This window comes from Lepidochelys olivacea, assembly GCF_965140295.1.
Source record: "Lepidochelys olivacea isolate rLepOli2 genome assembly, chromosome: 16".
NCBI classification, from domain to species: domain Eukaryota; kingdom Metazoa; phylum Chordata; order Testudines; family Cheloniidae; genus Lepidochelys; species Lepidochelys olivacea.
In genome coordinates, this window is record NC_140426.1 from 15,859,330 (window position 1) to 15,931,073 (window position 71,744).

The following is a 71,744-nucleotide window of genomic DNA, read 5'->3' on the forward strand; positions in this document are numbered from 1 at the left end:
ACCAAAGGAAAAATTCAGGAATTGTCTTCAAATAAACTGGCACCAGTTTTAGTACACTCGGTTTTGTTCGACTGGTGTAAACCCCTGTGTGGACGGACGTGACTTCATTTTGTCTTTTTAGGCCTGCTCTAAATGCAGTCATACAGATAGGTATAAAACCACACCTTTAGTATTGTTTTGTTAAATTGGAGCAACTTCATCTGTAGGCTCTCTTGTATTGTTTTAAACCTGGCTTAAACTGATATAAGCAAGCCAATGCAGAAGTTGCACTGATTTAACTAAGCTAACTTAAATTTATCTTGTTCAACTTCTCTGTGTAGGTAAGACCTTATTTTGGTTTAGCTGTTCCTAATCAATTTAAGCTAAACTGAAATAAGCCTGGTTTAAACCAGAATACATGTGTCCACACAACCTTTTGCATCAGTTTAACTAAATCAATTTAAAACCATACAGTTAAACTGATACAACTCTGCATAAATCCAGAGTAAGTCCATTTAAGTCACTGGAGTTGGATTTAAATTTACACCTGTGTAACTGAGATCAGAATTTGACCTTAAGGGATTTACCCTTCACAAACGAGCTGAAATTTACAACAGAATGTACTCCCAATTCTCAGGTTCAGTATCATGGATGAAGGAAGCTAGCATAACAATCCCATTTGTTTAGCACAGCATAAACATGAGGACTGGGTGCAAATTGTCATTACACCCATAGGCCTGGTCTACATTAGAAAATTATGTCAGTTTAACTACGTATGTTTGGGGTGTGAAAAATCTACACCCCTGAGCGGTGTAGTTAAATTAACCTAAGTCCCTATGTAGACAGCGCTAGGTTCGTAGACAGCGCTAGGTTCTGTCAACCTAGCTACCACCTCTTAGAGGTGGATGACTTTTATGTTGATGGGAGAATCCCTCCTGTCCAGAGGTGGCAGGAGCATGTCGGGTCAGGTGCCCCCCCCTTCAATTTGCTGCTTAGCTTGTACTGAGTGTGTTCACAAGGATGGAGTGTGTTCAGTAACGCTGCTGAAGCTGGCTGCCCTCACTTGGCCCCCCCCCCAGGGTCGTCTCTGTGCCTGCCGGTGTGGGAGTGTCCACATAGAAGCACTACAATGGGGCAGCTGCAGTGCTATAGCATTTTACGTGTAGACAAGCCTTAGTCAGCCACTTTTCACAGACACATCGACCGGTTCATATCCCTCAGTAGGGCTGAAAGCTGTCAGGATTGTTTGGGCCCTTGGATGCAGGGACAGAAAATCAAAGAAACGAGGACTTTGTGCTTGGACAAACCCTGAAAGCGACCAGGATTTAACTAAAGATGTGGCTCAAAATTTATTTTATGAAACCAAAGCAAAAGACTTCATGAGCCATCTTAAATCAGTATAAAGTTAACTTCTGTTGATTTTAGTTTGTCAGTTAGGAGCCGGTTTAAGCTAAACTGCATTAAGCTGCTTTTAAACCAAAAAGTGTCTACACTTTTCTTAATTTTTTTAAGGCCCAAAGGGACCATTGTGATCATCTAGACTGACCTCCTGCATTAAACAAGCCGTAGGACTTCCCTGAATTAATTCCTGTTTGAGCTAGAGCATCTCTCTTAGAATCTTGTTTTTAAAATGTCTGGTGATAGACAATCCATCGTTTCCCTTGGTAAGTTGTTCTAATGGTTAATCACCCTCACTGTTAAAATGTGCACCTTAAATCTAATCTGAATTTGTCTAGCTTCAACTTCCAGCTATTGGATCATGTTATCCCTTTCTCTGCTAGACTGAAAAGCTCTCGGTCAAGTTTCTGGTCCCCTTCTGTGTCCTCCTAGATGGTGATCATAGACAGTAACTTTCTGTGTTAGAGTCAAGGAGCTCTGTCGCTGTAAGGCAGGTTTTCCAGTTCTTTAATCATTCTTGTGGCTCTTCTCTGACCCTTCTCCAATTTATCATCCTCCTTCTTGAATTGTAGACCTCTGAACTGGACAGCGTATTCCAGCAGTGGTTAGCCCAATGCCCAAATACAGAGGTAATATAACCTCCCTACCCCTTCTTGATATCCCTTGTTTATATATCCAAGGATCACATTAGCCCGTTTAGTCGCATCATTCTGGTAGCTTGTGTTCAGCTGACAACCCACCACAATTTAAGTGAACCCAGTGCAGCATGTGTACATGTATGTACCAGACCTAAAGAGTTAGGAGTTTGTGTTGTTAATAGGGGCCCATTTCTGCAGTCTTTCCTCAGGAAGAACTCCTCCTGGCTCTCTTTTGTCTGCAATAATAACGCAGGGTTGTAACATTGGCAGCCTCCTAAAGGGCGAAATTCAGCCCTGTGGAGAGAACCAGCCCAAGGGCTATGCCCCACATAGATCCCACCCTATTTCCAGGGCTCCAATGGGACATCACTTTTGTGCTAGCCCTCTGCCTGGGGGGAGTTTCACCCAGGGAACGGAGTTGCTACAGGATAATTGGAAATCTCTGAGGACCGATCTGTGCGTGGCAAATGACCTTCTGAATTACCCAAAATCAGCATGCTCGCGAAGGGACCAGGAATAGGAGCTTGAATGTAACAAGTCAGCAGCAACCTCAAGGGTGGTGGTTTGTTTTTTTTTTTTAAAAGGTCTAATTTGTGTGCTTCTAAAGGCTGTTTAAATTTTGTGTCTTATCAGTTGAAGTAAGCTGTGTCCCCTGCCCAACCCCATCTTATGTGAATCTGGATTTATTTTCTCTGGACCCAATTGTCCCCAACCATGGAAGGAGTAGGGGAAAGAAAACTTTCCTCCCAGAGATTCCACAGATCTTTTTAGTGGGAGTTTGTTCATTTCACCATGAAGCAGAGAGTCCTGACCCCAGCCCCTGCCAATTCACAGTGAGCCATGATCATCTGTGTGGAAGGTCATTGCCTGGGGCCCCTTCCACCCCCTAGCCAGCAATTCCTCTGTAAAGGACTTTCAAGCAGAGAGGGGTGCTCTGTGCTGACTCAGTCTGCATTTGCTGCTGGTGGCTGGGAGGGGGTGGGTACTGTGCCCTCCTCATCAGCAGGCTGGGACCCACTGTCAGGGTTGAGAAGGGTGGGGGGAGCTTTGCGCAGATCTCAAGGGAGGATTGTGCCCAAAGCGATGGTGAGGGGGAAGGGGCATGGAGTCAATAGATTAAGTTCTGCCCTTGATTGTGCCCAGGCTGCCCTACTGAAATCAATGGGGTTTCATGGGATATAGGCAGAATTACTCCTCCCCCCAGCATACACCACGACAGTATGCAGATTCCATGGGCATCAGTTGCGCCCATGCAGCCCCCTTGTCTCACTGGCTAACCAAGGGCAGAATTTGACCCCTTGTGTTCATATGCAGCGGGAAAGCTGTGGCGGTGAAGGGGTTAAAGCTTCCCAGCTCTTCAGCCTCGCTGCTGCAGAGTGGTGCTGTCCCCCCCCTTGGTGGGGCGGCTGTGCTCCGAGGTTTGCCTGGAATGCGTGTAATGCGGACACAGGCTAGGAGAGGCAGGGCGGCTGGCCGCCGAATGGCTTCTGCCTGATGCTCATGTTGAGCAATTGCTGTGCAGGAGGCTGGTTCCTGTAACGTGCTGTCTCTGGTGTGTCCCAGCCCTGGCTGTTTCCTCGAGCGTTAAGCGCTCAGCACAGCGGAAGGGCTGGGCTGCGGGACTCACTCGGCTGCTGAAAGCTCAAGCTCTGTGGGTGGTGGAAGCAGAGTCCCTGCTGGCTTGGGCCAGGAGGGAAGGAAGCCAGCTGCTGTGCCAGATCCGAGCCCCCAGCCCATCAGTTTTCAGATGGGAGAGGAGCATGTGTGGCTAATGCTCTGGTGGGGGCAAAACTCTGCTTCCTCTGAATTCAATGGTTGCTCCAGCTCGGCTTTAGTTGCTTGTGAGGTTCCAATGAGAGGCGGGTGCTTGACTCTGCTCTGGGACTGTGCGTCGTCCTGGGCGGTCTCCTCTCTTGTGCCTTGTCTGCAGCTAGATGTTTTCCTAGTGCTGTGTTGCCCTTGGTGCCGACGGGTGGGGATTTGAGTGTTGGCAAGGCGCTGGGGGTCCTCCAGTGTGTTCGCTATGGCATTGTCTAGACTGGCTGTTCTCTAAGCAGAACTATGTGACAAGGTGGCTGAAATTCTGGTGGCTTCCGGCAGCCTGTCTACATTAGGACTCCCACTCACGGTAGCAACGGCATGAGAATCGACCGTCGACACAGCTGTGCAGTGCTGAGCTCAGTGGTGGAGAGACTGCAATATGGGGATGGGAACTGTGGCCCATCAAGCCAAACGCAGGAGACCTGGCCATAGCAATAACCCCCCAGAGATGCAGATTCTGCAGAATGTGAGATTTTATTATTTTTAAAAATATCCTAGCCCTTGTGGTTGCAAAATATAATCATTTTGGAACATGACCAGGAATTACTGATACCCTGAAACAAAAGCGCGGAGAAGTCCGAGCTACCTCTGTCCCTCTCAAAGGGGTGTGAACGCTTTTGTATGATGGTGTGTTAAGAGCTAGATTTTGCTAATGTTAGTTCGGCGCCTCTTTTGTTCGTGCACCTTCTGCAGTTGTGTGTGTTCAGCCCTTCGTGCACACCGTTATCTAATTCAAGCAAAAGTCACCAATCGTCTTTTCTCACAGAGTTGTCCTGGATGCAACTGTAACTTACTAAGGATTTGATTTTCAAAAGCACTGAGCACTGGCCTCACTCTTTCCATTGAAACCTGTGGTCCAACTCCCGCCCTAAAAGTTTAGTTCCTGTGTACGGGCCCTATACTACCCTTGTTCTTTGTGCAAGCCTCCCATCTGACTTCAGCAGGAGCTCTTCTGCAGACTAGGGATCGCATACAGGCCTAACTCTGTAGTCCCAGCTCATAATTAAAAATGTCTCAGCTGTTCGTGCAGAATGAGATCGACACCCCAGCTCAGACAGCAGGGTGCAGGTGCTGTTGAAATACTAGGAGATTGTGGTGGTGACTGGGTTGCAATAGAGTGTATTATGGCCCTATCATTTGGTCAGGTAATGGATGAGCTTCTCAGCCGAAGAATTTCTGTCTCCTGATCTACCTAAAATTGACGAATCAAGTTGTTGACCTTTTGATTTTGTCACGCTTTCAGACTGCTGGCCAAAAAACGGTTAATCAAACAAAGGAAAACCTATATATAAAATATAAGTAAGTGTGTGTGTGTTTCTTAGATTGTGATGATGATGTCATAACTTGGGTTAATAAGAAAGTAAAGTTAGAAAGTTAGAACCCATTTAAATGAAGGACATTTCAGTCCCAGTGGTGGTAGTCTAGATAGACCATCTTTACTTCCCATGTCTGGATGATGAGCTAACTAATCTCTTTAGGTGTGATCTCGTATCAACAAAATCTCTAATGATTTTACACCTCACCAATGCCAATTCTTCTAAACATTGCGTTTTTCTGTTGCACTTTTTTTTCTAGTTAAACTCCACCATAGCAATCTGGGAGTTGCCTCTAGCAAGGATCTGTTCCATTTCTGAATGGTATTCTACATGTTGCTTCTTGTAAATCCTTGCCAGTTGCCCTTTGAATGAGAGTCATTATTTTAAAGGGTTAATCAGAATATAATACTAGCAATCAATATTATTATGGTAGCTCCCACTGGGGAGCGGGAATGTGTTGTGCTGGGCGCTGTATAAACACGAGAGAGAGCCCAGATGGGCTTTACAGTCTAAGGGTATGCCTACACTTCAAGCTGGACCATGCCTGCTCTGATAAAGGCAGCATGCTAAAAGCAGAGTGTAGCGGTAGATGGGAGGGGCTTGCTACCGAGTACATGCCTAGGGACTTAGACGGACATATACGCGGGCCGGTTAGCCCCCCCCAGCCACTTTGGCACTGCAGCTATGCTCTATTTTTAGCATGCTGACTTGATCAGAGCTAGCCACGGGTATGTCTCCTCAAACTGGAATTTACCCCTCCAGCTCGCCATGTAGACATACGCTATAAACCACAAACAAGTGAAGGGTAGGGAATGAGGTTACAGCATACAAGCAAATGAATAGGGTGAAGATTTGGCCCAGCTTTGTTCCGTTACATGTAGTGTAGTTTTTTTGTGGGGCTAGAGGTAGGGAGTATGTTGGTTTTGCTCTGGAAGTCCCTGGTTCAGTCCCCACTGTGTTCGCCAAAATGGCGGCCATCACACGGCTTGGCAGCCTAAAGAAAGGAGGTCAGTTTCTGGATGTGACGTCTTGGTCAGCCCTATGGAGTGGGGGCCTTGCACTGCTAAGTAGCACTCCACTGGTAGGCAGTTTGATGGATCACAAGATGACTGAGTCACCAATGTGATGCAGCTGCAAAAAAGGCTGATGCAGTCAGAATGCATCAGGCGAGGTATTTCCAGTAGAGGCAGGGAAGTGTTAGTACCATTATACAAGGCACTGGTGAGACCTCCTCTGGAATACTGTGTGCACAATCCTGGTCTCCCATGTTTAAGAAAGATGAATTCAAATTGGAACAGGTACAGAAAAGGGCTACTACTAGGATGATCAGAGGAATGGAAAACCTAACTTAGGAGAGGAGACTCCAAGCCCTTGGCTGTTTAGCCTAGCCATATGAAAGCTGAGGGAAGATATAATTGCTCTCTCTAAATACATCAGAGGGCTAAATACCAGGGAGGAAGCAGAGTTATTTAAGTTAAGCATCAATGTGGACACATGAACAAATGGATATAAACTGTCCATCAACAAGTTTAGGCTTGAAATTAGATGAAGGCATCAGAGGAGTGAAGTTCTGGAGCAGCCTTCCACAGGGAGCAGTGGGGGCAAAAAACCTAACTGGCTTCAAGACTGAGCGTGATAAATTTATGGAGCGGGTGGTATAATGAGCCTGCCTACAATGGCATGTAGCCGATCTGTGACTGCTAGCGGCAAATGTCTCCAAAGGCCAGTGATGGGACACTACTAGATGGGGAGGGCTGTGAGTTACAGGTGCCTGGCTGGTGGGTCTTGCTCACATGCTCAGGGCTAACTGATCTCCAGATTTGAGATCAGAAGGAATTTCCCCCCGAGTCAGATTGGCAGATGCCCTGTTTTTTGTGTGGGTTTTTTTCCCCTTCCTCTGCAGCATGGGGCATGGGTCACTTGCAGATTTGAACTAGTGTAAAGGGTGGGTTCTCTGTAACCTGAAGTCTTTAAATCATGATCTGAGGACTTCAGTAACTCGGCCATAGGTGAGGGGACTGTCACAGGACTGGGTGGGTGAGGTTCTGTGTCCTGCAATGTGCAGGAGGTCAGAACTAGATGATCAGGATGGTCCCTTCTGGCCTTAAAGTCTGAGAGCCTATAATTTAGGAGGAGGATTGTTTGGCTGAAATGGGACCTCCTGTCCTATCCTTGAGTGAAGGAGGATGGTTGTGGTTCGGGTGGAGAGCAGAGAATGGAGGATTCTTGATAGAGTGAGAATTAGAGTGGAAACGTTAGTGGGGATTTAGGATCAAAATTCCTATTCTATGATGAGCCTGTGATGGATAGTATGTGAAACAAGATGGCAGGTCCTCATTCAGTTCCTAAGTGACCTGTGGCACAGAAACCAGCATCACACATGGCCTTTGACTGGCACTCTTGTTGGAAGGCTCTGTAGAAGGATGAAGGACTGAACAATCTGTGGAGATTTGATCTGGTTTTTTTGCGCGCACTCACGGACACGCATATGCGTCTGCACACACGATGGCTGGTGCAAGGATGCTTGGATGGCTGCTGCCCATGCTTCACTTCAGTCTCTGAACTGTCAATCCAGTTCCTTTCACCTCACTTAATAGTTTTTAAAGGGCACCTCATGCTGCCTCTTACGCATAGGGAGACACAACACCATTAATGTTTGCAATGTGGTTGTAGCCATGCTGGCCCCAGGAGAAGAGCTCTGTGTAGCTCAGAAGTTTGTCTTTTACCAGCAGAAGTTGGTCCAATAAGATATTACCTCACCCGCCTTGTCTCTCGAGGATGCTACTGAGTCCCCGTTACTTGGTATCTGTTGTGAGACTTCTCTGAAGATTGCAGACTGGGGGAGGGGATAGTGAATATTTTCACTTTTCAGGTGATTATCCAAAGTCACTTGCTCTAATCTCATGGGAATTTGTCAGGACTTTTGAGGATGGATAGTAGCCTTCTGCATGTTCCTGCCTTTCAGAGGAACATTTGCAGAAAAATCAAAGCTTTAGGAATGATTCACGGATTCTAAGGCTAGAAGGGGGACTACTGTGCTCTAGTCTGACCTCCTGCATGCCACTGGCCATAGAACTCCCCCAAAATAGTGATGCAAAGCAGTGGTTACTGACAAGTGTCCATTGCCAGCAAAAGTGTGTATGGATCACACATACATGATGCAAAGCTCATGCATGCATTATGCAAGTGTGTCCAGAACTAGCCATGTTCCTCAGAAATTCTTTGTCGTACACCCTGAATAACAAATCTTTGCATGCCTTATATCTTCCATGTGTGACCCTTGTTTTTCTGTCACTATGGGTGTGTAGGCAAAACTTGACACACATGTTGAAAGCCATTTTTCAGCAGTGAGTAAATATATATCTCATCCAAAATGGTTATGCAGAACCAGACCATCTGTCCCAAATATCCCCCACAGGTGCAGATGAGAAATATTCATTGTATCCTGCATCTTCACTCCCTGAATATTGCTTTTAGCTTTGCAATTCCTTGAGTGTCAGAAAATTGTTACTGATCTTGCAGTCTTTACACATGTGAACGTGCATACCTTGAAGTCCTTAGATTTGCCTGCACAAGGATTGGAAAATCTGGTCCATCACATAACAGCTAACATGCCCAGGAAGTATTTGTTCTGCCCTATTGTATTTATTTGTTCTGTTGGTTGTAATGTCCTGACCTTAGGACATCTAGAACATCTCTTGAGCAGGACTTTGGAACAACATGAGAGACTCCAGAGAACCCATCACAAATGAGACACTGAACCCAGGGAGAGAACTTTGTGAGGTTAGTGTGTGGTTACTCATGTTGCTCAGACACAATCAATACAGACAGTAGGGCCTGGTCCAGAACCCACAGAAGGCAGTGGAAAGACTCCCATTGATTTTTTGGATCAAGCCCATGTTCATGATCCTCACTATCAAGGCTGTGTCTTGATTTGTGGAGTTCCCAGGGACAGAGGACTGCCCAATCCAAGGTGTCAAATTTGTTCCCTTTTCCATATTGGAAGAGTTAACTTCTGGTGGAGCTGCAAAATGACTTTGGATTCTTCAATGTCTGGGTGGTGGTTTCTCCAGCAAAATTCAGCTCAAGTGTGGCATCTGCTTTTCAGTGAGGTTCCTGCCTCTGAACTCCTCGTGAGCTTGGCTAAGGCACAAGGAGATGGAGTCACTTGTCTGAAATCACGCAGCGCATTAGTGGCTGAGGTGGGATTAGAATACAGGCTCCTTCTGGTTGTCAGACCACATGACCCCTGTTGCTTGGAGTGCGTGGTGGCTGTGTGGAAACCCATGGTGCAACACGCCCCTGGTATGAGGAGAAGTCTGGAGCTCGGTGCCTGGGGCTTAGCTCTTTCCTACGCAGTAACCTTTGCACAGAAGCCCTTTTGAGTGAAGGCAGAAGGATGGATCATCCCCGAAAGATCGAACGCGTTCCCAATCAGGAACCTTTCTGGCTCTGCATTTTCATTCCGTTGCAGGTTTTTCCCCTTTAAGAAACCAGAAGATTGATTCCCTGGCAGGGCACATTGCCGAGGCGAGCCATGTCCAAATGGTTTGCACGTCTGCATTTTTTACTGCTCTCGTTTAATATGTATGCAAATGCAGCGTCGCCTGTCCTCGCTCTGTGTGGGTTTGCACAGTCAGGAGTGGATTCCCATTAAAGTTCCCCATCTCCTGCTCTGCTCTACATTCAAGGAGACTGCCTTTGAAACACTGATAGATGGAGGTGCAAGGAAAAAAGAGATAAATGAGGGATTTTTGTAATTTCTTTGGTGGGGAAGGTGGAGGCGAAAAGGGTTGAAAACCAGAGCAGGGAGGTTTAAATATATGCAAAATTGTTTATTGTGGAGGAAGCGGGGACCCAACCCTGAGAGTTGGTGGGGGGAGAGGTATATTTTGTATGCGGTTCCACTTTCAGAGCATTGTAGCTGGAGGTTAGGGAAAAATCCCAGCGCTGGCAATAATCTTGTGTTAGCGGAAATATTCGGCTTTTCTCCTGATAAATAGACACGTGCTGTATCTGACGTCTGGTGTTTCAGCCATGGAAAGAGATGCTGGCTGCTTTCAGAAAATAACGGACACTTGGTCATCCCTGAAAAGGGGCAGTTTGCTGCTGCTTTAACCTTTTAAAAGCCATACTTTTCCCAAGGCACCTCTTAAATTGCCCCTGCAAAATTTTCATGCACATGCACAAGGCTTCCTTTGCACAAGCAAATTGGACACTCCAATGATGTGCAAAATTTAAGACTCCTGTGGAAATTCAGCTGAAAAGAGCAGTTTTTCCCTTCCAAGTTTCATCTTTTTTTCCCTAAGTTGCTCTTATGAAATTTGGAAAAATGGATGCAGCTACCTTGCAGGACTCATTTTGAGCAGGTGGTATGCCTGGGACACAGAAGTGTTAGGGGTCCATCCCTATGGAGCAGTGCTGGTTATTCATAGGAAGCCATGAATGCAGGTGTGAGCCCAGTGAGTGTATGCTGGGGAAAAAAATGTAGGGAGTTAGCGAGCATCTGTGTAGATGGTCTTACAATGCAGACATTGGGGAAAGCTTTCAAAACCACCTAAGTGTCATTGACTTCCAATGAGACTGAAGTTCCCAAATGGCCAAGGGCCAGATTTTTAAGGGTAGTTTGATGCCTAAAGATGCAGATGGTCTCCTAGTGTGACTTTCAATTTACATCTTTAGGCACCTAAATACCTTTAAAAATCTGGTCCTAAATCACTTTGGGGGAAATGCAATTTAGGCTCCTAAATCACATAGGCATTTAAAAAATTCTTACTTTTGACCATCTAAGCCCATAGTTTTGTACCTTATGGTAAAGTCTCAGTGACTTGATCTAAAGAGCTCCCAATAACCATTACCCAAACTCCTCCCTGCGTTACAGACCCAGAGGAAGAACAGTAGGGTCTGTGCTCTTTTTATCCTCTCTGCCGCCTTGTGCGTCCAGGAAATATTATCCCCATATTACAAATGGGGGATGGAGCTATGGAGTGATTAAGGGGCAGATTTTCGAGTGCTCGGCACCCACAATCTGGGCCAGATTCTCAGCAGTGCCCAGCTCCTAGGGCAACACTTGGGAAAATCTGGCCCTAAGAGCTCAGCACCCAACATGCTGATCTCTAATGAAAACCTGGCCTACGTTATCTCCCTGCTCATCTGGGCTAAGCTCTGTCCTAGGCACCCTCAGCATGTTTGAATGGGTAGTAGAGGCTGTGCGGCGGTCAGTCCCCAGAGGTGATTCTGGCAGACTGACTTCTCCACAGGTGCCCTCGGGGGGAGAGATAGCTCAGTGGTTTGAGCATTGGCCTGCTAAACCCAGGGTTGTGAGTTCAATCCTTGAGGGGGCCATTTAGGGATCTGGGGCAAAAATTGGGGACTGGCCCTGCTTTGAGCCAGGGGTTGGACTAGATGACCTCCTGAGGTCCCTTCCAACCCTGATATTCTATGATCTATGCATTGCATACTGGTATACCCACTGCCTGGGCCACTCCTCCACACCTGGCTAGATGCAATGTGGAGCAGATCTATGGCCACGGCCCTGCCCCTCCCTACCTCCTTTCAGGCACCTGGCATCTCTCAGGAGTGCTAGCACCACTCGAGGAGGGAGCAGGGGTTATTCTTCCCCTCTCGATTCTGGGCTGTCCCTGGGCCAGGGCACACATTGTGGGTGTGGCATTCCTTGTGCCCTGACTCCTCCTGTGCACTTGCAAATCTGACCTTTTTGTTGGCTAACGTTCATTGTATGTGTTCATTACAGGGTCTTTGCCTGAGAGTTCAGTACTTACATGGCTTCGATCTCGTCTGCACTGGGACTGCTGTACCAGCAGAGGAATACTGGTGTACTACGCGGGCAAAGTGGTCCTAGCGTGGCCAGAGCCAAAGTGGTACAGTAAAACCACCCCTCCTGGGTGAAACAAGCCATCAGGGTAAAAGCACGGCATTGCTGGTATAGCCACAGCAGCAGAGGGGGCTTCTGCTGGCCCCGCTGGGTGGATCAGGGATCTCACCTCTTTATACCCACGGCCGATATAGCTACACTGGCATAAGACTGGAATGTAGATCTGGCCTTAGACTGAAATGAAAAGCAGTTTCCCCTGGTGCAGAGAGGTAATACCTCAGGCTGGACATGTGATGAGCAGTTGTTTCCACATTTGAAAAGAAATCCAGGAGACCACACACTAAATCTCCTACAGTCACTTTGGCCTCAATGTTCAAAAGTGATTAGTGGTTTTTGGAGGCCCAACTTGAGATACTGGTGAAGTGCAGAGCCTCTGCCTCTGACAATCCGCCCCCGTGGTGTCTGGGGGGGTGGGGGTGGGGGGTGGGATGGGAGGCAGGATTTGCTGCCTTTATCATTTTCTTGAAAGCCTGAAACTAACTTGCAGGTTCTTGTTTGAGTCCTTCCCTCCCCACCTCCACTTCCAGAACAGGTTCTCTCTGATTTCTCAGATGGGAGCAGTCCCTGGCCGAGGAGCCCAATTGGCCACTTGCTTGTTCCTTGCCATTTTCTTTCTTCATAGGGATTGGAGTCTGTTGTGTCTGGTGGGTTTCCACAGCCTTTGCTCGCATGCATAGGGCCAAATTTGGAGCTGGCATAAGCAGGCACAGCTCCATCGTGCCGGGCTAAATACGTTCCTTGTTTGCTGGGAAATGAATACCCTTGTGCTGCAGTGTCCTCATCATGGTGAATTCAGGTAGCTTGGCTTTTTGTATTACTACTCATCATGTTTGTGATGATAGGGCCGAAGGGCCAACTAGGAATGGGGTCCCTTGTGCTAGGTGCTGTACGCAGGAGCAGACAGTCCCTGCCCAAAGAGCACAGCGTTGAGGACAGGCGCAGGGTGGGGGTAGGGGTACAATACCAGCATAGGGAACCATGTGATGACCGCAAGTGTCATGTTAATGTCATGATTTTTTGGGGGGAGCAGGGGTGAGTTTAGTTAGGAGGGGATCTGCTAAATGGAAAGAAAAGTGAATGGAGAGCGGACACTGAGGGGGACAGGGCAGCTTATGATCATGCCATGCTAAGTGCCCCAATAACTCACATCCTCAATGGGTGAGTAGATCCTTGACCTTTCTCTCCTTCCATGATCCTTAAATTGTCCTCTCCGAGGCTAAGGAGCTGCTTTGGCTAGGTTTGATGTATATGTCACCCAACAGATGTCCGGGTAGTTAAGGTGCCCCATGAGTACAAGTATCTTTGATAGTCAGTTCAGGAATCTTCCCCCCCGACCCCCCGGTTCTCTCTCCCCCCCTCAAGTCCTGCGGGGTCTATAGCAAATGCCTGTTGTGGACTGTCCTTTTCTCCCCACTACTTTGTCAGTACCCACAGTGCTCCACCACTACCCTCTTCAGCATCAAATTCTATTTCCCTGGGCTCATAAATACTTTGGACATGCAGCCACGTAAAGGAATGGCAAGCAGATCCATTCGAACTCTCGCGTTCCTTACACTGCCATCACATGGTATCGAGCTGCCATGTACCAGCATGGAACAAAACCACAAATAATAGCAAACCCAAGGCCAGCTAGCTTACCTCCTCCATTCCTATGGTTAAATCACAACATGCCCTTTCTCCCATTGGTATATCATCATGACTATCAATGCAGGGTCCAGAGAATTTTTCTCTCCCTGCTCTGAGCCATGTATAAGTTGATCCTCTTTTCTCCATTGATCTGTATCTCCAACATCTCTTCTTCTACCCTGGGCAGCCCATTGCCGTGTACAATTCCTCCCAGTCTTCTCTTCCCCCATTCATTGGCTCCCTGCTTGTTTGCTGGTTCTTCTGTCTTTCTGTAGGTTATCCGGAAGCCCTTTTTGTTATCTAGCTCCTAGCTTTCCCCCTCTCTCCAGGGTGAGAGCCCATGTTTCCGTTCCGTGTATCATGAGAAGAGATCAGAAGCTTTTAATTAGACAAGGAGCTGTCTGTTCTGTTCCCAACACTGTTTGCTCTTCCAGACTGGATTCTTCTTGCCATCTCATTCCTCATCAACATTGCTCCTGGGCTGGCAGACATGCAGCCATATGCTCAATGAGACCTGGCATACTTGCTTTGTGCATGAAGGCATGGGTACAGAAGGAGATGTCTGCAGCCCTTGTCAATCCGTGCACGGCTGTGCGTGCAGGCAGAGGAGAGGGCAGCCATAGTCCTTGCACTGGGACATGTGCTGTGTGTGCGTGAGACAGTAGCAGCCCTGAATGTGTCCTGCAGCTTCCTGGAACATGAGGGCATGGGGCCGGTCCCAGACCTCTAATTTGTGATGGGACTGGAGCATTTGGAGATGGTAGCAACCCTCTAAAGTCCTTCCACAGATTGGGGTGTGTGAAGACTAGAGTAGGTGGGTAGGAGGGGAGTATAGTCCCTGCGCTGCTATGTGTGTAGGAGCCAAGTCAGGAGCCAACAACCTCTACCTTTTATGCTGGGTAGGAGAGTCCATGGGGTGCAGAAGAGGTGAATGGGTATAGGGGAAGGTGGTAGGATCCCTATACCCTCTCTTCACCGGTGTGTGTCCCCTGAGTGGGTGCAAGAGGAGATGCGCTGCAGAGGGTCCTAGATGTGGATGGGAAGAGGTGGGATGCAGTCCCTGCAGGGATGCCTGTAACCTAGATGTGGATGGGAGGAGGTAGGATGCCGTCCCTGCAGGGATGCCTGTATCCTAGATGGCTGCACAAGAGGATGGAAGGAGTCCTTGCCACATCTAAGATTTTTCCACACTGTGGAGAAGGGTAAGCAACCCTCCTCGGTCACCTTCCCCTGCCAAAAGAACCAAACAACCCACCCAAGGGAGGTCGCTCTGTTTGCATTAACTGAATCTGGGTGGTTAAGGGGCCTTCTTCCAAACACAAGGTGAGAGGGTGACAGCAGCTATGTCACGTTTCAGCATCATTCGATTTTGGGCCCCTGGGAAGCCCCTTAGTCAGTTTCACCTTCACTCTGCCCTTCAAGGCTGGCTTCTCTGGAGCCTCTCATTGGTGGTTTCATGTGTGCGCGCGGGCATGCAGGGGAGTTTGGAATCCTTGTTTAAAACTGTAACCCAAATCCTTGGAGGAAGTCTGCCCTTTCTGCGGATGGCAGTGATGGGAGGATCTTTGAAGCGGCTCCAGCTCCGGCACCACGTCCTTAACGCCACCCAACCACCGCGCCAGACTCTTTGTAGCTTCCTAACAAGAGAGGAGGGTGGGGAGAAATATACAGATGAATAATTTATGACAGAGATGCAAAGTGGGTTTGCAAACTCTCCCTATATAAATAATGATTTTCACTAGTTATCGCCCCTTTCTTCTTTCTGTTTCTCCCCGCCGCCTCCTTTCAGAAGCCCATCCGCCTCGCAAACCGTCGCGATTCCACTTGTTCTCTTGATTATCCTTCTCCTCTGTCTGTCTCTCTCGCTCTCTCTTTTCACATGATCTGAGCCCTGATGCCAACTGTTCCCGGAAAAAAAAATACAACAACAACTGAAAAAAAAAAAATCCAGGGGGAAAAAAAAAAGAAAGAAAGCCTTTGAAGCCTCTGAAGGGTAAAGGTCGTTTCCCTAGTAACGGCGCGGGGATTGGCGGAGGCTCAGAAGGCCCTTCGTTCTTGTAGCTGTGCTGAGTGATTAATGAGCCATCGCTGGGCTGTGAGGACAGAGCCCAGGCTGGGGAGCCAGCCTGCTCTGCTGCTGCCCAACCGTTCCCCCCTTTCTATTTGTGCTCCCCCCTCCATCATTTCGCTCTGCTTCCCCTCCTCTCTCCCACGCCCCACTTTCCCCCTGTTGCTTCTCCACACGCAGTCCCTCTGCTGCCGAAAAGCAGCGGTTCTCTCCCAGTGCTCCGGGCGCGGGGGCCTGCGGAAAACTTCCTCTAAGTTTTAACTCTCGGCTTCCTGCTGTCCCCGCCTCCGGTGGTGCAGAACCATCCCTGTGCCGGCTTCCCTCTCCACAGACTAGGGACAAGGATATTGGGCTTGATTCCGTTTTAGCCACACGCCAGCCTCGGCTCCACCAGTGAAGCGGTTCTGGCCCAGTCCTTGCTCTTAAACACTCAATATTCACTTTGCCCACTAGCCCGGGGATCAGTCCTTTTGAGCGGGTCAGTAGCGTTCATGTGTCCGTCGTTGGCCTGATGGCAAAGGGTGGGCCAGTAGATTTTGATCCAGGCTGGTGTGTTTCAGCCAGGCTCAGTCCTCGCTAAAGCTGAGCGTGGCTCTCCTTGAGGGACTGAGCTGCCATTTCCCAGCCAGGGATTTCGTTACAGGGCTCGGGTAGCTTGTTCCTGTGTATTTTTTAAGTGTCCCCGCATCTGTGACTGAAATGCCTCAGATCCACCTCAGTATCCCATTGCCTGGATCTCTGACCCTGACCCAAGTTGGCCCTTGCTCAGCCAAAGCTCCAGTTAACCTCCCCAAGGTAAGGGCCATCGGCTCATGCTCACCGGCTCTATTTTGTGCAGTGCTGAGCGCCTCACTTCTTGTTTGCTTCAGGCCAGATCCTGAGAAGGGCTGAGACCCCTATCAGGAGGGACTGACTGTGCAAGGTGCTGGATGCCCTTTGCTCTGGGAGATGTCATTCAGCCACTTGCAAGAGGCACTTGGCACTTTGCGGGGTGGGTCCCTTAATGGGAGTTGAGGGTGCCCAGCACTGGCTATCAAATCAGGTCCATAACCTGTGAAGCCTTTGGGCTCTGAGATAAAGGGTGCTGTGTGTACTGTTTCATTGTTCTAGAGTGCCTCAGTCAGGGATCTCAAGGCAATTCAGCAGAGACTTGACTTGTTCACAAGGCCCGGGCTGTAGAAGGGTGCCCTCATTTTCCACATGGGGCAACTGAGCCACTGAGATTTAGGCCAATGTTTTTCAAAAGTGGCCACTGGTTTTGAGGTGCCTTGATTCTTTTTTTAAGACAAAATCAGTGAGATTTTCACAAGTGCTCAGCTCCGGCCTCCCTCGGCTCCCACTCCCAGCAGCAACACAAGGCCAGTGCTCATTACCTTTGGAAATGCCACCTTGAGGCACCTCAAATCATTAGCCACTTTTGAAAACTTTTTGCCCTCAGTGACTTTCCTAAGGTCCCCTGCTGGTCAATGGGAAAGCTGGGCATCGGAACCCTGGCGTCCTGACTCCCTCTTCCCATGGTTGACTTTCGAGCCACATTCCGTGCCAGTGTAACTATCGTTACTATTTGTTGTATTATTCACCTATTTTTGAGACTCGCTAGCCATGTTTCGGGCTAGCAGAGGAGGGAGAAGGTGCAATGGCAATTGCCCCCACCAGCCCTGGCCTTTTTCCCAGCAAAATTTGCCCCTTCACTGGAAATTCACCCACATTCTACAATACAAACCGAACCAAACCTCTCTGGGATTCCTGTCTCCTCTGCAAACAATGATGGTAACAAACAAGTTTAAAATCTCCCCCCTAAGAATAGCCCAACCAGACCGCGCACAGCCTCCTGGAGTCTGTGCCCGGATCAGATGTGCTGCCAGCTAGGCAGCTATTTATAATACGCAGCGTTCCCTTTTCAGTCGTAGTGACTCCAGCCCTCTGCTTTCTCGCTCAGCAGCTCCTCTTGAAGCCCGTAGCTCTAATCCAGGGACTGTTCCCCATTCTCCTGAAATCTCCTAATCAACCCTCTTGGATGTAAGGGAGCCAGAGTCTTTCTCATTCTTCAAAGTTTTTCTTGTCCCCCGTCGGCTCCAGGAGCATGGGAAAGGCAATGGCTTTGCCAAATGGCTGCATATCCCTGCAGCCACTGTGCAGAACGCTGGCCCCCATGCTTTGCACCTCGCAGCCAGGATCCTCCAGGTGCAGCTGGACAGTCATGGGGAAATCAGACCTTCACTTGGTGAAGGGAGGCTTGCCATAGCTCCCGCCTCACTGGGGCGTATCTACATGATCCTTTGAAGTCCATGGGTTGCCAGACTCAGGCTCTGATGGAAGGAGAGATGTAGAACTGGGGGGCGGGGACTGAGATATCCTTGAGACGAGGCAGACATAGTGTGAAGATAGTGCTGAGAAGAGGGGTGATCTGGAGGCGTGTGGTAAAGAACATGTGTGGTGATGGAGGGGTCCCCATGAGGAAAGGAAGAACACGGAGGTTTACACTGGGGGCTATGGAGGAGAGAAGCTTTCCTGTCTGCCTGTGATAAGCCAGGTTGTTCCCTCAGTGGAGGGAGTCAGCATTCTATGTTTAAAGGGCTTTGCTGGCTCCCACTCCTAGGGTCTGACGCTCATCCTTTCAGGATGCTGTTGATGTCCCGGGAACCGTGAGCGGCACTGTGACATCTGTGGCAGTGCGACAGGGGTTTGTTCTGTCTCCTCGACAGCAGGCTTCAAGTCACTTGGGCTGTGCTGCTCAGTGCCAGGTGATCCAAAGAATTAGATGGGCCCAGTTGCCTATGGGCCATTGCCTCTCTGTACTTGTGATGGGTGGGTGGATGGGAGTCTATTGGAAAAGGGTTTCACTGCAGATGTGAGGCCTGATTCTAAGAAGTGCCGAACGCCTTAACTCGCAGGATCAGACCCTTAAGCCCACGCTTTCTCTGCAGCTTTGCTCTTTACTCCTTTGTGGTCTCAGGCTGAACACAGATGCGAACCTCCTTGGCTGAGCCAGTCCTGTTTAGGTTATTCGTTTGTGGATTAATGCCTACCTGGCACTTTGGCATGGGAGGAGGAGGAGGAGAGGTTGGGTGACCTAGCTTGCATGTGCAAGGTGCTTTGCAGCCAAGATCCTTGCTCTGAACAGCTCGCAGTCCAAAGGCCCAGGTCTGCCTCGTAAGTAGTTCCCATTGGAACTAGTGATTCTGCTCTGCATAAGTGAGGGTGGCAGAATCTGGCCTCAAACTAACAGGTGAGGGGTGAGGAAGACGTTGCAAGGGAAGCCAAATGTTACAGCGGCGTTGGAGCGTGCGTCGGGTTAGCACCATGGCTTTTGTTTAGATCGTTTCACTGTATTTGTTCTCCTCTATTCACACTTCCCTGAGGGGAGGGTTAGGGTTTATAGGCCTTTTGGAAGCGCAGAAAATGCCAGCCTGAAAGTTCTTCTAATACAAATCCTGCTCTTTGGGGAGTTAATTGGGCCCTCTGCCTTCTTACCTTGATGAATAACCAGAGCCATCAACGTAACCAGATATTGCATGGAAGGGTTGCGTGTGGCTGGATGATGACCGGGAAACGTTGTTGACTAATCTGTTAGCATTTGACATTACAATACTCACACTCCCCTAGCGTCCTGCATGCAGGGATCTCAAAGCACTTTGCTGAAATCAATAAAGAACAGCCTCATAACACCTCTGGAGGCAAATATGATTTATCCTCATTTTACAGATGGGGAAACTGAGGTACAGAGATGTTAAATGACTTGCCCAAGATCACTCAGTGGGACAGTGGCAGAGTCAGGATGAGAACCCAGGATTCCTAACTCAGTCCTGTGGTGTAAATGCTAGGCGTGCTCCCTACGGCCATTAATTATGGAGGTAGTCAAATGGGCAGTACGCTGGCCAAGACTGGAAGGCAAATGCAGTAACAGGGCACTCGGTGCCTTCTCCTCTTGAGACAGGAATACAGATCCCAATCAGACTGCAAGTGAAAGAGTGGTGGTTTTGTCTTAGTCCATCACAAAACCACCACAGAATTTGGCACAGTTAGCAGGCTCTGATCAAGAGCCTCAGGACTGGCCTGGCAGGAAGGAGCAGGTGAGGACTGGGGTGCATTGATAAAACGGTATGGCACCCACTCAGAGGGCAAGGGGCGATGGCAGTGAAATCTATTAAAAGCCTATCTCATCATGGTAATGTTAATTTATTACTAGGGTACAGTACACTGGAAAAGCCCAACCTGTCTGAATCAAGCTGTGCCGCTCTCTAGAACATTTGGTTCAGGTTCAGGAGATTAGAGCTGAAATGTTCCTGTGTATAGGGTGGGTCCGAACCTGCCATTGTCACATGAACAGTTCAAACCTAATTATAAATAATATGAAGAGTCAGGAACACCAGGGTGAGAGGGTAATGCAGAACCTTCTGACTGTCCCTCTGAAATCCACTGGCCTTAGAAGTGCAATGAATTGTGTGGGTCTCAGCTTAATCTTTATTCATGTGAATAAACAACACTCTCTTAATTCTCTGCTCCAAATAGGCTCATTACTGGGAGAGCAGGGTTCATTGCCAGCCAGGACAGAGATGCACTGGCAGAAATATTCTAGTTCCAGATTGGCAGGTGGGGGACAGTGGCTGGGGATTGAATCGCAAGAGTCTGGTGTATCAGCAGAGCTGCTTGCAATCTGTGCACTTCAAATCGAGGGAGACTGGATTCCATCCCCAAATCTCTCCCTGGGCAATAACTCAGGATGCCATCCGTGTGCCAAGTGGGAGGTGCCTCTGCAGAAAACATCTGGGCACCCAAGAGGGGTTTCTGCCCATGGCACTTGCATGAAGCTTCCATGCTGGGTGCTGTGAGCTGTCCAAGGGAACCATGGGAGTATCCCAGCCTGGGGGCGATCTCTGCATATGAAAGCAGATTGTGCCCTAGGTGCTTGACAGAATCCTTGCTCTGTTATTGGCTCTGTCCAGGGAGAGGCTTGGAGGCCCCGTTGCTGAGGAGATGCAGAAGGAGTTAGCCAAAGACCCCTCAATACCCATCCTCATTCCCCTAGTCCCTTCTCAACCCTCCATCCACTCTTCTGAACTTTCTCCCTCTACTCCTGCTTCCTTGCTCTTCCTTCTTGCTCTCTCCCTCCATCTCCTGCTCTCACTTTCTTCCTCTCTCTGCCGGCCCCCCCCTTTTCTCTTCTGTGGGGCATTGATTTTTCCATCCGTCAGCGAAACGCCTGAGGAAAATGAAAGTGCATCTGTGTGATCGATCAGTAGAACTTTGCAGCCTTGGGTCAGGAAGGATTTGAGTCAGGCACTCCCCTGGCATATAATTACCCCCAGGCTCTCATGCACAAGGCTTTCCAGCATACCTGTGACGAGCGGAGTTCCCACTGAGCTCTAGGGGGCTGGGATGAGGCAGCCCCATGTGGATTACCTTGGAGAACTAATCTGTGTTGTGAATTGATGCGGGGGGTGTGCGTGTGTGTTGGTGCTTGTTTATTGAGTGGCACGTCGACAAGTGGATGGGATTTTGTGTGTGTGCACATGTGCACTGAGTGTTGTACTCCCAAAACTACACACCCACAGTTGCAGGCACCAGTCCACCCCCCCTTCACATGCACCCAAGGGAGTTTAGTCAGTGGAAGTTGGGTGCCCAGCGCCCTATGCCATTTTGCATGTCCCATTGCGAGCGAGCATCAGTTGGGGTGGGGAGGGGGCGCTGTGTATATGTAGCAGTTTGTTAGCAGAGGGGAGTCACTTTTTTTAAAAGTCAGCATTTGCCACCAGTTCCCACCCAGGGGTCTCTGAGATCCCACTGCTTACCCCCTCCCCAACAGTGTCAGTGTAGGAAATAACTGAGGGAATTCCTCCTACCATGCTGCAGTATCTCTTTGCAAACATTGACTCCTTCCTGGCAACCCCTGCATGTTGCTCTTTGAGTAAGAGTGTGACATTGAGAGTGTGTGGGTGGGGGTGGGGGGGTGGACTGGTGCCTGCATTTGTGGGTGTGTAGTTTTTGTGAGTATGTGTAGGCAACACTCAGTGGATATAATTCTGTAGATGCACCTCATTCTGTGTGTAGGTGCCTTCTATGCCATTGTGTTTCTCTGTGTACACAAGACATTGTGTGACTTATTGTCAGCACATGCGCCCCACTGTGTGTGCTTGTCGTTCTGCACATATGCGCGCCAGTTGTGTGGCTGCAGTGTCATTGTGTGGGTGCATCATTCTCTGGGAGAGGTTATTCCTAGAGCTCTCCCCCATTTACTGGCCAGTTCACCACCTCTAAACCCTGAGGAACAAAGCAGCCCTTGAAGGGCTACAGCCTTCACCTTTACTGTATTACAGGAGTCGTCGTAGCAAGAAGTTGGTTCTAGCTACACTTAGCCAGAGGAGACAATTTCAGGATGAGGTTGCAAATTTCCCCTGCTTTGTTCTGAATTATCCATAATTCAGCCCCCCACCCTCTAGCCTAGCCCTGATTTTCCATGAATTCCATCCAGCTCATGCAACAGGCTAAATGCAGCTGTTCTATGCAAGGTAGTGTAAGATTCATGTCAGTAAACTGGATCTGAGGGTGTCTGAGCTGGTGTAACGCTCTGGCCCGGGCATATGTGCACCCATTTAAGGCGGGATGGTGTCTTTTCGCTATCCCCGGCTCTCTCTTGCTCCATGCGGTCCCAGGAGGAATGCACTCTCACTTTTGTTTCCCCACTTTGGTTACATAGGGGGCCCAGAAACAACAGCTCACAGGTGGAATGACTTACACTAAGGTTCCACTCTGTCTTCCACTTTGATTTGTACCTTTTTCTGGCTTCCTGGTGCGTCAGTTAAACCAACACATAGTTCCTCATGCCAAGGTACTGACCTGGCCCTTGCTGTCCCTTGCATGTCTCCTCTTCATAGGGCCTGGTGTGTTTGTTACTGTCTTGCACTTCGAACCTTCAGCCTGGGGAATGCTGCTGGGGTAGGTAAGCTCATGTCCCCTTAACTACGCTCACCGACTTTCATGCTGGACAGGTAACTGGGCATAGTCTGAAACAATGACTTGAGGACTTCAGTAACTCAGCCAGAGGTTAGGGGTCTATTGCAGGAGAGGGTGGGTGAGGTTCTGTGGCCTGTGATGTGCAGGTGGTCAGACTCGATCATGAAGTTTCCTTCTGACCTTAAAGTCTGAATCTGACACTTAGAGCCCATGTCCACAGAAAAACAGCAGCAATGCGAGAAAGCAGGGTAACTAACTTTCTCTTCCTTTCCTACCAGTTGAGACCTCTCAGTCTGAAGAACTGGTAGAGAAGGGAGGCGAAGAACAGGTAATTGACTCCTGCTTTCTGCAGTGGTGCTACGGTGTTTTTGTAGAGCCAGGCCAGACCTGTAAGAGTTACAGGTGTGCTGACACCAGTTAGAGAAGCGCTGGGAGAGTAGCATAGAGGTGCCAGCTGTGGCTCCATGGCTGAGGCTGAGCTGAGTTGATAGATCTTACTGATAATATCGCATAATGAAAACAGCTGATGTAGCTGTGTCCTGGTTTTGCTTGAAATATTTATTTTATACTAATAACTTGCCCTCTATGCCTTGAATCCTTTGGGGGAAAATAGCCGTCTTGGGACAGATCCCCTGGTGGTGGAAATTGGTGTAACGCCCTTAACGTCAATGGAGCTACGCTTCTTTAAGGGTTCTCTGCTGACTGACACCAGCGGGGGATCCGGCCTTGTGTTTATTCCTGCCAATTAAAACATTTTTTGCAAACTTTAGCCCCTTAATCATAGAATCATCATAGAATCATGGAATATCAGGGTTGGAAGGGACCTCAGGAGGTCATCTAGTCCAACCCCCTGCTCAAAGCAGGACTAATCCCCAACTAAATCATTAATGTTTCTGCCTGAGTGGTTAGAGCAGTGGGCTGGGAGACAGGACTCCTGGGTTCTAGCTGCGGCTTTGTCACTTACTCCCTGTGTGATCTCGGCCAAGTGTTGGCTTTTGCCTCAGTTTCCCTGTCTGTAACGTGGCGATAACACTGCCCTGCCTCAAGGGGATGTTGGGGCTCAACTAATTAAATGTGCTGTTCTAGCATAGTTCTTATTCCATGCCCATAGCTATGGTATCTGAGCACTTCGGAGCACCTTTCCTAGGATCCTAGAGACATAGAGCCAGATGTAGACACTGACTCTGGAGCGCTGAAAATTGGTCTGAGTATTAATTTAATTGGGGAAAATATCTTTGAAAATAACAGAAAAGCCTCCCCTAATGAGTTTTTAATTTTTCATCAATAAGATGCAAGCAGATGCTAAAGGCACGACATTGCTGGCATTCGGCTGCTGAGTGTATTAAAGCCGGCAAATAGAGGGTATTAAACCTTAAGGGGCCTGTTCAGGGCCAGACTCTGAACTAATTTAAGCTGGTGTAAGTGGAGCCACTCCAGATTTACACTAGTGAGATCAGAATCTCATTCTCTGTGTTGTAGCAGGTTTTACATGTGGTTGCGGGCAATTCAGGAGAGAAGCGGTTAATGGTAGCCAAAAAATCCAACCCCAAAAGCACCGATCACCAGCAATAACCATGGTTTAAAGTGCATGGAGAATTCCCTTGCTGGCGTCTGGAGCTGATTTCTGTTAGCTGGTTGACGTGTGGCTGGCTGGCTGGCTCGGTGCAGTTACTGCAAAGCCCAAGTTCTGGGGGATTGATAACACCAAAGTTGGGACTGGAGTCCGGGCTGGAGCTGGAACCCTCCCTCTTCCGTCGCTTGAAAGAGGAGCTGCAGCTGGAGGAATGAATGCACAGCACCTGGGGGGCAGGGGGAAGTGGGGGAGCCAGGAATATGGAGGGGAGGAGAAGGGACTGTTGCTTGCGCTGCTGCATGTAAATCAAAGAGAGCTGTCTGTGCATGTCGGCTTCTTTCACTAGAGGTTGCTCACTTTCACTTCTTAGCTGACTTCAGTAGTGTTCAGCCCATTTGACAGGGGGTGTGTGTGTGTGTGTGTGTTGGGAGCAAAGAGGAGACCTAAGGATGGTTCAGCTGATATGGCATTGACCAGAGTCTTTCAATAACAGCACGCCCCTAATGGACTGGGTGTATATCAGCGGCAGAAAGCATGCCCCTCCTCTGCTGCACAGCTGCCTTTCTGCTAATGCTCATCTAATTAAACAGCAGCCTGGAGAGGCTGAAACCAGGGCAGCAGGAGAGCAAAGATTTTTATCCAATAGATTCCTGTCTCCAGCCCAGGAACCAGAAGAAAAACCCCTTTCATATCGCCAGATCAATAAGCAGGTGGTATTTCCTCCACCTCTCCCTCTTTTCTTTAACCTTCTCCAGTGCTCTTTCCCTGCTCCTATATTGTCTTAAAATACTGTCTCTGGGATGGGGCTGTGATCCAGACCCAGTGGATTTCCAGACCTCCAGCTGGCTGCGTCCCCTGAGCCAGACACCTGCTAAATGTTCGAGTAGTAAGTGGGAAGCCCAACAGGAACTGGGAGCTCTGACCTTTCAGCAGAGAGCAGGGAGATTAAATCTTGGAGGAGCCGTTTTCTTGCTTGATATTACTTATCCCCCATCTGTCACTGACTTGCTCAGCTGTGCAGATGGGTATGAGTGCTTCTGAGCATCAGTGCCCTGGGCAAACCTTGGTACCCAACTGTTCTGCATTTCCTAGGGAGGTGGAGATGGGGGTTGCATCTGACTCTCCTGACCAATTTCTCTTTTTCTCTGGGCTGACTCTTGCTCCCGCTGAAATCAATGGCGATCCCCTATTGACTGAAATGGAGCAGGATCAGAGCTATTCCTCTGCATCCCTTAACGGAGGAGACTTTCAACCATGGATGGCCGAACAAGATATCCAGACGCTGCAAATGGATATTGGGAGCTGCTTGCAATTGTGTAAATTTCCATTTCAGGTGCCTAAATGCTGAGATGGGATCTGGATGTCCTGTTCCGCGTGTGTTCAAAAATTGGGGCTGCTGAGCCAGACCCTTGGCTGGTATAAATCAGCAAAGCTCCATTGATTTCAGTGGAACTATGTTGACTTACACCCATGTAGCATCTGGTACACAGTACATCCATAGATAGTCAGTTCCTGGTCCCATGCACACCTACTGAACTCAGTGGGTCTGTACAGGTGCAAATAAGGGCAGAATTTGGTCTGTAATGTTTGTATCAGGCTTTTTAATTCACTCGAAGGTTTAAAAGAAGTAGCATTTTATCTCCTCCTGCATCCAAGTCTCCATATGAGATGCATATCTCATGTTGCTGCAAGGGCAGGAACTTCATTCTTCTCCCAAGGTGCCCTTCTGAAAGTTTGCCTCCAGAATGTTAGCACTGGGAAAAATTATGATGGAAAAGCACTGTCCATCTCGTCCTCACCCATTCCTGATGTGGTGAAGATTCCTAGTCTGCAGAAGCAGTGCTCACTACCTGCAAGAGGGTCTACAGTAAATGACTCATAGGGCTGGTAAAACAAGGATTCTAGAACTCTGGCCTTGTATATCGTGTTCTGCGTACACTGGTGATAAGATGATGATGTGGGATGTAGCTCAATGAAGCTTGAAATGATGGCAAGGGAAAATAATAGGTGTGGTCATGATATTTCACATGGAAAGTGATTGCTTAGGGTCATTGCCCATCACCCTCCCCAGTCTTTCTATGTTGTACCAAACTGTCCAGACACTTCTGCTGCTTAGATGGTCAACTTCTCCAGCCTCGGGGGGGGGGGGGGGCTCTTGAATGTCAAGATATGTCTGTACTTGAATCATGAGTTCTGTTTTAACCTGTTAGCTAACATGACTGTAAATTCTAGTGTGGACAGGAATAAATATTTAAATATATTGTACCCTGGAATAAATATTTGTCCTGTCTGATTGATTGTGTTAGTTCACATAGGTTAACCAACAGTCATTTAAAAACACAACTCAGTATCCAACTGCAGCCATACCCATATATCTTGAAAGAGTTGAGCCAGTCCCAGTTGTGCCCTTGTTGATGGGAAGTGCTCTTGAGATCTCTTCTGTAAGGACCATGGTGGTTGCCCAGTCACCTGTTCCATGGTGGTGATAGCTGTTTAAACTGCTGTTGTGTGAAACTGCCACCGGAGTAAGGACAGATGATCAATAAGGGGCTGAGAGACCAAGGCGATAGGCACTGTATAAGCACCTACAGTATATGCAAAAATAATTAGATGCAGAAAGGTGGTATTAGAGTCCCCCACAAAGGATGTAAATAGCAGGTTGTGTTTCAAAGACATGAGTAGGCGCGTGGGGTAGATCCTCTTCTAGTGGCTCTTGCCTCCCTGGTATTTTAGTCTGTGCTGGGGGTATCTGATCTGGTGAGTGAGCACTAATGAGTGCTATAATCGACTTGGGGGGAAAGGGAGGGTGGGGAAATCATGAATATTTCATTGACATTTTTCAAAATGGGAAACCTCACTGAAATTTTGAAAAATTCCAACTCGCCCAAATAGTCCGTAAGGGGAATCGGGGTGTGTGTGTGAATGACCCATGTTAGGATTCTTAGGAAGAAAATGTGATCTCTACATGTATGTAAAATCTCCACAGAAATGCCTCACAGTTTCCTGTGCTATTTATTCAAGCAAAAATTATGAATAAGAATGAATTGAAAAAGAGAAGCTGACTGGGTGCATTCAAACAAATACAACTCATCTAGCTGATGGTGGTTGTCAGATGAGACTTTTGGGCCTTGGTTCTAGGTGGGATTGTGGTCATGCAATACATTGATTATTATGGTGGCACCTGAGAACCCCATTCAAAGATCAAAGTAATGTTGTTCTAGTCACTGTCCGGATAAGTAACAAACAGTCCCTGCTGCAGAGAGCTTATGACCTAGGAGGAAGGAAGGCTGGTCTCTAGGTTAGCTGCTCCCTGTTTCCTCCTCTGCATCTTTGCATTCACACATGTGGCCAGGTTTGTAACTCTGTTCCTGCCCTGGCAACCTAAAGCCATTGGTCAAAGTCTCAGCCCCATCCTGCACGCTGCTGAATCTGGTAGGAGTTGAGGGTGCTCCGCAACTTGAAGAAGCGGACCATGTGGGACGAAGGGAAGGTCCTAAATCATCAGTCTGTGCTAAGGGAGGTCCAGAGCAGCCAAACTTTTTTTCTTTTCTTTTTTTTTAATGCTCGCTCTGTCCTAGCCTCGGATCAGCCAGGAAAAATCCTTCAGGGTGACCCCAGCTGAGTCTGACGGTTGCAATCATTCCACAGCAGCAATCTATGGTAGTCAGCAGAGAAAAATCTCTTCCACCCCCGCCCTGCTTCCTGGTCACTATTTTGATCGCATTCCTTATGAGTGGGGCTGCAGATGTGGTCTCCTTATCTTGGAAGGTCTGAGTCAGTTTTTCCCTGGTGCGAGTGACTCTTATAACAAGGCAGCTGAGGGCTGGGAGAGGAATAAATAGATCCTAAAACATGCAGCGTATGTCTTTCATTGTGGATAAGGTCCTGGGTAGGACACACGTACCCTTGGGGTGGCATTCATATACTTGGGGAAACATACACGGTGGCCATATAAATACAGGAGGGAGAGGACCCACCTGGCCGGGGCCTCATGCATTGTATATAAACAGACGAGATACTCCTACGTACACCTGTGGAAGTCAGTGGAACCAGAACTAAATCATAGCTAAGATCAGAATCTGGCCCATGCTGTGGGTACCAATGGCCCAGATGTATTTACACATGGACTCTGAGATAAATTCAGATGAATGCATCTGCCAGTCACTGTCCAGGTACCTTAGGGCACAGCATTGTTCTAGAGGATGGCGATTGTTAGCCCAGAGCAAGGTTGGTAGGTGAAATAGTCTGACACATCTAGGTCTCCGAGTGTGCCTACTGTATGCTCGGACTCTCCTGCTGTTTGTTTGGGGCTTGGCCTGGTTTAGAGTCTAGGCCCTGGGGCCTACCTTATAGCTTCATAGATTCCAAGGTCAGAAGGGACCATTGTGATCATGTAATCTGACCTCTGGCCAGTGTTATACAGGAGAACTTCCCAATATAATTCCTAGAGCAGATCCTTTAGAGAAACATCCAATTTCTGGGTTTGTGATGCGTTTCATGCTTGATCCTGTAGAAGAGTCAGGTTCAGACTCCTGCTGTCTCTTTCCTTCTCTGTGGTGGGCATGTGGTGAAGATGGTGCTAAGGAAGATCATTTCAGCCCCACTGGCTTGAGAGTAGTCATGGGGTTGTGAGACCTGTGTGTGGGGAACTGGGAGGTTATAATAAGGGGGCAGTGACACCTTCATGGAGGCTCCAGGTTTCATGAGTTAAGCCAGGTTCCTCCTGAAAAGAAGGGCCCAGTCTGGCTGGGGTGAGGGAAGTGTCCATTCAAGGTAACATTGCCAATCAAAAGTAGTTAAAAATCATGACATTTTAAACGTAATTTGCCTTCCGGTGTTGGAGGCTTGGAGCCTTGCGAGTTCATGTGACCTGACTTTTCTCCATAAACACAAAAGCTGGAAAGTTAGGTTTGGGGGATTTTTTTTTTAAATGAAAGTAGATCACACAATCACCTGACTCCAGGAGCTGGTGCTTTTAAGAAAAACACCAAATATCGTGAGTCTGGTGATTAAAATCACAAGAGTTGGTGATGATGGGGTGGGGGGGGGCACATTTGCTTAGTGGTGGAGTGGGTGAAACCAAGGACAAAGAAACGGAGAGGAAGACCTCAGCCCTAAGGTGTCTGGCCTAGAGCTATGGGATGTTCACACTGAACCTCACACCAACCCACTGGCCTGAGCCTCAGCTTTGGAGATGGATGTGTCTGGTGAATCTCCCAGCTACTAGCCAGCTTCCTTTGCTCCCCTTCACCAGACCCTATATGCTGTCTCATGTACTAGGGGGTGGTTTCATGGGTCTTGTTGCAGGGAGGAGGGGCAGGCGCAGAGTGTATTCCCATTGGGTGTTGTGGATTTGCTTCTAACCCCTGTGCAAGCTTCAGGGTTGGAACTAGACCTGTGTGCAAGCTCATCCCTTCAGTGCGGTTCATCCTCTCAGACTCCAGCCTGCTCCGAGTAGGCATTGAATTTTCCATGCCACAGAGCACAGTATGTGGACTGATAGCCTGCCCAATAACGGGCAGTTCTCTGCGCAGGAGGCGGGAGCATGTGTAACCCAGGGGCGGCTAGAATTGGCCACAGATCTGCCGGAGTGGGAGGAGCTTGTATAGCTCTTTTGATCTCTCAGCTGCGCTCAGCCGCTAGGAGCCGGGGCTCGGGAGATGGTCGCCATAGCAACAGCTGCCACTCAATCCCCATCTCGGATGTAAATTAGTTACAATATTATTAGTGTGCGGAATTTCAAGAGGCCAGAGCTTGGGAAGAGACTTTCCAAATTCATTACAGGTGTGTCTGAGGCCTGGGCTGTGGAGCGCTGAGGGCAAAAGGCCCCGTTCCCTTTTGGTCACGGTGAGCCGAGCCCAGTGTGCCCAGACCTAATTGGAGCCAAAGCAATGGGGTGTTAGCTGAACCCAGTCTGATTGCAGCAGATGGGAGCGGCGCAGGTGCAGGATTGCATGGCCCAGTCGGATGGGAGGGGGGGAGCTGGTGGGGCTAGAGAGCATGCATGCCTCATATTAGGGCAGGGCTTGTCTTGCTGCTTCCTTGGAAGTTTGGAACAGTGCAATTTTTTTCCTGCCCTTCCTCCAGGGACTACCAACAATGCGTTGCTGAGTGGGGGCGGGGCTTCTAATAAAGGTGGAGCCGGGACCCTGACCCTCCTCTGACCTGTGCTGGTTTGACATGGTGTAAACACCATTGATTTCCCTAGAGTTACTCCTGATTTTTCAGTGGTGTAAGCGAGTGGAGGGCCAGGCACGGTGTTTGGAGATACTTTGGAGTGGTGTCTCAAGACAGGAGGGGCCTGATTCTGATCGCAGTTACACCAGTGTAATCCCAGACCAATTACATTGAAGCGAATTAGAGGAGAATTAAGCCTAAAGTTTCCGAATATAGGGAGTGCCTCTTGCAGAGGTTTCATTTCAGGCTCTGGACCAGATGCTACGCTGGTGTAAATTGGTATAGCTCAGTTGAAGACCATGGATCCATGTTGGGTGACCAGATGTCCCGATTTTATCAGGACAGTCCCGATATTTGGGGCTTTTTCTTATAGGTGCTTATTAATCTCCACCCCCTGTCCAGGTTTTTCACACTTGCTATCTGGTCACCCTAGATCCATGCCAATTTAAACCAGCACTGAGGATCTGTCCCTCTCTCATTTAAATTACCACTAGGCAAACATGGTGGGAAATGGGTGGCAAGTATAGCTAACTGCTAAACAAATCCCAAGAAGAAGTCAGTGTAGCTACACCTGTTTACACCAACTGAGAGCCTTGGCCCTTTTATCACTTGGTTTTTGAGTTATTTGCCAAGAAAAATAAACAATTTTATTGATTTTGTTAGTGCTTCACTATATTTTCCACCACGTTTGCAGTGGAATGCGTTATGGCTGGGCAAGGGTCAGACTGAGCAATGCCAATGTACAGCAGCTGAAAGTTGAAGTCCGTGCATACTGATTTACACGGCCTAACGTGGATAGCCTCCGCATCAGTTCAAGTGTTACCGTGTAGCCTGTAACCCATCTTACTCATCCTTCTTCCCTTCCCACTGTTTAACAGTCAGTCCATTTTAAACAGGTTTGTTTTCCCTTGATCCCTTTGTCCTTCCCGCACCAGCAAGGCGTCTTTGTCTCTCTCCTTGAGAAGGGTACTCTTCTACAGGCATTCTGTGCAATGGGCAGGCAAATCTTGTGCTTCCTTTCTCTTTAAGAAAATATCCTGGTGAGAGTTTGGTGCTGGTAAAAGGTGTCGGCTGGAGAGCCCGGGAGGTGAAGCCCTCTTGATTATCTGCACAACATACCCAGCCAAAGCAGCTGCTGCCTCCCCAGGAGGGAGCTCCTTAAATCAAGACACTGAGGGTTGATAGTGAGGTGCATAACCATGAGCTTTATTGATCACGTCTGCACTGCAGGAGTATTCACCCGGCACTCCGTAAACTCCTAGATCCCACAAGCGTGCACTGTGCTCTTTTAAAATTGGGAAGGATGCTTTGGAGTCTGTCTTCTCCTATTTCAGAGTCTTGGTTTGGAGTATGGAGGATTTATTCTCCGGATATTACAGTAGTGACTGAGCAAGCTACCCCATCCCACCCATATGCTTCAACCCTACCTTGGGGATAATGAAAGAGTAGATCACTCTTCGTTCTTCATCCAATTCTTGGCCTCTTTCATGAGAAAACCGAGAGGGAGCCATTGGTGGTGGTGGTATGGATACGTTTTCATTGGGAACTGGGCTGATTATTATAATTAATAATTTCTATTACAGTAGCATTCAGAGGCTCCGATCAGGATTGAGCCCCGTTTGCAGTAGGTTCTGCACTTCTATAGAACAAAAGGCAGTTTCTGCCCCAAAGAGCTTGCACGCTAAATAGAAGACCAATGAGCAGCAAGAAAGAAGAGAGAAAAACAGTAGCCAATATGAATAGACTTGCATGTGACAGGGAACATGTAGCTTGAGTGTCCTTGAAATATTAGAGAGATTCACTAGGGCCGGCTGGAAATTTCTGTTTTGTGAAAAATGTCTAGGTTTGGGTGTTAGGTTTTGTTTCAATGTGGAACAAAGCAGAGACCTTTCAAACGTTTTAAAAAAAAAAAACAGAGTAAAAGAGGGACAGGCCCCTCCAATGGCCCTACCCCAGTATAGCCAAAAGCCTGATAGCAAGGACACTCACCAGGGAAGTGGGGGAGATGGGTTCAAACCCATGGTCTGCCTGATTCAGAGCTGGGACTTGAACGTGGACAGGCCCGGATTAACCAATGTGGTGGCTCAGTGCATTTGCATGGGGCCCTCATTTTAGGGGGCCCCTGACCACTGCATAAACAAACAGAACCCAAAACTGAGGGGTGCTATGACCCTGAACGCCAGGTCATATCACTCACTCAAACTTGGCCCAGCGGCACCTCCGTCATGGCAGAGGTGCGGCTGGGCTAAACCCAAGCAGCGTGAAAGCGGGACAGGTGATGGGAGCGAGTGGAGCTGGGTGGTAGAGACAGGAGCCGAGCACTGAGCTGGGAGTGGACAGTAGCCAGGAAGGTTGTGGGGGATGTTGGGGGTGGGTGGGGAACAGGATGTATGTCAGGGCTACTGGGATGTGTGGGGAGGCTTTCAGGATAAGTGGGGGCTGCTGAGGGTTGCCAGGATATATGTGGAGTGGGAAGGGCATTTGGGGGTCTATATGGGATGGGGTATGTATGGGGAGGGGGTGCTTTAAGGAAGGTGGGAGACCCCCTTTCCATAGTGTCCAGGGCCTCAAAATTCTTTGATCTGGGCTTACACCAGGGTCTCCCACATTCCAGGTGAGTGCCCTAACCAGCAAGCTGTTGAGTCAATTTCTCTGGTTTTGACCAAAAATTTCATTCTGCACCTGAGAAACTTTCCCAACAAACGTTTTGTTGAAAGCAATGTGACATTTCCACAAAGCTTTGGTTTTGACAAACCGGCATTTTCTGACCCGAAAAAAGGGGGATTGTTGAAATCCTCTTCGTGGAGTAGTTGTATTCTGCACTGGGGGTGAATTCAGAGCTGGTGAAATACAAACACCAAACTTGTGTTAGGTTTGTGCTGATTTTACTTGGTTGAAATTGGTGACTTTCCTGCCACTGTTTGCGGGGAGGTGAATCAAGGAATATTGCTTCAACTTGCTCTATAAATAGGCTTGGAAGGATTAGATTTTTATTGGCAAATGTTGATAAAAGTTGATTTTGCCGTACAGACATAAACGGATGAAAAAATATTTCCATCGCTAATAATAAAAATTTACAGATAGGTAAAGTAAGAAAAATGCTGCTTGATTAAGCACTGGAGTTTGTTTTAAGAATATTTACTTTGTATATTTTGATGTGATGGTGACACGTTGTGTTTGAACTGTTAGAAAGCTTTAACATTTTGAATCTGTGTTTACTGTTAAATGATTGTCCGATTCCTCCTCCCATTGTCTGTCCATCCTAGAATGTCCCGCAATTGTGAAAATTTAAATCTCTACAAATAGGGGGAAACCCCGCCTGTAATTTTACCCAACTGTGAAAATATAAATCCATACAAATAGAAAACATACTTAAACATAAACATTAATATTATCCATTGAAATTACGGGGGTGGAGGGGAAAGCATTCTGCCAGGGTTAGCTGTAAGTGGCTGATGCAGAGTCCATCGAAATCAATGGAGCTGGAACAAGCCATAATTTATTTTCTATGGTCAGTAGATCCGTTTGGGCCCACTTGTAAATATAAATGATGTATTTATTTTGAAATGAGCATCTTCATTTTCATAGTATTCCTGCCATCATGATGCTTCGGGCATTTGTAGCGCTTTGTTTTTCCCTCAATGCACTGTAGAAACATTGATTGACTAATCCGACTAACAGCTTTTTATCCACAAGCCTAATAATATGAAGTATTGCTCTAATGTGGTGAAAATGAGCAATGTGGCCCTGGCGGTACCCTCAGCTGCACCCATGAAATCCGGCTGAAGTAAACAGGGTTGCAGTTGTTTGTCTGAGGGAAGAACGTGGCTTGTAGTATGACCGGGGAAGTAATGTGCTTATATCACATACGCAGTCATTTCTGATAACTGTGGAATACGTCCCCTCTAGCACTGCGGCCATGTAACATATTGGGAAGCTGTGGGATGAATTTCTTTTGTTGTGTACCTTTGCACTTGCTCTCTGCCCCCTCATCCCTCTCCGCTGGTTTGAAGTTCTGAACCAGAGACTGGCAACCCAAGGTCTGGGGAGGTTCTGCAGGCCTCCCAAACTGATTTTTGAGTTTGCAAAACTTGAGTTTAGGAGCCTTTTTCCTTGGAATTTTAACCCATTTAATTACATTTTAAAAAAAAAACAAACCCACAATTTTTGTAGCTAGCTGGGAGCTTGTGTTAGGGATAGACTGGATCCGAGGCTAGTACAGGTGGGCACTGCATAGAGAGTACAGTACTCTACTTGACTAGTCCAGTCCATGACTTCACAGTTCAGGCCAGGATTTAGGGAGGCCCCTGTGCCGAACCAGTGCTGCCTACTGTCTGTGTTAATTTGGGGTATGTCTACACTGCAATTAGACACCCTGGCTGTCCTGCGCCAGCTGACTCGGGCTCGTGAGGCGACTAAGGGGCTGTTGAACTGCAGTGTAGACGTTCTCGCTCGAGCTCTGGAACCCCTCGCAGGGTCCTAGAGCCCGGGCTCCAGCTGGATCCCGAACGTCTACACCGCAATTAAAAAGTCCCAGAGCCCGAACCCTGCAAGCCCAAGTTAGCTGATACGGGCCAGCCATGGGTTTTTAATCGCTGTGTAGACATAGCCTTAGAGAGCCACACGGTCGGTCTGTCCAGCAACTTCAATTAAGAATCCTCGTTATATTAATTACAGCCCATGAGAGTATGGGTAGTTATTCACAGCTGTGGCAGGAAGTCATGTAGGAGGGAGCTGGGAAAGATTTTAGTCGGTAGCTCTGCAGTGCAGTAGAGGGAAAATGTCGCTTTCAGCATAATACTCTTTACCTTGTTCTAATAAAGTTCCTCCTTCGGAGTTAGAAGAAAGGGGCTCTCGGTGATTCTCCACCATTGGCACATGATGCCTCTGGGCCCAGTCTCTTCTCTACTGCTAGGGATGCTGCAAGGACCATCATGGTTATCCAAAGCTCACTTAGCATATGCTGAAGTCCCATGAAAGTCAATGGAATTTAAGTACATGCTTGAATTTAAGCCCACACTTAAGTGCATTCTTGAATCAGGGCCTTAAATACGACACTGAGTGTTAATCTCTCTTTCAGGTTTTTCTTTATCAAATAAAATTCCAGGAAAACATTGGCCTGATTCTGATCTCATTTATACCCATTTAATTCCATTGATTTCAGTGGGGTTACTTCCAATTTACACCACTGTTAAATCAGAATCAGGTTTTTCCTCTTATCTTGCTATCTCTTCCCACCTTAGACTAAAGAACCCGGCTAAAGGAATCATCTCTCAAACTACTGTAGAAGGGAAGCCACTTAAACCAATACTAGGTGAAGAATTAATTTCCCTGTCCTAATCACTCTGCCTCAGACCAAACCAGAAACGCAGAGCACTCTCTTTCTCCCTCTCCCCATCTATTTTCTTTATCCTTTCCTTCCCTGTCTCAGGTCAGCCTCCACTCTTCCCTAGGGCAACCCCCTCTCTTTGTACCAACATCCCACTATGCACATGGGGGAAACATTTGGCCCAGATATTTTATTTCAGATCAGCATAAAACTGCCCCTGCCCCTTCCATGAGACGTGTCCCTGAGCAGCAGAACCATCCTTGCTGCGGGTGTTCTTGGGAGACCCCCTTCGCGCATCTTGGCCTTGTGCACCAGCCGCTCGTAGCCCCACTGCAGCCACACATCCGGACGATCAAGCCTCGCTGGGAAGCTGAAGCCTGCAATCGCTGAGAACACGGCAACAGCAGCCTGTCCTTTTCCACACGTCAGTATTTTTAGCTCCGCTGTGCATTAGCGTGCAGGAGCTCACACTGTGAAGCCTGGCTGAGGTTTTATCTGTTGTGACAGCCCTTAGGGCTGTAGTCAGACTCGCGCTCTCTCTCTTGGAGTGCAGATCGTATTCTTCCCTGTGGATCCTGTGTGTGGCTGGATAGAGGGGAGGGGATGGGATCTCCTCTCAGCTGGGGGGACCTTCCTGGCCTGGGGTTGAGATCCCTATTGCATTTCCCTTCTTTCTCTTCTGTTGTAGAGGCTCTGGTGGCTCAAACTAATGTTCCAGGGCTGGGTGTTGGCTTGCCAGCTGTGTTGTGTTCTGAATGGCAGGAAACTGCATGGTCCTCCTGATTCCCAGAAGGACATGCTGATTGAAAGTCATTCAGATAACAGGATCGTAAAAATGAGAGATGGGAAAGATTAGCCAAGATTAGGTCTTCCCTTCCCTACCTCCCAGTTGAGCCCTGGCAGGTTGTATTTGTACCCACTAGCTCACCGTCTCCATCCTTTACTACAACAGTGACTCGTCTCGTTCTTTGTGCTCATTTCCCAAGCTCCTTGTGTCGGCACAGACACCGATGCGTTCATGTTTTCTGTTCCAGAGCAACTCCAGCTTTCATCTTAGGGCATTTCTACACTGCAATTAAAAACCTGTGCCAGGTGACTTGGGCAAAGAGGCTGTTTAATTGCAGTGTAGATGTTTATGCTCACTCAGGCTGGAACCTGGGCTCTAGGACTGTGCGAGTTGGGCGGGCCTGAACATCCCCTCCGCAATTAAACAGCCCGTTAGTCCGAACTCGAGTCAGATGGCGTGGGCTAGTTGCAGTGTAAACATTCATAAGTGTGTCTGTGGGATGCACATGCTGGGTTATTAGGGTGAAGTGGCATTTCCCTCCCTGCCCCATTCAAGCCCTGCTGGTTTTGAACCCAGAAGGTTTTCCCACTAAGTGGAAGCTGTATCACCTACTCCCTTGTCACTGAGAAGATTTCAGTACTCAGTGAATCCACCCTCCTCCTCCGGTAGCCTACAGCACCCATCACTCGGTCTCTGGTGTCAGTCTCCTTTGAGCTTGAGGATGTCTGAGCAGAACATCTATGTTGCTTCTGTCTTCTGTTCTTTTCCCAGGTCCCCAAGGCCAGTCTTGATTACAGAGACGCTCCTTCTCCGGTGGCCATTGCTCCCATGGGGGTTACAACCAATGGGAATTCCCCAGAGTGTTACATGGTGTGGTAGCCAGCCCTCCTCCTCGTCTCCTTTGTTCCAATTCCAAGGGTGCAGCAGAGCATCCTGTTTTCTTTACCTGGGTCACTGCTATCTTGCTCCTGACCGTGGAATCCATAACCAGGATTACTCATCTCTCCTCTCCTCCTGCTGGTTCCCTTTCAGAGCTCACCCTCTGATCACTGGCTGCACTCCTCACTCTCAAAATCCCTATGCAAGAATCAAGTTTAAATAGCACCAGACAATCCAATGAGACTTCATTGGCAAGATAAGCTAGACCACTGTTGCCAAAATGACAGATACCCGAGGAGACCCTCTCCTTGCAGAGGTGGGGGAGATCTACCCGGGACAGAGCTACACACTGTTTGGGGGTTTTGTTCCCTAAGTTAATTTATCAGCAGTGTCCATGCCTGGTCTGGTGGCAAGTTGCTACATTGTGCAATGCCATCTCTGCCATCTTTCCTTTCTCCCAGAATCAGGAGTAGCTTTTTCTCATCGCTTTTTGTTAAGTCTCTTATGATTTGGGCGAGGAGTTGAGTGCCTTTCTGTTTTGATCTCTCCTCTGTCGCACTGGCTGCGTGGTCACTCTTCTCTGGGTTTAGAATGCGCTTTGTGCTATCCACTCTCCAACTCTAACGTTATGGTCACTGATAACTCTCTGTCCTGCTTTTCCTGAGACTTCCAATCTGTCTCTAAGCCACATTCCTCAGAGACTTTCTGCAGTTCTCCCTTTCTCTTGCCTGGGGTTTCAACCTGCCTCTTCTCTTCCATTTGTTCTCTAGATGGTTTGACTTCCTGTATTTCTGTGGGACTTCAGCAGCTGATCAAACCATCTCCAGCTTTTCCTCCGGAACAGAATACAGCTTGCGCTTTGTGTGTACCTAGCCACCGTTATCTCCATTAATAAACAGGAGCACTGAGCTTGTCCACAGCAGATTCCCTGGGGTCCTCCCTGAGCCTCCTTCATAGCAGTTCTTACTTGCTTCAGGAACTCTCTTTGCTCATTGAAACCTCTTAGTGTCGAGGCGGTTCTGGTGTTCATGGAGCTCCCTTTGTGTGCAGTCTCTTGCCCACTAGCAACTTTTGGAATGTGTGCATTTATTAACTCCCAGCTCAGCTAGTCAGGATCTTGTCTTCACCACTCAGCACCTACCTCCCACTCAGATCAATCTCCTTTGTTGTTGGGAATCCCCTTTTCCCAAGCAACTGCTGGCTTTTCAGAGCTCAGATGCTCAATACAGAGGTGGTGGTGGCATCTCACTGATTTAGTGGTTCCATTACAAACACTGTTAATCCCAGTTCCCCTTCCCTCCTGGTATTAAGGTCTTCCTTACCACAGCATCCCCTTGTCATTCAAGGCAAAGGACAACATGGGAGAAGTCCCAGTTCTAGCCATCGCTTCTTCACATGGGATTCACTGACTAATTGTTTCTGCTGCTGCAAAGCTCAGGGGGATCATAACAGCTTGGAGGAGTTTGGAACATGTCCCTAATTTTAGGGGTTACCCTCCCGATCTTCCCGTATGCAGGGTATCACCTTCCTCACCTCACGCTCTGTCACAGAGGCTCTTTTGCCAGAACTTGGGGACAATTACGGACCTTGGATACATTCTTCCCAAACTTTCACCCCATTACTGGAGCATCTGAGAGAGTCACCATCTTTTAATGTTTCTATCCTCACCCTTGTCAGGTAGGGCGGTGTTATCTCCATGTGTAAAACACTGATACTAGCAGTTCTATCTTACTGAGGCACAGGGAGACTAAATGACTTGCCCACGGTCTCTCAGGAAGCCTGTGGTGGATCAGGGAATCAAACCTGTATTACCCAAGTCCCAGCCTAGTGCCCTAACCCCTGCGGTATGTATGTGTGTCTTTTGTTACAACCTCTCTGAATCCACTTGCAGGCGAAGATCTCACCATGGAAGGTGTTGAACATCCGTCTTGAGGCAAACATGGTCACTTGGGCCTACAGGGGCTCTCCCACTGGTTTGTCTTTCCATTTTCATCATCAGCCGGTTTTGCTGCATCAGTTATTATCTATTGGTCTCTATTCTCTCTCACTAATTCTTTCCTCCTTGCAACATGGCCAGCCCATTGCTATGATCTTCAGGTTGCTGTAGAACCATAGACAAGGGAATAAGGGAACAAGAATAGAGATTTCAGAGATGCCTGCCACTGGACCAGGAATGGACACTGCTGAAAAATGAACTTGGGGAATAAAAACCATATACAACAAAGCCCGTTGCCCAGTTCTTGAATGTCATGTGTTTTCCTGAATCACTCCAGTGGTGTTTCCCATGGCAAATGTATTCAGTTGTGTAACTGATCCTCTTATAGTCCCCCCCCCTTTACTATTATTTATTTGTACTATAGCAGCACTTAGAGACCCCTACCAGAGCTCGGGACAATGTACAAATCCATAGTAAGACGTGGTCCTTCCCCTGAAGATCTTACAATTTAAGTAGCAGAAGGAAGCATTATTGCATCCATTTCACAGGCGTGGAGAATCACACCTGCTAATCTGGGCCTTACTCAGGTGCCTGAATGGTAGCTAAACACTCATGAAAATCTGGTGCCCATGTGGCTTGCCCCAAGTCACATAGGAATCCTGCAGAAGAGCTAGGAATTGAACATAAATCTCCTGTATCCCCCAGTCCAGAGACTTAACCAAAAAGCCGTCTTTCCACTTTAGAGTCTGATTTTAGTTTCATAGTTTCATGATATTTCCATAATTCCTTACTTTTTTTAATCTGTTCTTTTTTCACCTCTCCATCGGGTACAGATAGTTATTGTATCCCCTTCATCATATGTTCTTAATGTGTAAGATTCCCTTCACCACGTCACTCTCACACCCCAAAGAGTAAAGGAAACAAGAACTGAAAGACATTGGCAATATTTTCTCATTAACAATAAGGAATGGCCTTGTGATCAGTGGGACCCTGGGGGACCTTGTGCTAAAATCTCAAAACATCCACATTCACACAAATCCCTTCTGCATCAGCTGCCAAATGGGTTCTGTAACCAGGAGAAATGGTTCTTCGCTTCTGAGCGCTCAGGTATACATCTACGTGGGAAGTTTTATTTTGCATATTTTGAGCCAAACTCACCCCTGGTGTAACACCATTGAAGCTAGCAGATTTAAGGTAATCAGTGATGCTATGCCAGGGATGAATTTGGCCTTGATCAGCACCTCTGCCCTACCTGCATTGCCTGTTTGCAGGGGCAGAGCCGTTCTGAAAGGGGAAGTACTGATGCTCTAAGCTACTGCATCATCTGCTTTCTAATCGTAGGCCAGCCTATTGCTTCATTTGACTAGACCTGGGGTTAGTGGAGACGGGATGCCTGGTTTAGTGGTTAGAATGAGGGACTGGCAATCAGGACTTGTGCATTCAGGTCCCGACTCAGGGAGCCCTTGGGCAAGTGACTTCCCAGCTGTGCTGGTGAAGGCAGTAACTGTTTACTGCCAAGTCGTGGTGAGGTTTAAGGGCCCGTTTTCAGGATGGGGTTCCCCTTTATGGGTTCAAGCTGCAAATGTTGCACCCTCATGTTTTTGTTGTGCACCCACAGTGGAATGGTAGCTGCATCTCTGAGCCCTGTGCCACTGACTGCCCCATTGTGAGTGCAAATCAGGAGGAGGAAGTATCCAGGCTTGCACCTACAGTTGATTTTGGCGGTGCAAATTGGGCCTGTAAAAAGAGAAGCTAGTTCTTGGTCTGGCTGTAAACGTACCCATTATGGTATGTAGTGGTGTTTCCCGATCCTTGGGGGAAAGGCCAATGCAGTGTATTTCACTAACTTATTGGCTGGTAGCTTCTAAGAGCTTTCTCTCTCCTCATCCACATCATCATTATTACAGTGCAAGCAGATTGGGGCCCATGGGACTAGGTACTTTTACAGTCATCTGCTGTCAGACCGTCCCTGCCCCAAAGCACCTACAGGTTTGAGTGCTGCTTTGAATGTGAAGAGATTGTTTCAGGGAAGTTCTGTGACCTGGGTTATGACCAGTTGGTCACAGTGGTCCTTTCCGACTCTAGGCATCTGTAAGAGTAGATGTTTTGTTATTTAGGGGCTTCCCTCCGAAATACAGAACTTCTCTGAGCTGTGTGACGGCTGAAGAACTTATGGGCTTTCGTGCCACTTCCCTTTCCCCCATTCTTTGATCATTTGCTGACTGCCCTGCCCAACCCCCTCCTGTAAAGGAAATCTGAAGCTAGCTGTCTGTGATATTCCAGACTCTTTCTGTCTCTTCCAGGATGTGCTCAGCTATTCTGCAGGCCAGGACTGAATTCTCACCTGGAGTAAATCCTGGGCTTAATGTTTACAAATACACTGATTTTTAAATCAAGGAAAGGATCTGTCCTCTTGCAATGGCAGGAGAGAAGGAGACCTGGAAACTGAGATGGGAGCATGGGCGGTTTAAGCTGACCTTGCTCGAAACATCTCAACTCCAGGCCCCTGGCAGCTGCTTTCCACTGTTAGACTAAATATAGATAGTGAACGCTGAGAGGAAGGGGCGCTGCCGGGGGCGGGGGGGGGGCTCAGGGAAAGGCTTTATGGGGTTAAACAGCTGTGTTTGTGGTGGGCTTTCTTTTGCATGTTCAAGTGGGAAGAAGCCATTCGGCAAATTGTGCACTTTCCTTTCTGCCATGCCATCCCAGACGGGCTGCAGTGACGGACAGTTCTGGGGTGTTTTGGTGGGGAGCTGACACGCAGCTGTTGAAGAAAATATAGATGTGCCAGTAGAAAATGATGATTTGGCACATTTCTATCGTCAGCTGCTGCCTGAGGCGTATGTTGTTACTTATTGGTATGACGAGCACATAGGGGGCTCATTGTGCGGGGAGCTGTACATGTCCCTGCTCCAAAGAGCTGACAATCTGAGTAGATAAGACAGATAAAAGGTGGGAGAAAGTATTAGAATCTCTGTGTTTCAGGGAGGGAACTGAGGCGCACAGAGAGAGGAGTTTGTCTACATTTGAAATGCTACAGCTGCAGTGCTTCAGCGTAGACATGCTCTATGTCAATGGGAGAGGTTCTCCGTCAGACAAAGCGAATCCACCTCCCCAAGAGGGGCTAGATAGGCCAATGGAAGAATTCTTGCTCTGTCTACACTGGGGTTAGGTCAGTGTAGCTACGTCTCTCGAGGGTGTGGATTTTTCACAGACATAGCTATGCCGATGTAAGTTCCCATTTTAGGCCTGCCCTAAGTGATTTGCCCAAGGTTACCCAGGAAACCTGTGGCAGATCCAGGATTTGAACCTAGGTCTCCTCAATCCCAGTCCAGTGCTTTAATACTGATCCTTCCTGCACAAAGTTGGCTGGAATCCATTACCCCCCCCACCCTGCGAGTTGGAAAGCATCTGTGACTGAATGGGAGCAGCAAGCTCCTGTCTAGAATCTGATGTTGATTAGACTCCAGGAAATACTGGGGTCTTCACAACAAGTACAGCCCAAAAATTTTGCCACCCTTGGAGTCAAATTGTGAAAGTTAGGTTGGAGGGCTGGAGTTGTACCCACTTCCTGCAGGGCTGGGCTGGGCTTCACATTTTCAGAGAACCCCTGGAAGTGTACCTGTGTTATTTGCAGGTGCAGGGCCCTCCAGCTCAGGCGTGGAAATGAGCACTCACCTGCATTGTGCATGCAAATGTGAGCTCAAGCTGGTGCACTCCGAGGCTCTGGTGCTGGGGGCCCCGTAAGCCCCTCAGTAGCTGGTTCCTTTAAATACTGGTTTGTCTTTGCACAGCATTTCCTTTCAGAGTCCCATCATTTACAAGCACAGCAGGTTCAGAGCCTGGTAGCTTCCAAGTCTTTGTCCGAGCCACTGCAGTCAGTGCTGCCAGAGAGCTAAAAGGCTGCAGCGATTCAGTGCTGCGAACAGATTAGCTGAGTATTAAAACCAAAGAGTTATCAGGGAGCGTGTCCCTGAGTACGCCCTTTCCTTGGTGCATAGCTGATGGCCGGTGACCCTGAACTGGAAAGCCAGGCCCAAATCTCATGCCGCACCTCAGATAAGTACCCAACCCCGCTTCCCAATGTTGTTTTGTTCTCCTCATCAGTTCCTGCTGCTGGCTGGAAGCACCAAAATACCATGTGTAGCAGGCCATTTTCCTCATTTTCCTGGTCTGGCCCAAAGCAGGAAGCCCTGGATATCTCCGGAGGCCAAGCCCTTTTGCTGAACGGTGGTAGGAGTTAGGGCTTCATGGGTCAGTTTCTTGTCTGGAGGAGATCTGGGTGGGGTGGTGTCAGGTAGTCCGGCCTTTTTGGTGCCATCCATTTGTCTACAAGATGTGCACAAGTCCCAGGTCCTGGTACATAGGTGGTAACAACCTGCACATAGGCAGCTCCCTCTTGCAGAAACCTCAGGCCCCCTTCCCCCAGAGCTAGCTGCTTGGGGCTTTCTCTAGGACTCTCACACAAAACTCAGAGATCTACCGCTTCAGCCAACCCTGTTCCTCTTGTTCTGCCTTAAGCCCTGCACTTCCACCCGGGAAACCCCTAGACCAAGGTTCTCATCTGATGACCTGGTCTGGACAGGTGAACTCTTACTTTGTGCAGCCTAGACACAGCGTGGCTTAACCTACTCAGTGCCCTCAAGGACTCTCTGGGTGATTACTTCATGCTATTTTCAACTCTTTCAGTGGAGACTTCCACCCTGACTGCTTATACATCAGTAACCCCCGATGTGCAAACCATTAGCCCCTTTTGCCATGCTGTTGCAGTTGGGATTTACAGTAGGCCGGATCAAGGCCCCATTGTGCTCGTTGCCGTACACATGGTAAGGGGCAGACCTGGCTCCGGAGAGTTGAAATGAAGTGGTGTTTATCCCCACTTCAGAGACACAGAATTGAGTGATTAAAGGTCTTTAGGTGACCAACAATGCAGATCGGCGCCTAGTGTGATGATTAAAAAGCACCAATCTGCATCTTTAGGTGCCCTTAAAAACGTTGTGCAATCTGGCTCTGAGCGATTTGTGAAAGATCACATGGGAAGCGCAGAGGTGGAAAATGAATCCACATCTCTTGAGGCCCAATCCAGTGCTGTGACCCTGGACCATCCCTTCTCTCGAAATCTCTCTGGGTCTCGCCAATCTGGGCAAGATAGTGCTCGTACATGGGGCTTTTGGGCAAGGTGGGGCTTAGCAATCCCAGGGTCCAGATCCTGAGAGGGAAAGAGCACCTGCAGTGTCCTGAATAGTGCCTGACAAGCATAGGCCCCGATCCTGCAATGAGCTCTGTGTAGATGGACCCCTGCACTGGTGCAAAGCCCATCGATTCTAGGTGTGTGTTGTGTTAGAAATCCCCACCTCCATCCCTGTAGTCTCATTTACTTGAGCTTCTTATGTCCCTGGAAATTCCTCCACAGAAATGGGGCTTTATCTGATCCCTTCTTTTCTTCCCCTCATTTCCTCTTTTGTTTTCATTCTCTTTCTCTTTGCTCCCCTCATCCCTCTTGTGCATGTCTCCCTCTTCCCCACCCCCGAGATCGGTAGTTGCATCTGCTCTGCAAGTGGAACCTAATTCTTCCTCCAGCTCTTTTCCATAGTGAATGTTGCAGTCCTGGCTGGGGCTGTCTCTCTAGAACAGATGCTTTTCTGCAGTCAGTGGGTTGGCATCCAAGACCTATCCAAGGCCCCTAGTTCATGTGTGCATTTGTGTCAAGGAGAAAGAGCTGGGAGACAAACAGAGGAGATTGGAGAGAGTGTTCAGAAGTGAAAATGCAGAATGGGGCAGAGAGAGAGATGGAATTGGGAGGAGAAAGGGATGTAGAAAATAAAAGGAAGGAAGAGAAGACAGAAAGTTAGAGCAGGCAGGAGAGAGAGAAAAAGGAGGAGGCCTTCTCTATGCAAACTTGTACCAATTTAAATAGGTTTAGTTAAACTGGTGCAAACCCCTGTGTAGACACTTGTATTTCAGTTTGAATGGCTTGTTTCAGATGTGTCAACCTGTCCCTAATAGACTGGAGAAAAATTGACAGAAGGCTGCTTTAAAGCATGTGCTTTTGCACCAGTTTAAAATCCAGGGTCTCTGCGCACAGAGAAACCCTGTGATGGGGCGGGGAGAGAGACTTTTATTGAGCAGGGCTTTGTGTTCCTTCTGTTGTTCCTTCAGACCTCTCTCCCCCTGCGGTGGTTTAAGATCTGAACTTGGAACAAGTTTGGACTGGGGGGGGGCTGGAATGTTGAGTTGGTGGAATTTCTTGTTCCTTTTGATTCTTCCTCCTCCATCCCTCTCCTCTCTGCTGCAGATGTCTGCTATTAAAAAAAAAAAAATCCACAAATAATGTGGCCGCGTTTCTTGAAGGTTCTTCCTGCTGCAGATGTGAAATGTGCAACAGGGTCAGATTAACCCAGCCTCTAATTTCAAGCCACAACCCTTAAAAGGCACCTAAAACTGTTCCAGCCCAGATCTGGGCATGATGAATTGGTTTAGCAGTGCTCAGGCGATACATGGAGAGGCACCAGCACCAGGCTTGGTATAGCATGACACTAGGCAAGAAAGGAAAAATCTGCCTTGTTGTGAATCCCTTGATCTCAGTAGTAAAAATCCCACTGACTGCAACAAGGCTAGGATGTCACCCTGGCTCTTTTAAAGCTGGGGTTTTCTAAGGGAGATAGGTACCAAATTCCTTTTTTTTTTTTTCTTTTCTTTTTCTTAGTGGGATTTGGGTGCCTACCTCCTTTTAGGTTATTTTGAAAATCCCAATTTAAGGCTTTACTGCCCTGTTGGTTGGTCTTTTGTCAAGCTAGAGCTTGGCCATATATATATATATATATATATATATATATATATATATATATATATATATATATATATATATATATATATATAGCTTCCAATTTCAAAGCAAATGGGTTCCTCTTTTGTCCAATAACGATGAAGAGCGTGGAGCTGGGGCCTACCATTTCTGATGCTGGATATTGTGCCCGTCCTCTGAGGTCCTCACTGCTGACAGGCTGAGCTGGTTTTCCTGCCGCTGACACACAGCTCTCCTTGCAGTCCGTGGGAGCACCAGGTATGCCAGGTGTGTTCAGACACACACAAGTACTGTTTATCGGCTGCCTCTGGAAATGTGCTTGGCCTGGTTTTCTGGTGTCACCAGGTGTGTCCTGCTCTTCCATCCAAACTGAGGCTGGGCCCGTCATCCTCCTTTCTTCAGCCTCTCTCTCTCCAGCCTGCTCTACCACCATTTTGTTCTCTCCCTGTCAGTTCACTCAAGCACATAAATAATTGTGGTCAGAATAGTTCTGGTCCAGCTTGTTTCTTGAAAGTGAATGTTAGTGCTGCTGGGTTGTCACCCCAGACGCCGAAGGCCTCTTTGCGTGGCCATAGAGAAGGTACGCTATGGCATCCTGGCTCCGGTGAGCACCACCGTGTCTAAGTGGAGGAGATATCTCTCACTGCCCTTCCATCGGGCCTCAATCCTGACTCACCCCTCGGGGCGAAGGCGGGAATTCAGCCTCCATGGTCCATTCGGTCCTTGGCCTCGGGCTGCCGACATGGGGGTTGAGTGTTGCGTGTGGTGGTGGTTTAGTGATTTGGGCTTAGTTGGAGACCACCAAACTCATAGGCCACTGAACAGCCATCCTAGCACTGACCTGCGAGTGGCTAAATAGCTCCAGTGTTTGTATGACGAGACAGAGCATCTTGCCTCCATAGCCAGTTCCATTTGTGAGTGAGAATCGTGTGTGGAAATAAGCCAGCGGTCTCAGCCCAATAGGCAAGTGTCCACATTGCTCTGGGATTATGGTGCTTAACTACCCCCACCACTGGCAGCCTCTGCACAGGGGTGCTGGATCCTTCATAAAAGTGGAGAGCCACAGGGCCCTGCCCTCTCCGTGGCTCCGCCCCTGCCCTCCTCTTCCTCCTCAGGCCCCTCCCCCCGGCCAGGCCGGAACTCCCGGAAGTTGGAGCCTGACTGGGGTTGCTGTGGGGAGCCCCAGACCCTCCACCTGACCTGGGCAATGCACCTTGGGGTGCGGGGACATGGGCAAAGGGCTGCTCTTGGGCTCCCTGCCCAGGTCAGGTGGAGGGTCTGGGGCTCCCCAGAGCTGCCTGGGCTCTTACCTCGGCCCGGCTTCTGGCCTGGGTTTAGGGTGGGGACCTCGAGTGGAAGAGGAGGATCAGGAGGTCGGGGTCTGTCCTGAAAAGTGGACTGGCTAGGCCCTCCTACTTTGACCTCCCACTTTCAAATGGCCCACCTGGTCTTCCCGGTTCCAGCACCCCTGCTTCTGCACCGAGGTGCTGGACAAAAGGACCCAGAGGGACTGAACCGTTCTCCTCTGACTTCTCATGGATGGGGCTTTGGAGTATTCGCCGCGCCCCATACTGTGCCTGTTCTGCAGGGACAGAGAGGGCTCTTTGACTCTCTTTGCACATGGGGTAGATGATGACAGAAGGTGCAAGGCAGTGTCCACTAGGCCCCAAACCTTAAGTACTGCCAAGTTTTCTCTGGTTGCCAAAACCGTCTGACTGGTGCCAACGGTCCCTTCCTGGCAGAGCCCGAGGCAGAGCACGTTAACCCTTCCAATGCCATTCCCAAAGGCCGACTTGGTGCCACCCTATGGGTGAAGATTCTCTCCACCCTGGTGACATTTGCCCTGGGGCTGAATGTCCAGAGGTACCAAAGGTTTAATATTTCCCAATATGAAAAGTTAAAGACACGGAGCTGTGGAAGGATCTGGGTTCAAAGCACTGTTTTCTCCAGCTGCTGAGCATCCTCAACCAGCTAATTTATTCTGGAGAAGCAACTCTCTTGCCTTTCTCTCTCCACCCCCGGCCCTGTACCTTCCCAGCTTAAACCTGAAAAGGGGAGTCCCCCAGGGACACTGGGTCTGGCTGGAGGGATTCCGGGCTGCAAACAATGCCAGTAAATAACGCTTCCCTGTCAATGCCATCAAAAGGGAAATGGTGACCGTGTTTTTCAATGTGCGCCCTGTAAATCTCCGCTTGGCACAGAAAAAACAGGGGTGAGTTGGGGCAGGGGGCACTAAAGACCTTTTACTCTTGATTTTTCTTTAATTGCAATAAAGGCAGGGGGCTGAAAAAGTCGAGCGGGAGAAGGGAAAAGAGCAGAAACTTGGGGAGAGGAGGCTGGGGGGGGGGGCGGGGGGAGAAAAAAATAAAACCAAGGAGAGGAGCAAAAAGACGGGAAGCAAACCTCCTTGAGCTAACACGGTTGCCATGGCGACGTGGCAGCGAGGAACAGGAAACAGCAGAAAATAGAATCGCATTCTGCTGAGGCCTGCAGGAGCCGTGATGAGCGCAGCCCCCTCCTTCCCCGCCTGCGGGAGACTGTTACCACAGAGACCCCGATGAAAGGCCGCCCCACTCCCTCTCCCGTCCTCTGCCGGCTCCTCATTAAATCCCGCCGCCCGCTGCACCTTTTGCAGGTAGTGGGGACGGCAAAGAGGAATTGGCACGGGAGAGACGGGGAGTGGGGTTCCTGCCAGCGGCACGCCGGGCTTCCAGCCCCTGGCTCCCTTACCCGGTTTTTAAAAATTGTTTGTCGTTGAGCAGCAGCAGCCGAGGTGGCAGTTTGCACCGGGGAATGTTTATTTGCAGTCGCAAAAGACGCTGGCAAAAACTTGAGCGCGTGGCAGGCCCTTTCCTGGGCTGGGGGGGGTGGAGGGGTCCGATCTTGGCCTCTCACTGCTCCCACGCCCTGCACGGCCAGCTGAGGCCCTGCAGGAAATATTGGTGGCCTCTCTTAAAAGAAAGTGACTGGTCGCTCCCAGTCGTAACCCACTGGGGATGGCTTGATCGGAGCCCAAGCCCGAAGGTCCATCCTGCCACAGAAAGATGGATTTAGGGCTAATTTCAAGCCACGCTGCGGGTGGATTTAGCCCCAGTGGGTTGAATTGCTCCCCTTTCCTCCCTTCCTGATGTCTTCCTGTCAAATTCTACTGCAAAAGGCCCATCATGTGAGGTTCTGAATGCACTCCGCTCTCATCCGCTGCAGTGGGAGGCGGGGGAATGTGGCACCTCCCAAAATTGGTCCCCCAGTCAGGAGTTTGTTTGTCAGCATGCAGTGGGCCACTCACGGTCGCAGTACCTCAGGATCAGGTCCCTGGCCAGGGGAGTCTGGAGGCAGTAGGGCACTGCATCAGTGTGTCTGCCTGCAGACTCAGCCCCGCATTGGCAAATGACAGCCCCACTTTTGCACAAGTAGAGGAGGCTCTAAACATAGAGGATGGGTTATTGTTCATGGGGAGGGGATAGGGCTAGGGGGCAGGCAGTGCAGGCAGACTCCATACGGAGGCGTTTGGTCATGTGGCCGGGGAATCAGTGATCAGTACAGGCTAGTAGATCCAAGGCTACTTGGACCTGCAGGTCTAAATCCTTTGTACAGGAAGATGTGTGGAGGTACCAACTGCTGATCATACCTGTGGGCTGTGATAGGGGTAGTGGAAATGCTATGCCATTGCTCCTCTCCAAGCCACCAGATTGAGAGGAGGATTCCTTCCCCCCCCCCCCTTTCCAAGCCCTGTCACACCCTGTAAATAAAACTAATGTCGTTGGGATTTGTCCTTGAGAGGTGTGGACTACTCCCATTCAGTTAAATGGGTGTTAACTCTGAAGCAGAATGATGAATCATAGCCAATGTGGCTAATTCTCTCATCTGTTATGGGTGGAGATGAGGAGAGTACCACCACTCTCCCCCAGTCTGGGCCTAGGTCCTGACAGCTTGTTTTTCTGTGAGAGTTGATATCAGTTATAGACTGTCTGAGAATTATAAGCTCCTTGATGCCAGGGAGTTGCTTTGTTGTGAGACACAAAGCAAATCAGAGGCTTAGGAACTGCTAATGGGATACAGAGCCTTTCACTTCTAGGTAACAAGCTCAGAGAGGGTCCAGGTGGTTGGAGACCAGACATTTTCTCCATTTGAGTAAGGGATACATATGGTTTTGTGGCTGCAGTGGTAGTTTTGTTACTGTACATCCTACGTTTTGCAGTTCTAGCATCTGCTCCATGTGATATTTCTCCAAGTCATGAGAGGTGATGCACAATTTTAGGAGAAAAAGGGGTTTTGGCTTCGTTTACTAATTTATAATTTTTTTTCAAATGGAAGAATGGTGCCTAATACCCAAAATAAATAGTTCCCTCTTCCTTGCTGTGAGTCTCATTCCAATACGGACAGTGGTGTAAAGTAGGAGTTCCTGTTGAAGCCAGTAGAGTCATACAGGTGTAAACCTAGAGTAAGGGAGAAGAGAAACAAAAGGCCATGTGTACACAATGAAGAGGAAACTGACCTGATGCTCCTGGGGCTCCCTAATGTGGAGGATCTTCCACCTCCACCTCCTCTCCTGATGGTTCTACCCCACAAAGCAGCTTCGCAGATGCACTGTTACCAAAACCCCTGGTTTTTATTGAGCTTCTCAGGCTATTTGATGTTTTCCTTAAAGCGTCAGCTCCTGGGTTCATGATTTTGATGAGAAGCTCCGCTCCCGTTTTAAAAATAAAAAGTAGCTTTTTGAGCTTTCATGGTTGTGGGGGGGAGGAATGGAAAACGTGAACCCGAAAGGCTCAAAATACCACACAGCAAACAGAAAGACATTTCATTAGTTTTTTTTTTTTTAAATCTCATGATTTTCAAGCAAATTTCATGATTTTTTTTTTAGGGCTTGATTCATGATTTTTTGGATGTGTGGGGTTGTCAATGTTGGGGACGGGGAACTATTTTTGTTTTATCTTAGCTGTCTTATCTCTTCATTTCTCCTCTATCCTTACTCCTTTCTCGCCCTTGCAGTAACTGCTAGCACTTTGTGTGTGGGAGTTTGTCTGTGTGATCACAGATATGTGCATATGTCTTGTTGGCTCTGTGTGTGTGTGTGTGTGTTTGCATTATGTACGTGCAAGTATTTGCAGAGCGTGCTTCTGTGCATGTGTGTGGATCCATGAGTCTCCTTCTGAAGGGAGCCCCATGGAATTCTACCCCCTCCTAGGTCTTGAGGAGGTTATAACCTAGAAGGCTACTGCTCCCATTTCTCAGGCTCTTCTCTGCCTGTATGCCCATTTACAACATCAGGTTGTGGTCTTTAATAACTCATGCTGAAGTTTGGTATCCAGATGGCCCAGTTAATAGGGCTTGAAGTAGTAAATCTCCATTATTGTTGCCAGTTTCACTGTTCCTTCCTGTGTCTCTGACCATTCCCTTGCAGCGTTTTGTGGAGGGAGGACTCCGTGGGCTGTAATCACATGGATAGTGCTGATAAAATTCACCCACATTCATACCCCGACTGCTTGTGGCCCAATGTCAGGACCAAGTCTCTTTTGCACAGCAATCTGATTGCTACTGCGGGACTGATGATAGCTATTGGGTTTGGCTGGCTTCCACTCTCACCCATTGGGCACAAAAAAGTCCAGATTCTCTCACTGTTTGCACACTCAAGCATGAAGAATGATACTGGCACATCTTGGGGGAGAGAAGCATAGTCAGCACCAGAGAACTGTCGGACAGCAAGCGTGTGCTTGGGTGTGAGTCTGTGTGTGCATGGGCATCTATTTGTAGGTGCATGGAAGGGGGCATGCATATGTGTGTGTGTGTATGCATGCAAATGTGTGGGGCTCAGGTGTGAGTCTGCACATATGTATGTGCATGAGTGTGCCTCTATGCATGTGTCTGCTCACATCTGCGTGTGTGTGTGTGGAAGTGTGTATAACCATGCTCATGTTTACATGCTTGTGAATGCGTCTGAGGGCTTGCGTTTGTGTCTGGGGGGAATGTGCATGGTGAAGAAGGATTGTGTGGCAACATGCATGTTATGGCATGGTGACTGTGCTTGCTTTCTGTATCTGTGCTTTCCTGTGCATGTGTGAGATGAATGTGTGTGTATATTGGTGAAAAAGTCTGTGCACGCTTGAGTGTGAATGGGCATACCTTTTCATGTTTCTGTGAGATCAGTGTCTGTGAGTGGGTAAGTTAGATACATGTTAATATGCATCTGTGTGTGTGTGTGTGTATCTGTGTACAAGTCATGCCTCTGGATGGGTGGGTGTATTCATGGGATTGTGTATCTGTACGTGTGTGTGCATTTACATGGCCAGACAGATGCTACACTCTCTACTCAATTCACTTCTGTTCTTTTCCCCGCAGAACTCTCCTGCAGCTCAGCTCCCTTTGCAGTGACAATGCTATTAAACTTTAGCAACAGCATTTTCCATAGCCCAGCGTCAGAGCAGCATTGTATCAAAGGGTCCTTAATAAAGCACCCAAGAAGTTGGCACTGTTCTTGATGCCATTGAGGACAGCGTTGAGAGTGCCAGATGTGGCTTGTAGCTTAGGATAAGAGGCGCTGAGAAAGACACCCTTGCCCTATCAGATAGAGACATCTCTTGATTCCAGCTAGTGGGGAGGTCTCCTGGGGAGTCAGGGGTCTTCTGACTTATTCTCCAGAGCAGCAGCTCTCGAACTTTCATTGTGGGAACCACATCTTCACAGAGAGGCTGCTGCCTCTTGGGCACTTCCTCCTTCTGCTCACGTTGGCGGTGCCACCTTCCCGCTCCTGTTCACCATCGTGTAAACATCCATGTGTCAACCACAGCGAGTGCTCACATGGAAAGGTAACACAAACGGGCATTCAGGCCATTCTGATCGTTCTGGGCTGGCCTTTGAAGGTGGCTTCTCTTCCGTAGTGGTGTCTCCTAGCACAAGCAGGTGGGAAGGTGGCTCCCCCTTATCTCCAGCAGGCTTTTCAGATACCAGGCTCTTCCTTTCAAAGGAGAGCCTGGATATCTTTAGACACAGCTGTAAGCAAAGAGGCAGAGCCATCGCTGTGTGATCTACTTGCTCCTGTGAATCGCCCTATGAAAGCCAACCAGTGCTGCTTTCCCTGGTTCATAATTTTAGGATTGTCCACAGGTCAGGAGTCCCAAATTCCAGGGGTATCTCTTTAAAAAGGTAAAACACCCCTTCTCAAAGGAGATGGGCATCATTATAGGGGCTATGGTATCACAAAGACTGGGCAGGGGCAGTTCTGTGCTATAGCTGTACATCAGTAGAGGAAGAACGAGGTTGTTTAAGATTAAAAACAGCCTTGGAGCTGTGGCAAAACAGATTAGAATTAGCCAATTCTATTAATGCACCTCCTCTTATGGTCTTTTCTCCCAGCCTCCAGAAGATAATTGGTCTCTCACGGTGGGGGAAGGGGCAAAGGTCATGGGGAATTAAACACATCCCCCAGTGTCTGTGCTGCTTTCATTGTAACTAGGTGGGGAATTGTTACCTGAAAGCCGTCTGTAAGGGGAGTGTGTGTCCTTTTGGAGTAAAAGAGTTGCATATGGTTTCAAGTGGATGCAGAATTCTCCTTTCATATTTTTTTCCATAGTGTTTCTGTGCACCATTAAACAGCTGCCGTGTTCCACCCAAGTGGTGGTTGCCTTTCAGTGGTGGGTGGGTAGTTTGTATGTCCGTTTGTTTAGCTGTGATGAAAAGAGCTCGATAAAGGGCAGGTGTTATTCTTTACTGGCATTCTATGGTGCCCTGTTTTATCAGATTTCTGTTTCCATGATTCGGTCTCTGTCTGATATGCACCATCTTCATCAGGTCCGAGCCCTCTTCTTGGGAATTGTCAGTGTTGAAATTAGCACAGTCTCTTCTTCCATGGACTGGGCATATTGCCTTCTTAATGATCTCAGTGCTCTGAGTTTGGCTTTGTTCCTGTCACTGCACTGTATTCTCCTGGCACTATGCGCCTAGGCAGAACCTCGTTACTTCTGCCCCTGGTTACCTTCCTATCTCCCCACAGAAATGTGCCTTCACTAATGCAGAGGCGGGGCTTCCAGTTTTCAAAGAACACAGTACTGGGAGTCAAGCACTTCAGTGTTCCAGCCTTTTGGCAAGTCACTTAATTATGTGCCTCAGTTCCCCATCTGTAAGCGGGGATCATAGATAACATTTACTTCCTCCCAGAGTATTGTGCCAACCCACTGACTGCTTGAAAGCACCTTGGAAATGGCAAAGTGCTATCTAAGGGCTAAATAGTAAGTGCCCGCCCAATAACTGGGGATTGAAAAATATCTGGAGGACACAAACACTATGTAAGGAGAATAATTATTTAAAGTGGTTCAGGGGTGCTATGGGTGATGAAACAAGAAAAGGGAGATGCAGTATGAACAATCTTCCATATACCATGCTTAATGCTACCGTACTTTATAAATACTGATGGACAGGTGGGTGGAGGAATGGATGGATAAAATAATATATTAAATTATGGAAAAGTCTCCTAGGAGAAGTGGTAAAAGTCCCCTCACCTGTGACCTTTGAAACTAGACTGGGGAAAACATTAAGAGCGTAGGAATTGCCATACTGGACTAACTCAGTGATCTGTCTAGTCCAGCATCCTACCATTAACAGAGGTCCGCACTAGATGCTTCAGAGAAGGGGTAAATGTTCCAAATAGACAATTAAGCAATACGACTCATGGGGAGCGCGTCTTCCTAAGTCAGTGGTTGATGTCTATTCTGAAGCGTGAGGGTTCATATCTACCATGTAGGATTTATGGAAAAATTACTACAGGGAACGTTTCAGGCTGACCTGGGGGAGGGGGCTGGATGACCTCCTTTTCCATTTAGGAGTCTGTATTTAAAAACTGGCTAAATTTCATGCCTGGTAGAACAGACTGTACTTCATGCCATGACACATTGGATTTGAGAGATTCTGCCCTCTGTCTTTTTAAATAAATACATAAATAAAAATAGGCCCACTTATAAATAAAGGATTTTGTGATGTTAAGAATCTAGATCAGAAACGGTAGTTTATGTAAAACCCACATATAATACACCAAAGGCAGCATATGACAGATGAGACATGTAAAGTTTCTGTCTGAGCTTTCTCTCCTTCAGAGGGATGGTTGAAAGATGTGCTGAAAGGACACTGGGAGATCAAGGGTTGTGAGCGTAAGGAGCAAGGCCATGGGTTGACATGGTCCTTTTTGGTGTTCAGCTTATTTTCCCTCAAGTGCTTGTGGGTGATTAGAAGAACAGAACGTGGTTCCCCTTGTGTCCCCGCCTGCTGGAAAGGAGCCGGCTGGGGGCTGGCCCATGCTAGGCTACCTGGTACAGTGACTGTGGAGAGCGAGGAAAGCAGGAATGAGTGGCCTTGGAGACTGTTTTACAGTGTTTGCGCTGTAAAGGCTTTAGTATCCTAGGAGTCCATAGAATGACCAAGCACCTTCAGAGACTCCTGGTGTTCTCAGAATCTCCTAGTATCTCCTACCCTCTCCCAGGGCATTTGGATATTTGAGTCTCTGAGTCTAGCATTTCCCTTTGGTGCTGAGACTCCTTAGTCATGACGGTCGATCAGAACCCCATTGCTGTGTCCAAGTGGTTCATGTTACTCCTTGTAATGTGCATGAACCTGCACTTGTCTACACTGACTGTCATCTGCTATCATGTTGCCTGGTCACCTAGTTCCATTAGGTCCCTCTAGAGTTCCTCATGGTCTTCACTAGCTTTGGCTGCCATGTATCACTTTGTTGTGCTACCTTATTACTCGCTCGCTTTTCCAGATCCTTAATAAATACATTAAATATCACCGATTCTAGTGCTGATCCTTGGCGCACCCTGCTGTTACCCTTCTTCCAGTGCTGAGAATTCCTACTCTTCTTGTTTTCTATCTTTTAACCGGTTTCTGATACATGACAGTATTTTACCTCTCACCCAATACTCCTCCTCTGGTTTTCTTAATAGCCTCTCTCGAGGGACTTTATCGAAGACTTTAAGAAAATCCAAATAAATTATATCTACTGATTCTCCTTGGTCCATTATTCTGTTGATTCCCTCAAAGACCTTCTAACAGACTGGACAGACATGTTTTGCCTTTACAGAAGCCAGGCTGACTTGTCCCAATCACATTATGTCTATTGTTTAAATAATTTTCCTGTACTCAACTACTGCTCTGTAATTGCCAAGATCACCCCTTGCAAGGTTTATAACATTGGCTTTCTTGGGTATAGTAGCTGGTTGTAATGACTAGTTACGTATTTCTGGTCTCAGGGACCATCTTCTTTTAAGAGGTGTTATTAACCCAAATCCCAAGTGGGGATGACTTCTGTGGGAGTTTTGCCTGAGTAAAAGTTGAGCTAGAATCTCAGGAAGCAGCCTGTAGATTGAGACACGTTCCCTGCATAGAAGAATTGGGAATGCAAATTTCAGAATAAAGCTGTGTCTGAAATAATCTGTGCACCAAAAAATCCATGTTGGTTTGGAACAGAAACGCATGGCTTTGTTCGTTCTCTCTCTCTCTCCTGGTTTAGTTAGCTCAGCCCTTGGTCTTGTGTTGTTTTAGCCAAGGAAATGGGAGTTCTTCTCTGACCCGGCTGCTGGTGGTTATGTGGTGTGAGGAAGAGAGAAGTGAGAGAAACCAGCTGGCGAGGGGTTAATCGGTTCTATTGCAATTGTGTCATCTCTTTGGGGACCTCTCGCTCATTTTGTGAGCAACCGCTGAAAGACGAGGCGCGGGGGCTCTTTCTTATTCAGCTGCACGCAGCTTCAGAAGCACTGGACAGCAGCACAGCTGTGCTCAGCCAGCTTGGCCTTGCAGATGGATGGAGAAAAGGATTTGTGTGTGTGTGTGTGTGTGCGCGCGCGTGTGTGTGTGTCTCTGAAACCTAATTGTCTGCTGTCTAATCCGTCAGCCAGGGGGACAGCTTGCACGAGCCCCTTCCAGGCAGGCTGATAAATGCAGCTCTGCCAGGCCTCTTTGCAATGGAGTTTGGTTTAATTGCTATTGCTACGTGCACGTCCGCCTTTGCATGTGTTGGGGCACCACCCTCAGGGAAGTGCACAAGCAATTCCCCCCCAACCCCGAAGGTCCCAGGGTGGCAATCCTGGCTCCTGTAGCTTTCCCAGAGCTCCTGTAGCTTTTCCAGAGCTTTACCAGGTGCTGATGTCAGGTTTGCACTGCGGGTCGTGTCATGAAGTTGGTGTTAAAGGATGGACTTTTCAAAGGTACCGGGCAGCCGCAGGTCCTGTTGGCTTCGGTGGGATTTGTGGGGACTTAGTACCTCAGGAAATCAGGCCATAAATATGCTGCGCTTTTGGATGTGAGGGTTGCCTTGTGGGGGCCCGATAATAGCCGCATTCACTGTGCAGCATGTGGTGACATCCAGTGATGATGTGTGCTGACCGCATCGATCTTCAGCGGGCTTTGGATGGGGCCCCAGCTGCACACGTGCTAGGTTTGGGGTGACCTCTCCATTAGTTGAGTGGCCAATGGCGAGGTCAAGAATACAGTGCATGGTGTTTGCACGGGGTGCTGCGTGATGGTATCATCAGTGATTGCTTAGTGCACGATGATACTGGGCGTCACGTCTGATCACATCAAGTTCGGGGTAAATGGCAGAGTTTTCAAGAAGTTGCAAGTCCCCAAATAGAGGGATCCGAGTAGAAATAACACTTTGCCTATGTGTTATCCCTTTCATCCAGGGATCTCAAAGGGCTTTATAAGCAATTGTTTACTAAGCTTCACAAGGTCTTTGCGAGGGATATATATCCATCACTGAAATGCAGTCACCTCTGGGGTGGTACATAGTAGCTTTTACAATAACTATACCTAACATTTTAGGACAGAAAGTTCATAAGAATCTCATCTCTGGCTGGAACTGCTGTGAGATTCTTGGGAGGCAAAATGTGGTTACCTATGTGGGAGTTTGGCTAGGTCTGCTAAAACTCCCCAACTCAGATGAAGATTATTATTCAGAATGTAATGATCCTAAGTGTTCAGGCTCTGGGTTTTTGGTTCCATCTGAAAGATGGGTCCTCCAATGGCATAGTGTCCACTAGCACCATGCTGGGCCTTGGTTCAGGACTGATTTGAGATGTAGCACCTGAATCTCCTTCCAAATATAAATCCAGCCTGACCCTCCTATGCTTGTGAAATCTGAGTGTATCTCTTCTCAAGTTGGCCCAGCTCCTAGAGAAGAGGTAGGAGACAGAACCCAAAGGAGTAAAAATGTGTTGTCCAATCTAAGCCAGCAGATTTGGGTAAATGGGCAATAGGCAGAACTCTCAGGAGGAAGACAGGCTGTTGGCAGTAATAGAAATGCTGTAATTATTTGCAACACCCCGTAAGAGGGAAGCCTCTACTCTCCTCTCAATGAGCTGAGCGGGGATTGATGTCCATGGCCCATAATTCCCACTAATGCTGACAGGAATGTGGGGTAGGGGAGAGCATGTCCAGGGAGCGCTACTCCCCTTGTTAAAGCAAATGGGTACCTGAATTAATACCGGGGCAGGTGGTGGTGTCAGAGGAATTGGGGACTGCAGGGGCATGAGACCCACAGGCTGAAAGATTTATTTTTTGTGTGGGAGGAGGCGTTGGATGGTTGTTAGGCAGCAGTGGTTTCAAAGCAGGGTGCTATAACAGGGCAGGGGCTGGCATCACAACTAGCACAGGACTGAAACTGCAGGAGGGGAGGTGACTGGAGGTTTGGGATCGCAGAATGGGGGCTGAGGGAGAGACAGGGCCAGTCCCCCCACCCCCAAGGTGTTAAAGATTTCCATCCCATTTGGCTGCCTAAAGCAAGCTCTCCCCCATCCCCATCTGCTCTCTCCTTCCCCTTTCTCTTGTCAGATGCTGCTGCCCAGCCCGTGGTGCCTGAGCCTTCTCTCACTGGGGCAGCGCCCCCTGCACAGGGGGCTGTTTCCAGCAGGATAAACCCACCCCATCTTTTCTGTAGCCTCACTGTTCTCTCTCTCTCTTTCCCCTCCTCCTCTGTTTGTTTTCTTCACCCTCCCTTTCGCCCACTCCTGTTCCTCCTCTTCCTTCTCCTCCTCCCCTTGCCTCTCTCTCTCTCTATCCTCTTATCTCACCCCCCTTGTTTTTCTCCTCTGTCTGTCCAGCTGATTTGCATGCATGCTGCGTTGAAGTGGCTCAGCTGGATCTAATGCCTCCTGCCGTGAGCAGAGGAGCCCGAGCTGGACTCAGCTTGGACCTTCGCCGCCCTGTTAGAGTGACTCGTGGGGCACGGATGTACCCATTACTCTTCCTCTCCAGCTTTCGCTACCCGTCTCGCCCACAGACGCTGGTGTGAGGAAGAGGGAAGCGTTGCGGGTGTCCAGGTCCAGGTTCTGCCACTGCTCCCACGCTGTGGAGAGCTGTGTTTGGGGGAGCTTGGGGCTAAGAGCCAGTGAACGAGGCTGGGGAGCCAGGCTGGGCTGGCCGCCTGCCCCACCCGTCTGCAGCAGGGGGGTTACTGCGGTGGCTCAGAGCTCTGTGCCAGCTGCTGGCCAGAGCTCTGCTCTATGTTGTTGACCCTGCCGGGGAGGGTGTCTCTGCACAAGGGAGTCTGGGGGCCCCAAGAGGATTTTGGAGCTGACACCACAGGAGGAAATCCTGGCTCCTGACAGCCCTTGTTCTTTGATCCTGCCTCCCCTTCCTTTCCCCTCCCTTCCGCTTTATGCCCCCTTCTTCCTTTGCTATCCCACCTGCTGTGCTTGCCTCCCTTCCTTTCCTCCTTTAGCCTCTGCTCCCAGCTCTCCTCTTCCTCCTTTCCCTCATGCCATCCACCGTCCCCCTTCCCTCTATCCCTTTACTCTCATTTTCCTCCCTTACTCCCCCTCTACCTTCCACACCCATGCTCTGTCCTGTTCCCCCCCAACCCTTCCCCTACCGCCTCTCTCCACCAAACCCCTCCCCTGCTGCCTCCCCCTTCAGTGACCTGCTCCTGATGCCCCAAGGCAGGTGGGGTCTACTCTCCAGAGGGCTGATCGCCGCACTCCCAACACTGCAGGGGCAGGCTTAGGAGGAGTGAATAGGTGGGTGGGAATCCAGAGGTCCAGGGTGCTGGGAGTCAGGTTGGCCTGACTACATCTCTGAGGGGAGTGCCACACGCATTAAGGGCCAGATCTTCCGGAGTCCCCACTACAGCTGGCCTGATAATTTTGGTGCTATAAGTTCTCTGAGTGAGCTTTGTCGTTAAATTTTTGGCATTCCCAGCAGGGAATATAACCCTCTGTTAGAAGCTCAGGCCTATCATTCTGCCATCAGATACATGCCCTCTGCTCTGGTTGTGGTCAGGAGGTCAAGAGGAACTATCCTCTGCCGCTGCACGTTGCAAGGTCACTGCTGGGTTTAGCGCTGTTCCAACCCATCCGCCCGCCCTGCAGAGAGCTGAGATCGAAGTCCCAGCTCCATCTGCTGATGTTCTAATCACTTGAGTTTCCTTTCTGCTGATTTGCATTTCCATGAGAGGAAGATGTCCTGATTAATATCCCTTCAGAGGCTCCTGCCTTTCTAATTGGAAAGTGGTCTTAACCTTTCATGCAAGTGGATGGTATGTTTCCTGCCTGCTGGAAAATCCCAGGAAGGTCATCAGTAGCCAGCACTGTGCTAGTGTTGGGGATACTCGGGACGGGTTGGGAGGTTCAGCTCCTGTCCTGCAAATCCGCGACCCTATCCGTCTGATCTCCATAGGTACATATTCGTTACTGTGGTACAGCTGACGTCTAGGAGAGACGTGGTCATCTCCGTCAGAGCATGTGCTCTTCACTGAAGTCAAGAAAGGATACCAAACACAGCAGAAGCTAACTCAAGCCTACCCTGTCAATAAGGACCTAATTCCTTCCCAGTCCCAAAAGACACACCTCACGTTTGCAGCCCAGAATGGGCAGGCTGACTTAAGGAAAGTTAGTGTTGTTTCATGTTCTCAGGTCCCAAATACTTTTGTCACCAATCACGTCTCCTTCTGAAATTTTATTTCCTTCTGGACAGACTGGAAAAAGGGCAGCTCAGAAATCGAGGGCCACAGAGAGCTTGACTACCAGGGTCAGGCAGGTGGTCTGTGACACAGCTGGGAGTTGAACCCAGGTCCCTCGAGTCCTCGCCTAGTGCCTTAAGTGTGTAACTCCTCCCTCTTGCTGAGTATCCTTCCTCTCACCCTTCATGATGCTGTTTGCGCACCAACCTGTTCCAGCACTCATGCTCCATTACTGAGGTTAGATTTGTAGGACTGGAAGGGACCGCAAGAGGTCATCTAGTCCAGTCCCCTGCAATCATGGCAGGACTAAATATTATCTAGACCAGTGGCTCTTAACCTTTCCAGACTATGGTACCCTTTTCAAGAGTCTGATTTGTCACGTACCCCCCAAGTTTCACCTCAATTAAAAACTTATAAAATCAGACATAAAAATACAAACGTGTCACAGCACCCTGTTACTGAACAATGGCTTGCTTTCTCATTTGTACCATATAATTATAAAATAAATCAATTGGAATATAAATATTGTACTTGCATTTCAGTGTATAGTATACAGAGCAGTATAAACAAATCCTTTTCTATGAAATTTTAGTTTGTGCTGACTTCGCTAATGCTTTTTATGTAGCTCGTTGTAAAACTAGGCAAATTTCTAGATGAATTGATGTACCCCCTGCAAGACCTCTGAGTACCCCAAGGGTACTTGTACCCCTGGTTGAGAACAACTGATCTAGACCATCCCTGACAGGTGTTTGTCTAACTTGCTCTAAAAGTCTCCAGTGATGGAGATTCCACAACCTCCATGGGCAATTTATTCCAGAGTTTAAGCACCCTGACAGGAAGTTTTTCCTAATGACTAAACAGCCCTTGCTGCAATTTAAGGCCATTGCTTCATGTCCTATCCTCTGAGGTTAAGGAGACCAATTTTTCTCCCTCTTCCTTATAACAACATTTGATGTACTTGAAAACTGTTATCATGTCCTCCTAGGTCTTCTCTTCTCCAGACTAAACAAACCCAATTTTTTCAATTTTCCTTCATAGGTCATGTTTTCTAGATCTTTAATAATTTTTCTTGCTCTTCTCTGGATTTTCTCCAATCTGTCTACATCTTTCCTGAAATGTGGTGCCCAGAATGGGACACAATACTCCAGTTGAGGACTAATCAGCACAGAGTAGAGCAGAAGAAGTACTTCTTGTGTCTTGCTTACTGTACTCCTGCTAATACATCCCAGAATGATGTTTGCTTTTTTTGCAACAGAGTCACACTGGTGACTCGTATGTAGCTTGTGATCCACTATAATCCTCAATCTTTCTGCAGTACTCCTTCCTAGGCAGTCATTTCCCATTTTGTATGTATACAATTGATCCTTCGTAAGCAGAGTACTTTGCATTTGTCTTTATTGAAGTTCATCCTATTCACTTCCGATCATTTCTCCAGTTTGTCCAGATCATTTTGAATTTTAATCCTATCCTCCAAAGTACTTGCAACGCCTACCAGCTTGGTATTGTCCGCAGACTTTACAGGTGTAGTCTCTCTGCCATTATCTAATTCATTGATGAAGATATTGAACAGAACTGATCCCTGTGGGACCCCACTCGTTATGCCCTTCCAGCTTGCCTGTGAGCCACTGTGAACAGTTTTCCAACCAGTTATGCACCCACCTTATAGTAGCTCCATCTAGGTTGTATTTCTAGGGTTGCCAACTTGGTAATATTTAAAAACTGGACACTACAGCTGGAATGCTGGAACCTCCCCTGCGCCGCTTCTTCCCCTGAGGCTGTATCCCCGTACACTCCTCTTCCCCCTCCCCTCTGTCACTAGCTGCTTTTCTGCCCTCCCCACCCCTCGCCCAGGTCAGGAGGGACTCGCCTGCAGAGCCGTGCCTGGAAGCTTGCAGCACCAGACACAGATAGGCGGCCCGGCTGAGTAAGGGCTGGTGCAGATGATCCTTAACCTCCCTACCTCCCCCACCCGCAGTAACCGGACTTTGGGTGTCTTCTAGTCAGTAGATCTGACTGGACGCTGTCAGGTCCCCCTTTTGACTGGACTTTCCGGTCAAAAACCAGGCACCTGGCCACACTGTGTGTTTCCTCTTTTGTTTGAGAAAGTCATGTGAGATCGTATCAAAAGCCTTTCTAAAGTCAAGATCTACCATCTCTGGGCTCCATGGGGGGAACTTCAGTGGAAATCCTCAAGGTTTTCAGGATCTGAAACAGGTGTCCCAGCATGGTCCTTTGGACAGGATGAGAGCTAGTGCCCACCCTCTGCAGCATTACTGAGCATGAATAATCCAATGCCTGCAGCTTTCTGATTAACACGAGTAAGATTTTCCATCTCTAGCTGCATGTCCCCAGGTGCTTGGGCTTGCAGGGAACATTCTGCATGGAAAATGGACATTTCTGGGACCTTGACTACTGCAGCCTCCTCCTTCGTGGCCTCCTGAAGTCTCACAACACATCACTCCCCCTTTGGGATCCCTTCCCTTGCTCTTTCTGCATCAGGTTCAAATTCATTTTCTTTGCCTTAAGTCTGCGCTCCGCTCTGCCATAGTCTGCCTGTTTCCCTCTGCCGCCCTTTCTTCCCTTGCTTCTCCTCTTCCCTAACTGCTCGCTAACTCCTCACTTTCCTTCAGGTCACCCATGACACTCACAGCAGGATCTCGCTCTCCAGCATCTTTTTCTTTCTTCAAATCCTTCTATAGGGCCCACTCCTTGCATAGATTTCTCTTGCCCTGAACACTCCTCTGCACCTGAACGGTTGTACGTGCTACTTGTCAGAGCCAGCCGACAAGCTGTATGAACCTGGAATTTTGTCTTTGCACGGTGCTTTGTGCATTTGTGCTCCTGGGGGATGCAGACATCTCTGCTCCCACCTGGGGTGATAGGTTGGCTGCTGCTGGTGCCCACCTTTTTGGAGTGGTGATGGCTTTTGATGGTGGCAGCGTTGATACTGGGCCCAGAAGCAGCATCCCAAATAAGCCCTGGAATGGAAAAGCATCCACATATTGGAGCTCAAAGGTAGGACCGTACCTATCCAAGAAGGACTCTAACTTAATGACTACATGCCAGGCACAGTAGTGGAGGAGAAGAACGTTCTGCTCTGCAGGAGATTTCAGTGGTTCAATTTGCAGGTGGGATATGTCTGTACTGAAGCTGGAGGTGTAATTTCCAGCTCAGGCAGACATACCTGCGCTAGCTCTGATCTAGCTAGGGCGCTAAGAAAGTAGCTTAGTTGCAGCATCAGACTCACAAGTGGTGGGAGGGACTAGCAGCCCTGACGCAATCCCATTGGAAACTCTAGGTATGTAGTTGGGGCGGCTAGCCCATTCCACTGACCAGGTAACTGCTATTTTTAGCACTAGCTCGTTCAGAGAATTACAACTTCCAGCTCCAGTGCAGATGTGCCCTACGGCTGGAATTTTCCAAGGAGACCAAGGGAATTAGGTTCCTCTGAGAATCCCAGCCATGGGGTCTTCGGAAGCCCATAACTTCCGTCATGGGGCAAGGCTCCAGGAAGATCCACATTGTTTCTGCTCCTTTCCTGCTGAGGGAGGGTTTTGTTGGAACACGCTGGTGCAGGACATGGGGATGTACTGATGGTGCTTAGGGACAATGACTTGGCAAATGCTGCTGGGCTGTGATGTGCAGCAGGAGGAATTCCTCCCTTCCCAGCCTTTCATGGTTCCCTTTCAGTGTGAGCTCTGCCAAGGTCATGCTGCCATTCAGGGAAGGAAGGGCCCGAGGACTCGGACTCAGATTCGGATGAGTAGGCTGGAGCTATATCTCAGCATAGCTGTGGGGTCTACATGGCTAATTCCACCCCATTCTCCCTCTCGTTCATTTTGTAATGAACACATTAACTTCAAGGGTACCAGGACTTGACCTGATTGCTGGCCATGACGAGGGGGCTCTGTGGTACAGCTTCTGCTGAGCATCTTGCTCTGGGGGAGCAGACCGGTGGGCAATACTGTTTTTAAGGCAAGGGTTGCATTCTGCTTTCCATTACCATGACGTCAGCGGAGTTACTCCACATTTCCACTGATGTAACTGGGACCAGGAGCTGCCCCCATAGCCAGAGACCTGCTGGAGTTGCTCTGGTGGGACTTGGTGATGGGTAGCCGGGGCAGAGAGAATATTTTCACTTTGACTCAGAAGGTTTGACTCTCTTTGTGGCCCTTTGGCCAGTTAGTGGCTGGATCAGGAATAGAACTGAGGAGTCCCGAATCCCACTCCCACCAGTAGGCAGCATTGCCTGCTTGATAGCCATCCTTGCAATTAATCACTTTCTGTTGAAAACAAAGGGCCTGGTTTTTCAGAGGCATTGAGCACCAGCTCCACTGACTTCTGGAGTCTGGCCCCAGTGGCTTCCTCCCTCTATGGCCACCAGATGTGGCCTCTTGTGTGTTTCATTACCCCTGACCACACACTGCACACAGGGCTCTCACAGGTCATCTCCTCCAACTGCGGCAGGGTTGGTGTGATGCCTCCACGGTGCCTTTTCACAGCACATAGCGCAAGGCTGACCAAGCGGGTCTGCATGGTCACAGGTGGGTGGGTGATGCTGTTAAATTGCAGGCATCCCCTGACCCTGTTGCTGCCACGTACTCTGCGGCCTTTTGCTCTCCTTCCCTCTTGTGCATGTCATGTAGAGCAAGCAAATGCCCAGGTAACAGGCTCTGAGGCTCTCAGCAAAACAGACCTATCTCTAGCTGGTCCGCTGGCTGTTGGTGTGGTAATACCCCACCTGCCTCACACTACTCACTATCACACTGAACCAAGGCAAAGTCTGTGGGAGACGTGCCCACTTAGACAAGGGCTGAATTTGACTTGTTCACTTCCTCTGCAAGCTTTGCAATGCTATACCTCTCTCCATTGCTTGGAGGCTGCCAGGTTCCCCAACCAACTGCCCTGTGCCACTGTCCCCTTTTGAAGGAGCTTGCAGAGTACATCTGCCCCTCTCTTTGTATGACAAGGGTTAACAATTCCATGGGTGCAGCTCTAGATGGAGCCTGGTTCTGGAGCTGGGTGCAGGTTGGTTTTGCTGTTGCATATCTGGGGCTGGTGAGGTCTCCGGTGTTTTGTTATGAATCCTGCTGGTCTCCCAGGCATTCTTTACCTCCTCTTCTGGCTGACTTTGACTCTCTCTCTCTCTCTGTTTCTGAGGTTAGGGAGGTGCTTTTTTTTTTTTTTTTTTTTAATTTTGGTATTTAAACTGGTTTAGCGGCGGCAGCAGCAGTGAGCGTTCCTGATAAACAGCCTGGGAGATCCAGAGAATAATCTCTCGGCTTGGTGACGGCAGAGGCGCATATCAGAGCTGCTGGCAGCCACGCAAAAAGCTGCCCTCATCCCCAGCATGCTCTATCAGCCCAGGGAGGGGGGGAAATCGCCTCAGCCCTTAATCACGGAATTTGAAATCCCAGCTAGCCTGCACCGTTCATTTCCACAGGCTCACAGGGCTGGTTTCAGCCTTAAAAAGAAAGGAAGATAATTTCCTAACCTTTCTCCCCTGATCATTTCACTCTGCCTGAGGTGGGGTTGTGAGGGGGGTGCCATCTGGGGGGAGTGATTTGCATAGAAGTACCCCCCCAAGGAGATTTGCTCTGTGCTGTACCCCCTGTGGTGAGCTTTACCAAGAGGCTTACTCGGGGGTGGGGGAATAAGCTCCTGAAAGGGGAGCAGGGTTTGGGGACAGGACCAGGCCTGAGTGGTGTGATTGATTGGCGTAGGGATGCCTGGTGGGCAGCATTGTCTCTGGGGTGGATCCGTTAGTGCTCCCTGTCTTGCCAGTGCCCCTTGCTGCTATTCAGGCATCCAGCTGCCCTCATGTGTGATAGGGCCTCCTACCCTGGCAATGGAAAGACATGCTCCATTTTTACACTTCCCTCATAGAGGAGCCAGCTCCCCAAGCCCCCCTGGCTTGCTGAAGTAACCTACACAAATGCCCATATCACTGAGGGGGAGAATGGAGGGGAATCAGCTCAGCGCCCCGTAATGTGGAGAGGACCAGATTCCTCCCTGACGTAGCCCCCTCGCCTTTGGCCCATCACGTCTCTCTGCTGAAAGATCTCCGATACAGTGAGAGGCGCATGGAGAGCGCTACCTGGCTGAACCTGTGAGAGGCAGCAGCTGAGGGGGGAGCGGTGTCTAACAGGGCCGTGACGTTGTATACGTTTGGGTGGGGTTAGGGTAGAGAGATCCCTCCTGGGAATGGCAATGTGAGGGGTGAGCGTACAGGGACTCGGCCTCTGGCTTTGTTAGACTGACCTTGGTGGGATTAGCCCTTTCCATAGCACCCTTGCGTGGCTTGGGAGTCAGTCTGGCAGTGGCTTCCACTTGTCCTCTCCTTGTCTGCAGATTCAGGAACTTGAGGTGCTTTATGCTGACGTCTCCATCCATGGGAGATGTCCCTGCCTTGGGCCATAGCCTGCAACCAATGCCCCAGAGGCAACCTTGAGCAGCCGAGATCCAGGGCAGCTCCCTCCCCGCCGTAGCTGCCCATCGGGGGCTCCCTTTCGTACCTCCTTGAAGGAAACACTGGGTGTCAGTCTTCTGCTTGTGATCCGAGCTATTCAGCCCTCTTTGCCAGGAGTACTTCACAGACTACAGTGCCTGACTCTCGCCTCATCCTTTGCTCTCATGTTCACAGCCCTGCTGTTGGAAGGTCGTAATTCCCACCTGGAAGCATGCAGAGGGAACCCTAGTTGTCCAGCATTGCTCATAACCCTTGTGTGGTGGCTGCAATCTTAGCTCTGGAGGTTCCCAGTTCAATCCACACTGTGTCAGCTAAGATGGCAGCCATCACACAAGGGTTATAAGCCATGCAGGAAAAACACCAGAGTAATGCTCTTTTTAGCTTGGTATCTTGCCCTGACAGTGGCCAATGGCAGAGAATGGCTTAAAACCCCATAGAAGGCCTGATTGTGCAATACTGTACCATGAGAAGGTGCAATTTCTTCCTGACTTCCTCTGGGTGGTCAGCTTTCACCTGGAATATGGGATTGGTGACCCTTATCATCTTTACTCTAGCTAGTGTACAGATTCTCTTCTTAATGTTATCAATGTCTAATAGCTTACTTGACTTTTACCAAGTTAACTGCCTCAGTAATAGCCTGTGCAGACAAATTCTACAGATCAATCATAGGTTTTGTGTTTTAAAAAAAAAACCACAACCCAAAGCAAACCCCCCTCCCCCACTGTATATCTTTATTAAATGTGTTACCTTTTTACTCTCATTGAGTTCCTAGGTCTTCCTGTATTGGGGGAAGGTGTAAATATATGCATCCTGACTGGCCGCCTCTTTACTCCTCATCATTTGGGTTTAGTACATGGAAAATGTTGAACAAACCATTTCATTTGTTCCTTGCAGTGCAGCAGGAATTTGTTCTTTTAAACTGGATCTGTTCCTATAACAGGACGTTTTGGTTTAGGATCACTTCACACTACACTTCACTCTACAAGGTACAGTGTTTCTGTACACTTTACTCAGGAATCACTCCCAGTGAAATCAACAGGCGTTGACCATTGCCCAGTGAAATCAATGCAAGTGCCAAACAGAAATACACCCGTCTCCTTCTGCGTGTGCCTTCTTCCTTGTGTCAGATGGAGAGTCAGCTGCAGCTTGAAAGAAAGGACAGGCAAGATAGTAGGCCTGATTCTCCTCTCACTCAGGCCAGCATACATTGGGAGTAACTCTACTGAAGTGTTGTGGGAGCAAAACTCTTGGCTTCCTAGCAGCCTTATCTCCCTCTGGCTCCAGCTCTGTTTTCAGTTGGTTTGTGTCATGGGTCTAACTTTAGATGGGAAGCACCTTGGGTCAGGGAATGGGTCTTTTTCTGCACCATACACACATAAGGCATCTCACCGTTGCTACTCTCCAATGTCTTCCACCTTCATTCTCCAGTGATGGATCCTGAAATCTCAGAAGAGGTTAGAGGGAGTTAGCAGCTGGACAATCTTATGAAAAGGAGAGCAGGCAGCTATCACAGTTCAGGGCAACTGCACCTGTATTTCCCCACTTGTAGTCCACCAAGGGCACCCACTCAAGGCTCCTGGCTCCTCAGCCGTTCTTAAGGTGAAAGCATCACAGAGAAAACACATTAAAAACAACAATAAAAGAGCCTACACGCCTGCTAAGAAGCTTACCATACATCACTCAACTCCAACCTCAGTCTGGTAAGTGAGAGTCCTTCAAAACCCACAACTGGGTTGTCCCTGGGGTTACAAGTTCATAATAGTCTCAGAACCTAGACTGGGCAGATCAGCTGGTTTCTTTATACAGCTTGGACCTTTTAAGCTCTGATCTTCAACCTCTAGGAACAGGTAATCAGCAGACAATCACGCTTTCCACAGGGCATAGCTTCAAAAGGCTGTTTTTTTTTTTGCATAGCCAGAAGTAGGGAATTTATATTATCTTCTCCCTAGGTGTTCCCCAGAAAATCCACTTCACACTTCTTGTCCCAAAAGTCCATCTTGTCTGACACACTTTCAATACAGTACTTTGAACTCTCAGGCCTCTCATCACATCTCTCTGCTGGAGAGGTTACATACAATCCCAGTCCACAGTAACACACAAACTTTGCATTTAATACAATGTTGGTTTTTTCAGGAATACTGCAGGAAATTGCCACGTCTGTCACATGGGTGTTGGTCAGAATTGGGACTCTTTTTGAGTGGAAGATAGTTTCCCACTCCAAACACTCCTATTTTTGAGCAAAAATGTTCAGATGTTGCATATTGAGATGAAAAACCTCATTCAGATGAAGGCCGTTTTCACACTATAACCAATTGCATTCAAAATGTCACCTGCTTCAGTGCCACGCTGCGATTTGGACAAAATTTTGCAAACCATGGAAATATTTAGGTGGCTAAATGGCCTGAAATAAAATGATGCAACCTACTGACCAGTGGTTACACTTGCATTTCATAAAATGGTTTCAGAGTAGCAGCCGTGTTAGTCTGTATTTGCAAAAAGAACAGGAGGACTTGTAGCACCTTAGAGACCAACAAATTTATTTGAGCGTGAGCTTTCGTGAGCTACAGCATCTGATGAAGTGAACTGTAGCTCACGAAAGCTTATGCTCAAATACATTTGTTAGTCTGTAAGCTGCCACACGTACTCATTTTCTTATTTCATAAAATGTTTCCTTTGCAACGCACGTGCGCTGCTGTTGGGTTAGATTATGATACCTTTATTTGTGTAAAGTAGTACATTACTCCTCAAGCAGTCCCATGGGTAAAGCACCCATTGTAAAAGGATGACCGTCTATCTAGGTTGTGGTATATCTCTGATTTGTGCTTCGTTTACATGTCAGGTTGCTTGGGCTTATATTCCATCAGTCCTTCCATCTTTCCCATCCTGCCTATACCTTTCACCACCCCTTCCCGCACACGTGTGCTTTTGTCTCTCTACACCAGGAGTGGCCAACCTGAGCCTGAGAAGGAGCCAGAATTTACCATTGTACATTGCCAAAGAGCTGCAGTAAGACGTCAGCAGCCCCCCTTCAGCTTCTCCACCCCCACTCCCAGTGCCTCCCACCCACTGGCAGCCCCACTGATCAGCACCTCTCCCTCCCTCCCCACATCTCCCGATCAGCTGTTTCATGGCGTGCAGGAGGCTGTGGGGAGAGGAGCTAGGGCACGGCAGGCTCAGGGGGAGGGGATGGGAAGGGGTGGGGTGGGGACAGGGCCCATGGCAGAGCCAGGGGTGGAGCAGTGAGCACCCCGCCGGCACATTGGAAAGTTGGCGTCTGTAGCTCGAGCCCCAGAGTCAGTGTCTAGACAAGGAGCCGCATGTTAACTTCTGAAGAGCCGCATGCGGCTCCGGAGCCCCAGGTTGGCCACCCCTGTTCTACACCATCACAGACATCAGCAAGGCAAGAGACAGTGTTGTTTTGTTTTAAATACCAGCTGAATCATTTCCAAGGTATTTCAGGAATGGCTGTTGAACTGAGAGGCGCGGGACAGAGACACGGAACTGGATCCTCGGCGGGTATTGCTCAGTGTAGCTCCATTGAAGTCCGTTCATGGCGTTTTGGGTTACGTACTCCCTAGTCATTATTGCAGACCTCTCTTACTTCCTAATTGATTCTGCACAAACTTTTCAACAACTCCCTTCCTTCTCTCCCCCCCACCCCCGCATCCTTATTTCCAATCTAAAAACATGCCGTTTTATAGACTTGGTTTCTTTTTTTCCCCTTCATTGCCTCATTTGCATATATTTACATAGCACACAGGTTTCTGGGATGAGAGGAGGAGCAGAAAAGTGCGTCCTTTATTCCCTTTTCTCTAAGTAGAATTGTATTTATTTATTTAAATTCACTGCTCTCTCTGCTGCGCGGTTGCTGAGAAGGGTTTGTTTCTCTCCACGTTTCTGCTAGATTCTGCTGCTCAGGGAGGGGCAGGGCAAGGAAGGGTTGCACAGCTCGAGTAACTTGAGCCAGTTCTTTATCCCAGGGACAAACAAAGTGCAGGCAGGTGCAGTTGCAGACTCTTCCCCCGCCCCCCCCCCCAGCGTGTTTGCTGCTCTTGCACATACACTTCTACCCATCAGTTTAAAAAAAAAAAAACCCAAACACTTTTAGCAATTGCTATTAACAAGTCCCCCCTTCACCCCCCGAGAAAAAAGA